A 72089-nucleotide genomic window follows, 5' to 3' on the forward strand; every position below is an offset into this window, starting at 1 on the left:
TTAGGGCACAATAGGATCCTGCGTTGGCAGTGCTGTACCCGTTTTTGTTTATCTGCAAAAAAATATCAAAGTTGACTCAAAGTGCCGAAAAACACCATATTCACTGCAGCTTTGCGGACGATGTACAAAACGGATAAGATTGAGCTTTATGCCGTTTAATTTGTCAGTCATGTGGCTATCGAATGATGTGTAATTTGTTGTTCTACTCTGTCAGAAACGTAGGCGATACCTCTTTCAGTAACACCATACCACCGAAAAACGATGAATTTCGGAAGCCTTTATCTAAAAAACTCCACCAAAAACTTGCCTCGAAAATTTTATATGTTGTAGGTAGTTCCTTAGACTATGCACAGAAGAAAAATCAAAAGTCGGACTTTATCGGTAGGCGCACTGTGATTTTTTTGCCAGCCCTATACGCGGAGCGCATTCAAGCCGTGTCCAGCGTGTTGCAAAATTGAATTTTCCAAAGGGACTTTCACTTCTGTCTTCACATAAAAAGTAATTGCTATCATTTGAAACCGTTCTGAGCGCTTGCGTTCATAATAGTGGTGTAATCGCTGAATGTAGATTGTGGAGCAACCATATGTGCTCACATTTTTTGCGGGATGACACGCATGCGTTGCAAGTGCTGGGAGCCCGTGAAGAACAGAGTGCTTTAGAATACTTTTGCGTATTTATAAGATGTATATTTGTCCACGGTGATCATATCGAAGCATATTTACAGTACACAGAATAACAAGAACTTGACAGCGAAGAAGACAAGGTGACGAAGGTAAGAAGGTAACGAAAGTTATGCAGATCATTCCGGGTGGATGAGAGTGCTCGTGTCATGAACTGCTTTAGGCCGTTGTGGAAGTCACTTTCCTTAATGTTACTTTTGATGGCAGGTTCTTGTCAGATTTTCTTTCAAATGTGGACAACATTGCTGCGTGTTGTGATTCAGCCACCTTTGCTGTGAAGTACTTGAAGCAACTTCTGCATAGCTGGCCTATTTCTGTTACGCCTTCGGCTTGATCTGCTGGAACCACAGTCTTTATGGCAGCAAGGCAGATCTCCGAAGCAAAGCGAAAATCCTTTGTCTATAGCACTTTTTTCTTGTGTATGGGGCGGTATATATATCTAGTCAGCGAAATCCACACGATCAGCACTGTACAACAAAGAGGCCATTGAGGTAGGTGTGATACCAGGACGACACACTACAGTAATGCAGATGTCGTCGCACACTCTGTATAAGGGCACTCCATGCACTTCTGTAGTCGAGAAGTGAGTGAAGCGTCTTCTGTGTGTAGGCGAAACTTGCGCAAGGTGTCTTCAGGGAGTAAATGCGATCAGGACCTTCCCATGGTCGCAGCATGTCGAACCGAATAACATATTGGACAGCGGCGCCAGTCGGGCTGTTTCGGCAAGGTTCACAAAAGGCACCATGAATTAGCCTTGAGTGTGTGCCTATGACGCTACAACATTTTCCTCAGTGCAATTTCCCCCGTCCGAGGTCATCGGGCCGTAGGAAAGGAAATGTTTCAAATAATACTGGAAGTCACTGCGTCCCTCCTGCCATAATGCGTACAGTAAATATGCTTGTTTAGAATAACCCTGAACAGATATGCCTCTTACAAAGATGTAAAATCATTCTGTTCTTCCCGGGCTCCCAGCACTTGCAATGCATGTGTGACATCCCGCAAAAAATGCGAGCACATCTGGTTGCTCCACAATCTAGATTGAGCGATTACACCATTGTTATGAACGCAAGCGCTCAGAACCTATAAAAGGAAACTTTGAAACCTCAGAATGATTTCAAATGACAGCAATTACTTTTTATATGAAGACAGAAGTTGAAAGTCCCTTTGGAAAATTTGATTTTGCAACACGCGGGACACGGTGCCTTCGCTTGAATGCGCTCCGCGTATAGGGCTGGCAAAAAATTCACAGTGCGCCTACCGATCAAGTCCGAATTTTGATTTTGCTTCTGTGCATAGTCTAAGGAACTACCTACAACATATAAAATTTTCGAGGCAAGTTTTTGGTGGGGTTTTTTAGATAAAGGCTTCCGAAATTCGTCATTTTTCGGTGGTATGGTGTTACTGAAAGAGGTATCACCTACGTTTCTGACAGAGTAGAACAACAAATTATACATCATTCGATAGCCACATGAATGACAAATTAAACGGCATAAAGCTCAATCTTATCCGTTTTGTACATCGTCCGCAGAGCTGCAGTGAATATGGTGTTTTTCGGCACTTTGAGTCAACTTTGATATTTTTTTGCAGATAAACAAAAACCGGTACAGCACTGCCAACGCAGGATCCTATTGTGCCCTAAGTGGTCCAAAGCCAGATCAAGAAATTACTATAATGCGAGAAGAAATGGCCTTGTAGCGAACGCTCAAACCCGCTCGCGACGACGTCGCCTTAGGAGAGACAGTTTTTTCCTCCTCTCCTATTTCCCGAACCGCGCAGCGCAGAGAATTCGGAAAGCGTTTATTTCTCCTAACTCACTGATGGCTTGAACATATATTTTTTTCCCGTTCATTCGAGACATCAAGTGTACCGGATTGTTCGATTTGAGATGGAACTAGCCAGGGGTATCATGCCATTATTCCATGATGTTATAACCCCTCGTACTGTAATTTGGTTTTTGCGTTCATTTCTTCCGCAATTCGGGAAATTATAATCGCGGGAACCATACGTAACATGCAGGACCACAAGTCATCATCTTCTGTGCAAACCAGAGGGAAACTTCTCGCTTCCAAGAGGTCGTGACACGATGATATTTCAACATTTTATTACGTAGAAATCTCTGTTGAGAACAACACGTAGAACCAGGGAAAATGCCCAGAAACCCCGCAATCTTAATATGGTGCACGATATGAAGGAGATCGATGATGATGTTTGACTGAAATATTGGACACGAAAATACTATACGTTAGCAGGAAAACAAATACTCTCTCCTTGAAAGTACTTCCTATACGTATCACAATTGACATAGGTAAGAGATTTTGGATATGTAAAAAAATTATGGCTAGTTGTTCGCTCAAAGAGGATTGTCGAGCGCCAAGCAAAGCCATTAGTTGTTTTTGTAAAATATTTAAACTCTCCTGGTAATAAATAGAACCAGTTGGTTGGTCAGTACCTTCTGATATGCAGTCATTGATATGGAATGGACCACAATGTGGAATGCTGATAGAAAAGGACATCTTCCACAAAATATCACTTTTCTGTACCATGGATATGTACATGAGTTGAGAGTGAAAAATTGCACAATGTCCGGCCATCTTTTGGTAAATACTTGACGAAAGTGCATTGAAGAGCTTCGTATTGCACTGCTGGATCGACTAGAATACGAGTGCCAGAAGAACAGGTGCCAACAAAAATTAACAAAATATGCGATAAAAATGAACATTTTTGGCAAGTCATGACTAGACGTCTTTGTAGTCTCAAACAATAAGAAGGTCCATTATTGGCCCCACAAGGCTAACATTGGAAGGCTTCACAAAAGTCCAAAAAAGAACAGCTCAAATTTCCTGCTATTGTGACATGAAGAAATCGGCCAAAGGCAATAGCACTTAATGTTTTGAGCTGTCCTTTCCAAAAAGAGATATGTGCATTGAATTGATATGTCAGTTGTGTTGTAGAAGCAGTTGTTCCAATTCGTCGGCAGACCTAAGAAGAAATGCAGCCGATTCCCTGTAACCCGCAATCAGTTGACGCACCGCGCTCACTTCGCTCGGACTAAGCGAGTACTTGAGCGGTGTGCCTGGACACTTCTTGACGCTCAGATCGGTGGGGCCACCATTGTGATGGTGGTGCCCGTTTGCGTAGCACGTGTGGTGATGATGGGGTGCAGTTCCATTTACCAACGTGGTGACGGACGTCACTACGGTCGGTGGAGCGGCCTTTGTACTGTGGTGGTGATGGAAAGGACATACATTGGTCGTGTCAGAGGTCAGTCGGCTAATGAGTTGGCTGCTGTCGAAGGTCACGTCACGCTTTAAGTTGGTGGGTTGGACAAAGCCTGGGGTCGATGAGCGGGCCTCCACGTCAGGCTGAAACAAACAGTTTGAAACACAAATTGTACGAATGGCTGTGAGGCAGAATAAGGTTTTCATATTGACAATGACGGAACAAAGGAACACTGGGGAGGTGTACGGGGTGGTTGCATTTTCATTGGATACAGAATGATGGGTTCGAATGCGTTTACTACCCAACCAGACGCACGTCTTCTATCCGCGGTCGTGCACCATAACGGGACATCCAAGCACAGACAGTGGCGATTATTGAGGTGGTTGAGTCGGAGATGGGACGGCCAGTGGGTGTATCGATCGGAGATAGTGCCTCCTTGAGAGTAAGGGTCGGCCACTGTGTCAAAACATCATTGCCGGCTGATTACGTTGCGTTGACGCTGCAGACAACATCGCACCCAGCAGTATTGATTTTGGGCCAGATGTCACGTGTCCCGTCTGCGTGGCGCCAAGGTGGTACACAGTTGATGGCCATGCGAGCGGGCCATCTCATCCACCAAACGTAACCACCTTCGCAGCATGTCGCGAGTAAACCATCATTCTCATCCCGTCTTACTGTGTCACTCATATCATCGCCCCACAAATTGGTGACCCGAACGTGATACCGAACAGAAGGTCGGACGCTTCTGCCGTACTATGCCTGCCGAAATCTTAGCAGCACACTCTATACACAGATCAGCTTCCTCGCGTTCTAGAACCACTCACATCGCGGACTCCTCGCCATTCTCGAACACATGAATCGAGTGGGCAACGTCACACATCTCCCTTCCCTTGTACAAGCACACACAAGATGACCAGCTTCTAAGACATTCAACGGCACCATCGCCGACAGCTCTCGTGTCATCACTTCTGACACGCCATCCAGCGTCCATACCTTCCTAAGGCGCTCCGCCATCAAGTCTTCGGTGTTCTTCACGATGTCGTCATTAAGCGGTTCACCTCCGAATGTTACGTCTGGCCCAGCATCTCCAAGGATGTAAAATCGTGGGCTACGCAGTGCAGTATTTACAGTCCACAGACAGCCGCCTTTTAGAAACAATACACATCGACCTGGTTCGTCCTCTATTATCTTCCGGCTCACGATACCTGCTTACAATTGTGTACAGGTTCAGCAGGTGGTCTTAAGGCGTCCTCGTCTCAAGTTATGCCGGATAAATGAAAAACACTGTTATATAATTTCCATCAACGTGAAGCTACATTCCAAGTTTTAGGGCAAATGAGGTAATAGCCGCTTAGAAAATCCACACCGCGAATACCGAATCATATGCGGCTGTGACGTCACGGCAGGCATCTCCGCCAGTGAAGAAGCGCGGTCACGTGTTTACGACTACCAATAGGAATGGCCTGAGCTTTGATGTGAAAGCTTGACGAGTACGTGTATTAGAAGGCTTATATCTTGACACGTAGAAAAATAATTCATTTTTCCTCAATACTCTAGCCAGTGTGAACAAGGTGTAATGAACCACATCTATCAAAGTGTCACAACCCATTCAAGCTGACGGACAAAGAGAGCACTCCTGTATTTTGCCGCCATGGTGTCCCGGACGAAATTGTAACGGGCCGCAGATCGCCGAGTTCTTCAGCCTAAACTTGGCACTGAGGTCATTAGGACAGCTTTGTATCATCCGTGCGCCCTTCCCAACCTGAATCAATAACCCCGTGTGCTGCCACTCATACTTCTGTATTTGTCTCAAGCAGGACCTTGGCTGTTACATTGCAGAACTTGTTGTTGGAACACCATTACGACTTTCGGGAGAACTAATGAGCCAGCAGGTCACAGATCGAGGCGCGACAGAATACACGGTGTTTTTTTTTTAGGCGATACAGATTTTTCATTAAAAAAACTATACGGGGTATAGACATGCTGTTTTCACTTCTATCATCTCTGGGCCGGCGGACGTTCTTGGCCATATGTTGCTCGACTGTCAAATGACTAATTACCTAAAAATCGTTAATTAACTTTTTGTAATTATAAAAGCTAAGAAGTTGTCCCAATGAGAACCTCTGTTCCTTTCGGTGACTTGATATCGTAGCCGTTTTCGGAACAAAAATCCGTTCGGTAGATCGTCCGCAAAAAATTCGCGAAGGGACACCATTTTTTTCTTGATTTTGTTCATTGTGCATCTTCGGGGACGAGTCTTTCCTTCACCTCCAATGTGAGATGGTGAAGGAGCCTAATGCGTCGAAGATGAGCTTTAACTTGCGGAAACAAAACAAAAACACATGTATCGGGTGACGCTATCGGAACTGGCCTTATCTTGTGTTGCATTTTCCGTTAATCTTTTTCCTGGACGCAAGAGGCGACAGTGTGCTCTTTCACCCTCTCACATTGGGGGCAAAGGAAAGACGGGTCTCCGAAGATGCGCAATGAACAAAATAAAGAAGAAAATTGTGTTCCTTCACGAATTTTTTGCGGACGATCTACCGAACGGATTTTTGTTCTGAAAACGGCTACGATATCAGGTCACCGAAGGGAACAGATGTTCTCATAGGGACAACTTCGTAGCTTTTATAATTAAAAAGTTAATTAACGATTTTTAGGTAATTAGTCATTTGACGGTCGAGCAACATAAGACCAAGAACGTCCGCCGGCCCAGAGATGATAATTTTTTTAATTAATAAAGCTTTTTTAATGAAAAATCTGTATCGCCTAAAAAAAGACACCCTGTGTGACGTATTCTGCTGACTTGAATTTGTGGGACAAAAACTTTAGCGTGAATATGTTGTTGGCGCCAAACAGAGTGCTCGAAGCATCCACCATGACGCACGTATGGGAGTAGTGATGTATCAGAAGACTGGAAGTCGTGGCGTATCTTGTTTGACGCAGCGGTGGCTTTGTCGGACCATGGCAAGTTTGCGTGAGGAAAGTAGCCTCAAGGGAACCAAGTGTTGCGCTATGAAATGAAACGCCGATAAAAATTTATCAGTCCCAATAAGTGGCGAGTTTTGGTTGTCAAGATCGGTTTTGGATGATAAGGGGGGTATACGCCTTGGGCTGTTAATGCAGTGGCCGAGAAAATGTCACTGTTAGCAATGTTGATGACTATTCTGTTATCTTGCAGGCGGGTATACGGAGATGCTCAGCGTGCTCGCGTGTTTTTGAACAGACAAACGGTAGCCCTCTGACGGTGTCGATGAATCTCTGGAACGTTTGAGCTGCGTTGCGCCAGAATTTGAGCAGTCTAAACGGCGTAGTGGTTTCTGTTTGGCAACGTCATCGTCTGTCATTGGTATTTGATAATACCAAGGCGATCTATGAAAATATGAACATGCTCTCCATGTTTGATTGCTCGCTATCCAAGCTCTCAGATACGGCACACTTGCTCAATTCAGTCTCCGCATGGATGCCCATTTTCACCACATGGAGACAAGTGATTCAAAGTTGTAACGTGTGGTGACTTCTCGGGCGCTAGGCAGCGTGGGCAGAAGTGCACATGAGGGGTGATGAACGACGTCGTGCTGGACATGTTGGTTCCTATCGGCGTCCGTTTAGGATAATCCACCGCTCGGATGCAGACAAAACCGGCGAACGAGAACGTCCTTGAGGCCAGATGGTAACGGCACGCCTGTTGCCTGCGATTGTACGGAAGATGGCTGGAAGTCTAAACGGGCTTCATTGACCACCACGTCGTCTTCTGTGTGGCAGGACCAGATGGTCTCCACAGATACTCCCATGCTCAGTTGTAGCCCGCTTCGTAAGCCGAGGATGTGGTTGGCTTTGTGGTTTCCGGGAGACGTCGACGAGAAGGTGAAAGCGCGGCAGAAAATCGTCTTCGGCTATGTAGAAAATAACCTTGAACCTGCAGGTATTTCCGGTGGTATTTTCTACTTTTTACCGCGGACAGGAATAGTACTGAGAGTGAAACCGGGCTTGCGGAAATGACTGTCTCCCACCCACTTCTTCCATCTATCCACGTCTGTACGTGGCTCCTAGCCACAGTTGCTTCGCGGCGCTAGCCGAGACGTCTGCGGCAGAAGCAGATTCCACTGGACTGCGCGCTCTCGAACAGCAGGACTAGCAAACGCAGCTACAAGTTGAGTGCTGTCACATTGCTTCATAACAGCATAACTCCGAGCTACTTAGTCGATAGCAAGACGGTGCGGCCAATTTGGATGGGACAGTTCTCGTAGAACAAGCTTTGAGTGGGAGCGCGGTCGGTCAGAGCAGGACGTTCTTTTCAAAAGAGAGGTTCTAAGGTTTGTCGTAGACTTGATCGGCGGTCACTCCGGCGAAGCAAATGGTCCCAATACCGTGGTAGTTTGCCAGTGACAGGCGCGCGAATGAGACTCCGGAACGTTCAGATCACCACTGTTTCGAGGTAGGATACAGGTAAGGATTATATTGTGACGCGATTTAACGTTGAAGGCGGCCACAAGAGTTGCAATGAGAAAGACGTCACGGTCATAAAGAACGGACGTACCGGTTGTAGCCGCATCCTCTTGGCATTGTTGGTCTCACTTTCGCAAGCAGACGCGAGGATTTGCTCAGCCAGGGGTGATGTCAGGTGAGGAATGGCTGCGCGGCCCTGTTCCCAATTCAATGTTTCAATTTTGGTCGAAATAAGGAAGGGCAGGACTTACATCCCAACCCTCCCTGGTCCTCTTCGTGCGGCGACATGACTTGAGGTAGGTGCGAATTCGTTTCCGTGCTCGTTCCGAGAATTCCGGAAATTGCCGAGCGCACGAATCGATGATGGCCTGAATCTTCTCCTTGGGCTGCCGGGAGATGGGAACCATCCGGTCCAAGTTCTCGTCCACGAAGAGTCGCACGAACATCTGCAATAATGCTTCATCACTTTCTGATTGAAAGTTTGAGGGGAATTTGTACTTACATTGAAGGCCTTCAGCCGTTCAGGGTCATAGCTGTCGAGCTTCTCGTCATCTTCATCCTCTTCGTCTTCCTCTTTTGTGCTTGCGGACATATCATCCGGTGTGTGATCGCCTGTCTGCATTGTGGACGGTCCACCCTACGCAATAATCGCAGCAAAAAAGGGCGCATTTCTTGCATGCTGGATGAAGCTAGAAAATAGTGACCCACCTCGTCGTGATCTCCGGTGCTCCCCCTAGCGGTCATATTAAGTGGCTTTTGTTCCCAGGAGGGTTGTCCAGTCATGTCCTACAAAGCGTTCGTCTCAAACTTTGAGGAAGGCGAATCGAGTGTTCCATACCTGTTCCGTCCCTTCTTCCGGCACTCCATCGTCGCTTAGTTCGTCGCTTCCCGACTCCTGCAATTGCTCATCCCTCTGATAAACCATTTACCAACAAGCGTGACAAACTCAAAGTAATATTATAAAGGCAAACATTCGATACAGAGGAAGCCTAGATAGGAAAGGCTTCTCAAGAAGGCGAGAGTATTTTTCGATCCTCTTCCTCGTCATTATGTTTCCAATCGCGAGCAAAAAAGGAGAAGCGGTTGTCAGGGGCAACGAACAACGCCACTTGTTGCCATGTAGGGAGGGAGGAGCCATTTTTTTGTCCGTTTGCTCCTACTTTCGTGTCACCATTTTAGAAACGTCTTTATGAAGATCATTCTTCGACATCTTTTAAAGGGCTGAGGCCCACAACTGGTTGGGCTAAAAAGTGCTCATTTGGGACTGCCTGCGGTTATCGTTTTTTCTTTTTTTTTCGCGTCAGGTTTAACTATTTTGAAGCAAGTACTCTCCATGGCATTTTTCCGAGTGGCGGGATACGCTTTGTGGACCCATGAAAGGCTTTCCTCGGCGTCCCAATGCTTTGTTATAGACAAAAGTAAAAACAAACAAACAAAAAAAGAGCAAAGGAAGTGGACGAGTGTGACCATTTTGTTGCTTGTGAGGGATCCATCCAAAATTTTGACCATTTATTTCGTAAGGCCTGAAAGGAGCAAATCGCAGAAAGGTTGGTTATTAAATAATAAGAAATAATGGCGGTCGGTTTCTATGACGACGAAATTTTTCTCCTTTCAGCCAGCACCGTTTCTTCGACCGGAGTTGCTACCAGGAAACGTTAAATGAACTCTTCTAAAGCATAACGGACATTGCTGTAATAAGTCTCTTGTTGCATGCCACACGTGGAGCAGCTGTTTGGTGTTTGTTATACTTTGACTTTCTTTGGACGAGAGCAAATGGAGTGTCTCTTTATGCGAAATTTCGCTCATTTTTTTCATGGCATAAATGTATGGAACTTATTTTACCAGGGGATGCCATTTTACATGATTCGACACTGAAATGGAAGTGATTTCTCCCAATGTGCGCCTCTAAAAGCAAGGTTCCGAGGGAGTGACGGTCTTAAACTTGCACGACCCCAGGCTGGGAAACGTCCTTCCAGCAGTCTTTTGGTGGCATTATTCCTTTAGTGGTTAATTGAAAAAAGCAGTGCAAGGGTATCCCTTCCATAAAAGTTGATAATGGTCTATCGATAAGGCAACGAAGGCAAAATTACCTCCTTGGGATTGAGTGCCTCCTCATCTGAAAGTCCCAGACTTCGCATGTGCTTCAGGTACGCTGTCGTGATGGGCACACTGAAATCAAGCTGCTCCACCGGCGGTGTGGCTTCAGGCGACGCGACATCATCGCCCTCTCTCGACGATTCTGGAGAACTGGCCGACGTGGCGCTGCTGCCGTTTCCTTGGCAACCGGCGATGCTGAGATGCATGCGCTTCTGGCAGTCGGAGCACGACATGAGGAAGTGGGTGACGGCCTCACGTGGCAGGAACGCGTACAGCTCAGCTATCTGCGCCGACGAGCAAAATATCGTCACGTGATGCTTCTCGTTTTCTACCGTGGAGGAAAGAATGCTGAGGAGACGAGACCGAGTAACGTCATGCCGAGAGAAGCCGGAAGTTCTCCCGTCGCCATTTGCTGCGGGCAAGCAATCTCCTCGCAAACCCTCGTCCCAAATGTTCGCGCTGTGTTGCGCAATGCTCGCTTCACGACCGCCTCGTTTGCCCGTAACAAATGGCAGCGCCCTGCGTCTGTTACGTCCCATTGGTTGCGCGCACAGAATGACGTACGTAACACCTCACGTCACTTCTCCCACAATTCTCTGCTGTGGTCAAATGAGGACTCCTCAGGATTCTTTCCCTCATATTTTCCCTTTTTAGGGAACCACGCGGAGGTTGAAGGGGAGGCTGACCGCTTTGTACGTCCTCTTCTGCCCTGCATGTTTTCCACCTCGTCCGTCCATTTCGACGTGGACACCGTAGATGATTTCGTAGAAGTTTTCCACCACGGCCACCCGCTTGTACACCGTCGTCTCGCCATCGCTGCCTTTCTGGAAAGAAATTTCTTTCTAAACAGACTTTCCGTGGGCATGTTATCTTATATTTGTACATTTTTCAGCAAACAAAACCAAAATTCTTAAAGACAGTAGTTTCAGGCATGAAAGGAAATCCCCTCATGACGGTCGTTCCTCAGTTAGCGGTTTGCAACTGCGCGAAAATCCTCGAGGTTATATTCCGACGATTTTGGCTGGAACGTTGTCCGAGCGGAAATGTCCTCAGAACCTTTTATGTCGCTCTTGTTGAATGGTGGGCGAATCGGCCATTCGTAATAGGAAGGAGGATCAATTCCTCTGCATTGGATCGCCTTGTTGAAGGGAATCCCTGGAGGGTTTCATTTTTCGGAGCTTGTTTTTGGAACTGAATCGTGCGCAAAGTAGGAGAGACATTTCGGCCATAAAACGGAAGCTCTACTACACTCTTTCTTTCCTATTTGTCCACAAAACAATTGTAAGAAATCTTACAAGGACGACGAGGAAGAGCACAAGCCGCAAGGTTTATGCGCGTGTTTTGAATTTCATTTTCATTCGATGTTAAAGGGTGTTAAGTCGGGTGCTTAGCAGGGTTGTTAAAGTTACTTTTCAAAAGTAACCAAGTTACAGTTACAGATACTCAGCTTCAAAAGTAATTAGTTACAGATAGAGTTACTGACAGGAAAAAATACTGAGATACAGTTACAAACACCTTGGAAAAGTATCCGAGTACGGGTGGAGTTACTTTTTGCAGTTCTGTATGCAGACCATATCTTTCGCCTTTGGCTCATAATAGGTGTCACTCTAGAGCCACAGAGACATCCCTTCTTGGGTAATCGTACGTAATTGCAGGCAAAACATTGAAAGGAACGCCTAAACTGGGGGTAACCGAGACAGGGACACTTGGTCTTGGGCTCACAGCGGAGACATTTCAGCTCAAGATTCCCGTTCTTCTTCGTTCCGATGAATTGCTCTCGATATTGTAGCCTCCGACAGAACGGAGGCAACTTTGCTCGGGCTGCTCGTAGTTACAGCCTCGCAGACGGCGTCAAACTCGGCCATTCTCTTCACTACCGCCGGACGAGGAACAAGGAATGTCACATGCGGGGGCGTGAGCACGTGCAGCAAGGGGAGCCTCGACGGGTTGCTGCAGCTTCTCACGCGCATCCCGCGCCACCTCCTGCTTCAAAAAGACAGATGCAAGTTACTCAAAAAAGTAATCAAGTTACAGTTAGAAGTGCGTGTTTGAAAATGTATCTAATATTTGCTCAAGATACACAAAAAGTATCAACAACCCTGGTGCACATTTCCCGTCAGTCTCTGTGAGCCCTGTCACCACCGATTTGGTCATCTTTTCCCTACAATATTCGAGAATCTGTTTTTTCACACTTTCTGCATCTATCTATCTTTGATAATGTCTTGGCATAGTTTTCATAAAATTGGACTTGCTCATTCAGCTCAGTGTACCGCTCTAGACAAGTCAGATGCTGTCACTGCGGTGCTCTACTTCATTGCACACACTATCAACCTTCCCGAACCGCACTCACCGGGTCAACTGGACTCTCGCCTTCTCTCCGCCAACGCCCTGCCATCAAAGCTTTATTGGACGACATTGTGAAGGGATTTCATTCCCCACATCACCACCAGCAATGAGGTAGAGATTGTATTCTACGCGCGTTCTGTGCTGCCAGGGAAAAGGTTATTGCAGAGCCGGCCCGTCTGAAAACAGCGATCCCGTCCGGCGGCGTTGTCGTAAACTTGGAGATGTGGCTGTCACATTCAATTGCCTTGGCGGAAATTATTGGGAAAGTATCGGCTCCCTCTACCGCGTACAACTTTATTTTAAGATGATGAATGGGGAGTTTCACGGGCCAGCCTTGTAATACTTTTGAGTATTTGTATTCTGTATTATAATACGCATTTTCGAAATGTGTTTGAAAAATACGCAAAATCCAAGTGTTACACGTGTCTTTCCCAGAGGTGCTAAGTCCAATCTGAGTGTCACCGGTGCGCAGTAATTTTTCGTTTCCCACAAACATTTGGACACGAACAAGGCCCATATTATTCCCCTGCCGCAAATTTGAACGGCTCATATTTTATCGTCCAGACTGGATGAAATCTAGACTCTGCCACACTGAGAGCAAGATGTTCACTGTGACCCAATTGATCAGTGTTATCTGATCATATTCGGAAAGGACATTTCCATAGAGGACTACCCCTTTGATAACATGCTAAAAATGTAAGCACCTGAAATGAAACGTCATTGGAGGATGACTGTCTCGATAAGTAATGCACACATTTCTGCTTTTCTTTTCTTCCGCTCTGCTTTTGCTTTCGACGTCATTGACGAACTAGCGATGGCTCCTCCACATTTATGCGTAGGGACTCGATGTCTCTATCTGCTCGAAAGGTGTCTTCAGAAAGGCGTCATGGTCTACGGATTGTGACCTTCCGATATACATAGCGATCCGTGGATGCAACGTGTCAGTAGGTCCGTTCGTCTGGTTAACTGGAAGGTGTTCCGAGAGCGATGTGAGGCGTCACCACATCTCGGAGGTGTTGACAAATTCTCTTGGTGAGTCCTCGAGACACGTATCTGTTGCAGCAGGACATACGGGCTCTAGTCCCCAGGTGGAACAGCTACGTGCTTGCCGTAGAAGAGCTGAGCGAAGAGCTCGACGAACGGGTTTACTTCCGATATTGTCGCAGCGCGTCATTCACTTAGAGCTGTGCAACATGGGTTGAGCGCCCTTGATCGACAACGTAGCCTCTACGTAGCGTACGTAGCGTAGCCTGCGCGATGGCCTTCCACGCACCAATCCACTGGGGTCACTTGCTCTGATTCTCAACAAGTCTGAGGTAGACGTAGCTCTGGACTTGTGCGGAACTGTGGCGGCGGCTGCGGGAACTGCAACGTTTTATACCTACATGGTTGAACTTGGCGAGGATCTTGAGCGTATAACGCTCCCGTCGAACGCACAGCTGGATTTTTCTCTGCCAGAGCTTAAAACTGCCCTTCGTTTGTCCCGACCCAAATCGTTCCCTGGTGCAGACGGGATCACCTATTCAGCTCTTCGAAATCTTGGCGCTGAGGGCCTTCGAACCTTGCTGTTTATATGTAACAGCTCATGGAGATCTGGCCGGTACCCGCAAATTGGATGGTGGTCCTATTGCTGAAGCCTGGCAAGCATCCGTCCAGTTAGCATTACCAGTTGTGTTGGTAAAGTGATGGAGCGGATGGTTCTGCACAGGTTGGAAAGGAATCACGTTTTCCCTGATGAGATGGCGGGCTTCCGTCGGCACCGTAGCTCAGTTGACTCCCTTATGGACCTTGTGACTGCTGTTCAAGTCGCCAAGAGCTGCAAGAGGATTGATGTCAAACGTGCCTATGATACGGTCAGTCACACTTATGTATTGCACACCCTCCTCCGGGCTAGAGTGTCTCGCAGGCTTTTTGTCTGGGTGGCTGATTTCTTGTCCAACAGAACCATTTTCGTCCGCACGCGGGACGGTGACACGCAAAAAACAGTTTTAACCCAAGTCGTTCCTCAAGGAAGTGTATTAAGCCCCATCCTCTTCAATTTGGTTATGGCGGAGCGTTGCGTTCACCGCAAAGTTCAGCTCTCTGTATATGCAGACGATGTGTGCGTTTGGACCACCGGTAAATCAAGGCCAGCGATTCAACGCCGCCTTCAAAACTCGTTGGATGCTGTTCAGCATTACTTCACCAAGGCTGGCATGGACATCTCGGCTGAGAAGACAGTTGTGCTCCCGTTCACGCGGAAACGCATGAGCGCCTTCCCTCTTTCGCCAGGCAATAATACACTCAGCCAAGTGAAATGCACCAAATTCCTGGGTGTTATCTTGGATGCCAATCTCTCGTGGAGCGCCCATATCAGGTACCTGAAAGCGAAAGTTCAACGCTGGACCAATGTCATTTCTCACTTCGCTGGCGTTGCATGGGGATTGATCAGGAAGCGCTCCTATCGATTCATGGGGCATTGGTTCGGGGAACCATTCTCTACAGCCTCCCGGTCTTACACGGCATCTCAAGAACATCTGAACAGAGGCTTCGGTGTATGTTGGCCAGAAGCTTGAGGATCTGCCTCGGTGTACCCCGCGCCGCTGAAACGCGCATGGTGGTGGCGGAGGCCCGCGAGCTGCCAGTAGAGGTCTTACGTCTCAGAGAAACTGTGCGCCATTATCTACGCCTCGTCGCGGAACACCGTCGTCACCCCTTGGCTTCGAAGCTCAAAAGGTGGAGGCAGAGCAACATTTCTCACTGCATCGCTGCTGTAAAGCCCTTGCTACCGGCTTTTGTTGGAAGATCAGTCGTCCCCAGGTCCCCTCCTGGGTCTTTTCGATACCTTCGATCTCTACTACCATTCCTGGGCTCAAGAGCAAGAGGGATCACGTTGCAGCACCCGTGTTGAAACAACCCAAGCAGCACACAATATTGGGCCCATATTGGCTGGTCATTGGCGATACGGGTCCAATATGGGACCCGTTTCGCCAAGATTTTCCCCATATTGGCTGAAACTGGGCAATATGGGCCCCATATTGCCCACTTTGAGCCAATATTGGGAAAATCTTGGCAATATATGGGCCCCATATTGCCCGCGTACACCCCATATTGACTGAAAATACAGAAAATCTTACGTACCCGTGTTGCGCAAATGCCCAAGCAGCACCCTCTTAAAAATGAACTTCACCGCATAGCACGCTCCTAGCCAACCATCGTCTCGAATGATATCGTTATCTGCCCTGATTTGTTGAAAACGGGAGGCGTACGCCTTTTTTGTGACACTTATGCTGTTCATAATTGTCACAAAAAGTCGTACGCCTCCCGTTTCCAACAAATCAGGGAAGATAACGAGATCATTCGTGATTATGGTTGGCTAGGAGCGTGCTATGCGGTGAAGTTCATTTTTAAGAGTGCACGGCAAGATTGAACGTTGAAGCGTGTGAAATACCCAATCCAGTACATCGTTACATCCAACAACTTCTCGCAGATGATACACATTGTTCGAAACAGTCAACGTACGTGGCAATCCCAATGTAACGTTCGCTAGAATTCGACAACTCAACGTTCCACGTCTTGCCAATGCCAATCGGTCGAGCCGACTGAGAGCGATCGGGTTGTTTGAGCTAAATCACGCGTCCTACAGCTAATGCGCATGCGCGATAGCCCGAACGGACGTTTCATATGGCTAAAATGTCGCTGGTTGCTGTAATGATAACGGAATTGCGGCAGGTCAAGTAAAAAACACAATGTTTGATAGGAAGGGATGGCTTTTCTGTAAAGTTCGGTGAATTGCTCTGGCGTCACCGTGTTTCGCTCCTTTGTACTTTCGGAGCGGGTTGCAAAATTTTAGTCCACAGAATATTGCGATAAGGCTTCTGTATTTGAACGCGCGGCCGATAAGAAGCTCGTCAAGGCAGTACCGCTTGCAATGCTGTTCCGGAAAGCATGGGCAGCCCATATTGAACCAATATTGGGAATCTTGGCAGCCTACATGGGTCCAATATTGGCGTGCTGCTTGGGAACTTGCGCTAGACATGATGCAGTGCCGTTACCCTTCGCACACTGCACAGATGGGTCAACCAACTTACACTGCTCCACTGCTGCCTTTACAATCCCGACTATGTCGTCATGCCACGCATACCGTCTCTCGCACCGCACCTCATCCACGTCTGCAGAGTTGCATGTCATTTTGTTCTTCCTCAAGCACATTGCATCCGCCGCTATCAGCAGCTGGGTGATATACTGCGACTCCACGGCAGCTCTCCAGTGTATAGCGAACATGGGTATTCGTGGATCACTTGCGTCTGTGGTGGTGGACATACTGAACTAAGCCGTCTTGAGGTCACTCTATCTACTTCCAGTGGTTTCCTGCACACTGCGGCATCCGCGGCAATGAAGAGGCTGACGAGGCTGCAGCAGCTCACTGCGTATCATTCCCGATCAAGCGTGCGGATTACCCTCCCCAAAGGCGACAGGCGAACCTTCCTAAATGATGTGGTGAGGCCTCTTGCACATGCGCAATGGTCTCGGGACGTTCCATCAAGAGTTCTGATGCGTGAAGTGGACCCTGACTTTGGCTTCACCATGCCATCTCGTGTGCCTAGCCATTTCGCGTCGCTGATACACAGGCTTCGTCTTGGGGTTGCATTCACCCCCCATTTCAAGCATCTGATCGGCCGCTCCGACTCGATGCTCTGCTTTCGCTGTGCTCTTTTGGCGGATACCAAGCATGTGCTCCTCGACTGCCATCCTTACACCTCCCAAAGAGCAGCTCATTCAGCAGTTCATTTTTAAGAGTGTACACTCTTAGAAATGAACTCCACCACATAGCACGCTCCTAGCCAACCATCATTCCGAATGACAACGTTCTCGTCCCTGATTTGTTGAAAACGGGAGGCGGAGCCTATTTTGTAGCTATAATGCCGTACATAATGGTTACATAATAGGCTCCGCCTTCCGTTATCTACAAATCAGGAGCGAGAACGTTGTCATTGGAGGTGATGATTGGCTAGCAGTGTGCTATATGTGGTGAAGATACGGACTTATCAGATTCATCTATACAAAAGGTATCACAGCCAACAAGTTAAAATCGCCGTTTGGAGCGGACACAGTCGGCGGGCTAGCTTGGTATAGTTCACAGGCACAGTTGTGAGACTCCATCTCACCTTGATGAATCAGGAGGACGTAGAAGGCAGTTTTGCGTTGAAAAGGGTTAATCACCCGCGTGGAAGCCTCTCTCGATAGTTCCACCAATGAGGGAACGACACAGGGATGAGCATTTTGCATAGCTTATGCGCCTTGCATATACAAACCAACTTTCTCACATGGAGCACATGTTGTAGCGCACCAATCGAACGCTGATGCGTGTGAAATGCTCTACTGAATACGTCGTTACATCCAACAACTTACCGCAGATGATATACATCGTCGGCAACAGTAAACATCTGGAAGCCTCACTGCAACTCCTGTAGCTCCGCTACTCCAAACAGCCGCCATCTTCCTTCGCGATGTAGTCGGTGCTCGCCGAATACCACGAAGCGACTCAGAGCCAGTGGGTCGTTCGTACGAAATCGCGCTTCCTATGACTCTCTCGCCGCTTCGTAAAGCGCGTGCGCGGCGCTCGAGTGGGTCGTTTCGTTTGGAGGATATGAACGCGGTAAAACTCCTTTTTAGCGATCCCTAAAAAAATCAGGGATAGCACTCTGCGAAGCCCTAACATGGAATGGTAACCTCATGGCCATACAAAAAGATGCCAATGGAGTTAGGGGGTGGGGAATATATTTATCAGAAAAAGAGGGGGGAGTTAGGGATTTCAACAAAAAATCGTAATTTACTTTTAGCATCAACATAGCGACTCGTAAATGTAACTAATGTCACGCGTAACATACTGTCACGGTTTGGGGTATCCAACGACACGAACATATACGGACTCGTTATTTGTGCTGCAACAAACAGCGCCGTGCGTGAAACAGTACAAGAAGGGTTGAGGACAGCGCGCATTCCATAAATCACACGAGAGCGAATTCCACGCCCAGTGTAGGAGGTGACCCGGGTTCTAATCCAGGCGCATGTTGTGCTGTTTTTCCTGGGTTTTCCTCAGACGCTTTAAGACAAATTTCGGCACAGTTCACTGTGAAGCCGGCCCTTTGCGCTAGTTATGACGTTGTGGTGACCGGCAAGCAGTTCCCTCACCACCGCTTCTTCTCATTCGCCGTGCTGTGGAGAGTAGCCAGCCACGGAGCAGAAAGAGAGGCGCTCGCGTTGCGTGTTTTCAGCTGGCGGAATACGTGGGCTTGTACCACAAGTAGAAGAAAGAGTTGTTTGCGTACGAAATCCGAGATGCCAGCGTAATGCTGATATTATACGTAGCACGAGTCTGCAGTAATTATGTTTGTCCAATTCCCCACTGAGTGCAACTCTAGCATCCAAACTAGCTCTCAACGGGTGTGAGGTTGGGTGAATGTTAAGCATAGTTTCTTTACTCGGTTTCTTATTAGGTATAGTTACATTTGATGATTGAAGCATATATGTTGGCTTTATGACGCCATATGACATTGTGTAGTAGTGGGGTATTTTAAGTTGTAAGGCATTGGAGGACGCCTTACGTGGTTTATTCGAAAAAGCTATACCTAATGCTACCTAACAAGAATATGCCTAAATCACGCAAAGTCTGTATTTTCAGGTTTCGCAGAACGCAATACGACGGATTTTTGCGAAACGGGGTTTGTAGGCGTATCTTGAGCTTGAAGCATGAACACAGGAAACATACAACGGACACAGCTCATATAAAGTTTGGGCGAAAATTTTGGGGCGCAATGCTAAGCAACTATTACAATGACGACGCAAAAAAAAGAAAAAGAAAGTATCCGTTCTGCATTTTATCCTCAGGTATCCTTTAGCATGTACTTCGTATGTTTTGCAATCGCTTCTAAAGCGCTGTAGAAGGCACTGCCGAGGCTGCTGGTTTCGGAATTCACCCTCCAGGGAACGCGAGCGCCGCGCCGCGGCCGCAAAAGGTTCGAGGAATTAGGGACGAGCCGAGTTCGGTCTCCTTACCTCTGCTTCATGTGCGTAGCCAAGTGGTGAGCCACGGCAAGTATCGTACGAGACGACGCGGTAGCCTTCACTCTATGCGCAGACATTCCCCTTCCGTGGACGTCTCACTCGAACCGAAAGTGTTTCTCTTCTAAGCGTGCTTTGTCGGCCATGCTCGAGAGTACTGCAGAGAAGCTCACGCCTTAACGCGCTATCTTGAGCATCAGAACATTTGAGGGCTTTATTAAAAATCACATTAGAAGCCAGCAACGCTGGATCATTTTTCTACATCGAGAGCATGTGGTTAGTCCCCCTCGTTATTGTGCTGAAAACACGGTTTACATGGACGTTTTTTAGTGAGACACATTTTCCCTTTCTTTTTGCAGTTGTATTTGGCGCCGCCCGTCTCGCGTCTGTCGACTGGTTGCCATGCTCCCACGCCATACCAGATGATTCTTATGAAAAATTCTGCAGGCAGCCAATGAAAGTGCTCGAATGATATGGTGTCACAATACGCCTCACAATGTCCTCACCAGACAAATAAAAAAGAAAGAAAGGAAAGAGTGCTAACTGACTCGATGTCACTACACGCCAGGAGTAGCATGGGCGAGATCACCGCCGCTGCGCGCATTCTTATAAACAAATTTTCTCAGGAAGTTTGCTCTTCCCAAAAGAGATATTTTGCGTGACAAGATCCTGAAAGCAGTATGTTAATTTCACGCGGTAAAAACAAAAGTTGCTCAAAGTTCCTTCTATGCTCCTTTAAGCCGGGAGACAAGGACGGTCTCGATGGATGCCGATGGTCCAGTGAAGGATGGAAAGCTTTAGAAAAATACGGTTGGGTCCAATAAAACGACACCTAAGCTGAGGTGACAAACCGGCGTGGGAACTCACAACCAAATGAGATCCTTGGGGTGGTAGGTCACGTTACGCCCGAATAAACGCATTCCTCGTCTCGTCATTCACGTCACACCATAGCTTTACCCGTGCTTTTTCTCTCTTTCTGGTGAACCGGCGCACCCGCCTATACGCATGCTTGTTTTCCCTCTTTCTGGAGAACCCGTGCACCCTATCGCACCCCACCTATAAGGAGCTGAGACATTCGCGTAAAGTAATTGTCTCAAGAAATCCGCGCTTCCCAAAGGAAATACCAGCAATGGGGTAGAGTATGACACTCGCCATTCATCATCTCTCAATACTTTGTGTGATTGTTCCTGAAGGTAGTATGTTCATATCACGCGGTACTCACTCAGGCACTCAGGTGAATGACGAGACGAGGAATGCGTTTATTCGGGCGTAACGTGACCTACCACCCCAAGGATCTCATTTGGTTGTGAGTTCCCACTCCGGTTTGTCACCTCAGCTTAGGTGTCGTTATATTGGACCCAACCGTATTTTTCTAAAGCTTTCCATCCTTCACTGGACCATCGGCATCCATCGAGACCGTCCTTGTCTCCCGGCTTAAAGGAGCATAGAAGGAACTTTGAGCAACTTTTGTTTTTACCGCGTGAAATTAACATACTGCTTTCAGGATCTTGTCACGCAAAATATCTCCTTTGGGAAGAGCAAACTTCCTGAGAAAATTTGTTTATAAGAATGCGCGCAGCGGCGGTGATCTCGCCCATGCTACTCCTGGCGTGTAGTGACATCGAGTCAGTTAGCACTCTTTCCTTTCTTTCTTTTTTGTTTGTCTGGTGAGGACTGTTGGCCAGCGAGAACGATCAGTGGACACGTTGGAGGGGCGGCGCTAAATGGAACCGCACAAGGAAAGAAACAAAAACGAACGTAGAAGACAACGTCGCGCACTGGCAGCCGACGGAATTAGCTTTCCTGACGCGCGAGATTTAAAGGAGCACTGAGGTCACCCCACAACGTTTTTTTTTCTCTCTCTCGCTGCTGCGTGTTTTGTAACGAATAAAATGAGCGCCTGTGAAAGAACGACGAGTGCAGGTAATCTAGGGAGCGCGCACGAGGCCCTGTTCCGCACACATTCAAAAACATCGTCCACTCGTGATAAAAGCGTATCGGAGAACGAGGGAGCGTCGTGACGTAGCGTGGTCCCCGTGCACGTGACTCGTGACGCAGAGCGGCGCCGCTCAAGCTGGTATAAGCGGCGCGTGAGCTGAGAAGAAGGAAACAAAGAAAAAAAAAAGGCACGGGGACTTCCCTACTTCACGCGAGGGTAGTGTCGGCTGTAGTGTCGCGCTGCTTTCGCAAACTTTTTTGGGTTTGTAAGTTTGCTTGCGCATACTTTTCTCGACGGCCCGCTCTCGCGCGGGATATATTAAATAAGCTACTGGCCTGCACAGAGTGCTCTGCCTCGGTCTCTCCTAATTTCCGCTTAAAGTGGGGTTCCCCAACAAAATCACCACAATGGTTGTGGTATATCCATAACCTTTGGGATGTCAGGAACATGTTTACGAAATATCTCTGTCCAAAACTGCGCAGATTTTACTCAAACGAGAAGGGCTCGCCTCTGTGAAGCGAGCTGCTGAACACACTGCTGATATCATCCGGCAAGGGAGAAAGAATGCAGGCTTGCAAGCAGACGGCAATGCTGGGTGACGTCACGGAATCCTCCTCCGTACGAACCGCCCTAGGGTGCGTTCCAAAACCTACTCGAGTCAACTCGGGAGTAGCTCTCTCCCCGAAGCGCCGTTCCAAAACCGGGTCGAGTAACTCGATGACGTCACTACCCGCGTTCCAAAACAAGGTGGAGTAACCAACTCTCCTCCGAAGGCCGGTCAGGGAAGGTTCGCTCGAGTAATGACGTCATGCTTTTGTCGTCTGCTCTTTTCCGCGAAAGCGCGGTATCGAAACCAGCTGAACGTGTGGTTGTCGAAAAGCCTCCACGACGGGTTATCTTCCGATGCGGATTGTGCGGTTTTGAGGATCAGGCGAACGGAGCTGGATACATTTCCCAGGACAGCCTCGCTTTTCTATGTGAAACGTTCAAAACTATATTAGGAGCAAGGGCTATTACTGACCAGCATTATTATTATTATTACTTTTGTGTGCGTGTGTCGGAAATGGGATTTTAAATGGAATATTACTTTTCTTCCTTTACCTTCACAGTTTCATGCGAACAGGTTTCAGATAAAATATGTACCATAGGCGCAGGCTAGCTGGTGGATAAATGCTTGGGTGGAACTTGGATAATTTCTGAGCTGTGTAAGGAAGGGACAACACGACAGAACTCTGTCACGAATTTCCCGTCTTTTCGGCAGAGCTCAGACTTCTTTCAGGATGAATGAAACAGGAGGCTTTTGCGCGATACGTGTACTATCAGAACCGCTTCATGGCGCTCTGATTACGTTTTTTGTTTCAGCCGTTCAGCTCACATTCGACTGCAACGCCATTTCCGTGACCCAAACCACTACCTCAGTTCCAAGATTCCAACCAGCAGCTTCCACCTTTTGTATTTTTCATCTTCTGTCGTCATGATGTTCGCATTTTTCTTTTTTTATTTCTTTTGACTACCAAATGCAACGGGATGTATACCATTTGGGGTAGGTAATGGTACGTGAAAACTTGCATCCCACAAAAAAATAACAAATAAATGACGACAATGTCAGCTGCTTTTCCCTTTCATTCTCCAATAATAATTCTGCATAATAAGAATAATTCTGCAGTGCCTTGGAAGAAATACTACCAGACAAGCAATATCTGAATGTAACTGTACAGTCGGTAACTACATACACAAAGTGCTGAAAAAGCTAAGTGCCCACTGGGCCGACAAGACAGAGTTCAACTATGTCCGACGGGGCATGGTGACTCCTGTAAACAGCTCACAATACATTCCCAGTCGCCGTTATCGTCGCTCTCTAAAATAAATCTGACGTGCGCGAGATGAGAGGGGTCTCCATCTTAACTCGATCGGAGTGCGTTCCCAAAGCTATTCGACCGGGCGCGTACTCTGTGGTCACATGGTACAACTCGGTCATGTGACCTACTCGACTCGAGGGTTTGTTTTGGAACGCACCCCTAGTATGGAGCTCTGTTTTCTGCTCTTCGCATTTCGGTTTCGGTATTGTCATCATTTATGAATAATAACTCGCGCAAAATGAATGCAGTGTTCGGTATCGAGGGGGTGGTTCGTGTGCGGTATGTGTCTTATCAATGTTCTTGAGTATCACGAGTCTATTCAAGGTCTTCCACCTACTCGTCCACCCCTATTGCACTCGACTTTCAGTACATTGTGCTGCTTGGGCTCCCTTTAACAACATACATGATGAGTGCAGATAAAGTATACCGCGGTTTGTGATCTTAACGGGTGATTAACAACTTGTGATCTGCTTACTGGACAAAAATATGATGGATTTATGCCGATAAAAAAAGAAAAGAAAAAAAAGATGACACTGAGTAACAATAGAGTCACTCAATAGCTTCGCACAGAGTGTTGCATTCCTTTTCCCCAGCACTATACCGACAGCCGTCTGGCAACATTGAGAGAGCGCGCCGCTCTCTCGTGTGCATGTGGTGTGGTTTCCATGCCGCGCGTTTGAACGTTTGAACGCTGTGCCGAGTTGTGCTGCGGGTTGTGTTGTGTGCTGCGTTAATCTTAGGAGATTTAGTGAGCTGGGTCCAGTTTTCAGCTGCTCGATAAGAGATCATCGGAGTCAACCATTGATGTGTGTAATAATTGTGCGAGGACAAGTGTAACAAGCATAACCGAAAGTAGCGTCAACGAGCAGTGAGTGCAGAGCGAGGGTGGTGTTCGAGTGTAGAATTTCGCAGAGTGGCGAAGTTCGAAAAGCATAAAAGAACATAATGTCGGGGGACACTGACATGGTACAATGCAGTTCCTGTAGCCGATGGGCGTATATCGGGGAAACACCTTTTAAGAGCATGAAAGAAGCAGAAGACGACGTTTTTAAGTGCAACATATGTACCCAGATCGAGAAGGTCGCACAAGAAACGAAACTGCTTTTAGAGGAAGAGCAAAAGAAAAGACAACATGTTGAAAATGAGGTGAGAGATCTTTCGACACGGCTCGCGCAGTACGAAAACGACAGACCAACAATCATCCAACTACGTGAGGCGGAGAGAAGGTGGTCGCTTCTGCTAATGGAAGAGCAGCAGAGGAGGAAAGAATTAGAGAAGGAGATGAAGGAATTGAGAGAGTTCAGGTGTGGATGTATGCGAAAAGGCGAGAAAGAGGAAAATGAAGAAAGCGCGAACAATCCAGTGAGAACAATGAGTATAAGGGAACTAAAGCAGAATGAAGTTAAGGAGGTGGGGTTGGTACAAGCAGGCACTGTAACCCACCGAACCTCACTGGTGGAACAAAACGAATTATTGGGTGCGACAGCAGGTAACATGGACAACACGGAAATTACTAACAATGGCAGTCAAGAACCCGGTACCAACAAAACGCCAGATCTAACCCCAGAGGGCAGCCTTGACAGAGAGGATAAGGAGAGCTCATGGACAGAGGTTGTGTCCAGGAGGAGGAAGAGGAGTGGTCATCAGAGGAATGATCCCCAGAAGTCAGAACAGACTATATCGGCGCCAGATCCGAGACAGCATTCCCCCCAGGATCAGGATCGAGCCACCCCCTGTGCAGGGATCAGACAAGTAATCTTAGCAGGAGACTCTAATGTGCAGAGAGTCAAAACTCCAACGCTTGCAAGGTTAGGATATGACAGGAGGGTGACAGTGCTCGGAATCCCTGGAGCTTGTACAGCAGAGCTATTGAAGAAAGTGGAGGAAAGACTAGAACCAGGGACAGGGAAAACCCTCGTCATAATCCATGTAGGGCTGGTGGATGTCTTGAACAACACAACACGGCATAATGTGATAAAGGAGATGCAAACCACACTAGAACGCTGGCTCACAGAATACCCAGAACTGATATGTGAGGTGTGTGCAGTGCCAGTTGTGGACAGTGATGATGGAATAGAAATTTTCCCCATCATTCGCACACTAAACAAGGACATTCATGGGATGTGCGAGGAGCTAGGTAACAGAGCAAGTTTTCTGAATCCTGGATGGCATTTGAGGGACTGTTTTGCAGGCGGATTCCAGGGCATACACCTTACCCGAGAAGGCAGTGATGCACTGGGAGGTTGGTTATCTCGGAAAATAACTGCTTTTTTAGGGATGACGCAGTTGAGCTCTGTCCAGGGACGAGGCAGACCCAGACTCACGCTACCATACAGGGAGATATACCAAATGGTGAGTCAAGCCATGATGGAAGTGCAAAGAAGGGGTCAACAGAGGAGTCGAAGGATATGGTAAAAGAGAAGAGACCAGAAGATAATGTTACTGCACAAGGGTATAAGGAAGTCAATCAGGAACAGAGGAAATGGAAAGGAAGGCAGAGAGGAAGAGGGCGGAAAAGTGAACCAGTAAAGGTGGGTTTCCTTAACATGCAGGGTGGAAGGCAAGAGAGAAAGTGGCAGGAAATGACAGATATGCTTGAGGAAGAAAACATGACAGCAATGGTTCTCACAGAAACGCACCTACGGGGGTCGGAGAATCCTCCAAAGGTGGAAGGATTTATATGGGAAGGACAAAACAGAAATGAGGGAGACAGAAGAGGAGGAGGAGTAGGCTTCCTAGGAAAAAAGACAGTGTTATGGAAGAGAATCAAGCTGCAGTGCAAAGAACATATGTGGATGGAACTAACAATTAATAAGAGGAGGCTGGCGATTGGTGGGGTATATTGGTGGACTGGGAACCATGAGGTACAAAACACAAACATGGCAGAATGTCTAGAAATGGATATAAGAGATCTAAACCAGACGCATGACATCATGATCTTGGGTGACTTCAATGCCCACATGGACGAATTGGATGGAAGAACTGACAGCAATGGTCACAGACTCCTTAACATAGTGGAAAACAATGACCTGACAATAGCTAACCTACTGAAGCCAAACGCTAACTTGTACACATGGATACAACGGGAAAAGAAGTCAAACATTGACTACTGCCTATTGTCCAGAAGGTGCATGAGATCTTTCAGAAATTTTCACATAGATGTAGATGGTAATATGAGTCTTGGGAGTGATCATAGAGCACTAACTATTGAGTTAGGAAGCCAGTGCAAACCAAGAGACCTCAAAACAAATGGACAGCGCAAACCAAAGTTGACGGAAGACGAAATCAAAGAACTAATGCAGACATGGGAAGAAGACCCTGCAGTAAGCGACAACTATACAGCATGGACAGGCATGGCATGCCGCCTAATTGAAAACAGAAAGAACACAAAGGAACCCCCCCAGCCACACCACAAAGGATGGTGGGACAAGGAGGCAAAGGAAGCTATAAGAGCCAGGAAAGTGGCATGCCGGGAGCATAGGCACTGCATCACAAGAGGATCGTCTCATCAGGAAGTGAAACAGGCATGGTACCGATACCAGGCACTTAAACAAAGCGCAGGGGAAGTTATACAAAGAAAACGAAAGACCTTCAACGACAGGCTGATGTGGAGCATACGTACTAGTGGAAGAGATGGACCAAGGAAATTTTGGAATTTTATTAAAGAATCTGAAAAGCGAGAGGAAGCTAAACCAATTATACCTCATCCAATGGAGGACAGACCTTACTATGCTTGGGAGCTCCGAGAACATATCACACAGCACCTGACAGCAATGTTCTATGACCCAGATGGGGATGATAGAGTAGGTAACAGACAAACGTTTTGCTCCAGGAAAGATAACCAGTACAACAACGAGAACGAGGAGGACATATGTGAACCAATAACAATGGTGGAACTACGCAGGGCCATAAGGAACACTCCATCAAATACTGCCACAGGCATGGATGGTATACCAGCCAGGGCTATTAAGAACATGCAGGATCATCGGTTGGAGGAATTAAGAAGTTGCCTGAACAAGATTCTAGAAGACAAAATTATACCGGAACAGTGGAAAACAAGCAGGGTGTCACTAATATACAAAGGAAAAGGAGACAAATCGGACTTATCTATGTACAGACCAATTACTATAACCTCTGTGGTATATAGAATTTTTATGCGGATAATCAAAGGCAGGCTGGAGAGATGGGTGGAAGAAAAGAATATTATAGGAAATCTACAATTTGGATTTAGGAACGGGAGACAAATTGAAGACAACATATTTGTATTGACCCAATGCATAGAACTGGCCATAAAGGAGAAAAGGGACCTATGGACATGTTTTTTAGATATTGAAAAAGCTTATGATAGTATAATACATGCAGTTCTCTGGCAGACACTAGAAGACTTGAGGATCGAGAAAGGCATAGTAGAGATACTGCAGAATGTTTACTCCGATAATAGAGTAAGTGGGCTCTGGCAGGGAATAAAGACTGAAGAGATCAAAGTGAACAAAGGTTTACGACAAGGTTGCCCCATCTCCCCGCTACTGTTCATGTTGTACATATCACAGCTGGAAAAAAACCTGGAAGAGTCAGAGCTTGGGTTTAACATCTCCTACAAGAACATGGGACAGACAATAAAACAAGCAGTACCAGCCACAATATATGCGGATGACGTTGTACTCCTTGCTGACAACAAAGAAGATTTACAGAGACTCATGGATATCTGCAGTGAAGGTGGAAGTCGTATGGGGCTGCGGTTCAGTGCCACAAAAACCAAGGTTCTGACATGGAGGAACAGCGGAGAGGGAGAGGATGAGGAAGGTGAAGAATGTGTCATACAAGGAAACCCGGTAACCAACGAATCTCAAACAAAGTATCTCGGTATAATGATAACAGCGGAGGAGCAGTATCTGAAGGAGCAGGAGAAAATGTTGAAAACAAAGGCGACTAAATATGTGGGATTGCTTCGGGCAAGAGCCCTATGGGCATTTAACCGATTGGAAGTGATGCGGGAATTATGGAAGGCTGTGGCAGTACCAGGTCTCACATATGGTAATGCAGTGCTATGTATGTCTTCGAGCACAACACGGTTCCTGGATAGGAAGCAAAAGGAGGTTGGGAGATCAGCGTTGGGAGCCCATAGGTCTGCACCAAATGCTGCAATTCAAGGGGAGATCGGGTGGTCGAGTTTCGGCGCCCGAGAAGCTACAGCGAAGTTGGGCTTTGAAGAAAGAATCAGAATGCTACCGGAAACATGGATTGTCAAAAAATTGTACAAAAGCTTGATTTATCAGGACCAGCATACACGATGGAGGAAAAGAACAACAGCATTGAAGAGAGAAGTTGGGATAACCGAAAGAACCCTGGACGACGAAGAACGGTATGGGAGACGTGAAATTAGGGACCGCGTGAGAACATCGGAAACAAAAAGGTGGTTTGACGAGGTCAGTTCCAAATCTGCTTTGACGATATACGCGGGAGCTAAAAACGAAATAAGGAAAGAAAACATCTACGACAACTCATTCGCAAGTTCAATGTTATTTGAGGCACGGGCGGGAGTTCTACGCACAAGGGAATGGTGGGCGAGGATTAATGCAAAGAGGGACTCGGCCGTCTCGACAATGAAAATGACGAAGATTGAGTGCGCCATCTGTGGAGCCGAAAGAGAGACAATTGAACATTTGGTGCTTTTTTGCGAAGGAATTTCTCCGAGGTGTGAAACAAACTCATTGGCGGACGCACTTGGATTTACCAGCGGCGAGCATATTGCCACCACAAAAAAGAGACTAATGTTTTGGTGGAGGGAAACAAATGGGACACGGATGGAATATTAGGGTTCCCGGCCGAGACGCGCAGAAAGAACTGCGACGTCCACCCGTTACAAAGGGCATGGCCATCAGCATCATCATCATCATCATCTCCCATTGGACAAAATCTGCAACTCGGCGGCATTTTATTGACAAGCGCATTGGAACCGCACACTCTTAAAAATGAACTTGACCGCATTGCACGCTCCTAGCCAATCCCTAGTGACATCGTTCTCGCGCCTGATTTGTTGAAAACAGGAGGAGTACGCCTTTTTTTGTACCAATTATGTACTGCATAAGCGGTACAAAAAATGTGTACGCCTCCCGTTTCCATTCGGGATGATGGCTGGCTAGGAGTGTGCTATGGCTATGCGGTCAAGTTCATTTTTAAGAGTGCAGTTTCTTTCCGCCTAGGCAAAACGACCGTATGCTGCGACAAACTTATTTCACATCGCGAATTGCAGCGCCGTAACAGCACGTGCGATTTTGTTTCGAGGGCCTTGATCCATTGTCGTCAAGGAAGACGCGTGATCGAATAATCTACAGACGGGATCCGTCATTAACATAGCAGACGAACTTAACGGCGCCCCCTAACGTAGAACTTGCGGTTGTACATCAGTTGCAGTACAGTTACTCTAAGTAACAAAACAATGGCCCCGTGCATTCTCATTGGCCCCTATGAAGATCCTGTGCTCCATCTGTTCATGGACTTCCTGTCGTCCACTGCATTGCTCCAGACGCTTTCTTTTTTGTATTTTCATCGTTCCTTCATCATCTTCATATAAGGTTCCTCGTGCAATGGGGTAGCGTACTGCACCACCGCGTCCCATCACCCCATCTCATCGTCATCATCTATTGTTCCCCGTGCATGTCGTATGGTTTCTGCCAAAGGTGCAGAATCCGAAATAACAGAAATAAAGCATTCATTTGGGACTTGATATGGATGTCTACACCGATGGCACCCGTAGCGGTATAGCTGGCTGTGAGGGGAGAATAAAGTTTGCGTATATTTTGTTACGCAGGGCTAGGTTACTGTACGATATTTTTGTCGCTCTTGATCGCATATGCGTGCGTCACCGGAGGTTCGTCCGCTAAGCAGCCAACACGTTATGCGGGTACACCAATTTGTAGGCAATGGGTACGCCTACACCCTATTTGTCCCACACCATGTTCCTTTAAAGTGGTCCCTACTGCCCCGTCATTCCAGATTGTCGCTCGTAGAGGCTGAATCATCTATCAAGTCAGCGAAACATCAGCCGCGCAAAGGAAAGTCCAAGAAGGGCTTTTTGGAAAAGACACAATTTCTTTTCTTTTTTTTTACGACTCGACATTAACTACCTTAATTATTTCCGATAATGTGCTTTCTGTAGGAAACACTGCCTCTTTTGGTCCTTATTGTAGGATTTCCCCAGCCTCATTGAAGAGCTTTCTACTGGAATAAATTTTTAAACTGAGCTTGGTGTGTTATACCAGGAAGATCTCTCCCACAGAGCGGTGTAAAGAGCCTCGTGAATTGGTGTGTACCTAGCATTCGTTCCATTAAAATTCCCAATGAACGGATAAGTATACAAGCCCGGTATAAGCCCAATGAACGGATAAGTATATCAGTTGATTAGGTGCGGTAGACACGGCACTTGGGAAGCTACGTTATCAACGGTCTATTAACACTCACGAATAGGGAGTTCCGTCTTCACTCAAACGGTTCGCGAAAGGTTTTACCACGACCCAATCAGATGATTACGTTCTGAGTCACTTCCCCTTCCACGAAACCATGCGGGAATCGTTTGAGGAAAAGCGATTCACTAGGACTCGCTAATACGAGGGGCGTTCAAGTCAAACCGGGACTTTCTATTTTTCGCAAAAGTAAAATGAACTTACAGGCGAGAAATTAGTTTTATTTTTCAACGTAATCTCCAGCTGCACTAATGCACTTGTCCCAGCGTTTCACGAAGGCTTGGATGCCAGCAGTGTAGAAATCCTTACTGGCGCGTAGCAGCCATGATCGGACCGCATTCTTGACCTCGTCGTCGCAGCTGAAGTGGCGGCCCCCAAGGAACTCCTTCAGTGTCCCGAAGAGATGGGAATCGCTGGGGGCGAGGTCTGGACTGTAAGGGGGTTGTGGCAGCAACTCCCAGCCAAGTTTCATTAAGGTGCGTGTCGTGAGATGCGCGGTATGCGGGCGTGCATTGTCCTGTAGGAGGAGGACTCCTTTGGTGATGAGGCCCGGCCGCTTCTTCTTCAGCGCCTTATGCACATCCCTGAGAACCTGGCAGTAATATGCACTATTGATGGTGGTACCACTGGGCAGAAAATCAACATGAACAACGCCAGCCTTTCCCAGAAAACCGTGGGAAAACGTTGGATGTTCTCAGGAACTCTGACACTGGGCTCTGAGCCGCCGGGATCGTCCTGCACTGATGTACGGCCGTCCCGGAACCGTTTGCACCACTCAAACGCTTTGCTGCGCCTAAGTGTATCGTGACCATACTGAGCCTGAAGTCTTCTGTGAATTTCAGATGACTTTACGCCTTCATTCACGAGAAACTTGATGACTATTCGCTGTTCGATGTGGCGCTCACCTCGTTGTCGGCCATCTTGTCCAGCACGTGTCTTCTGTTTTGCACAAACTTTGGACCACCACGTGGTGAACGCGGAGGCCGGTCGCCAGTAACTTTGTTGTTGTTCCGTCAACGAGATCTAACCATCATTCCGTGATGAACAAAACCTCTGTGGCTGAGATGATTGCCCGCCATACTTAGATTCGAATCACGGTAGGTGTTTTCTTCAGGCGGCCCTCGTGAATTCGGCCCAGGACAATATAACGCGCCACCAGTCAACCACTATGTCATGCGATGACCGAGGGGGCCCATTAGCGGTCCAACACACGTAAGGTGCTGTATGGGAACCATTGGAAAAATCCTTTTGCGTGCTTGACGTGATACTTCCTTGACCGATACCTCGTTGACGCACAGTTTTCCGCTGCCTTAGAATAAAGAATTTGTACCAGAGAAACGTACGAAAAAATCGTGGTTGCGATGCACGGCGTAAGAAAATAAATACCACCACGCAAACTTTCGTCTCAGTCCATCGGTATAGCGCATAGGAAATGCATGAAGACGAACGTTTGCGTGGTCGTATTTATTTTCTTACGCCGTGCATCGCAACCACGATTTTTTCGTACGTTTCTCTGACACAAGTTATTTACTGTGTGATAGGCGCTCAAGTAGATATAGCGTCACGCGAGAAAATGGGCCTAACCTTTTATAGCACCCACAGTGAGACGCGCCAGCAGTAGGAAGCAAATAAAAAAATATTTTTCGACGCCTGCCGCAAAAAAGTAATAAATAAATAAAAAAGTGACCTTTTGCACTTTAGTGAGGCTGGCAGGTGTGCGTATTGTGCTTTTATAATGAGGCAAACTTTCAAAATGCAGTCTGGATTTAGTGTCACAAGGTGGGGCAAGATGAGACACAAATTTGCAATTGAGCCCAATTTTTTTATTACACTTCTACTTAAAAAAAAAACACAGGAGCGTTCTTAGGGGTCTCTAGCTCCCGAGCTGTAAATAAAAGCAGTAGACGAAGTCTAACAGAAAAATATATCGTGAAATTTAAATGCCTGGACCTTCCGGGCAAAAATGACTCGTTCATTCTTACAATGGAAGCGAGCTAAGCCTTTTGCAAATAGGTCACTGCCAGTCTGTGGTGACGTCAGTGTGGCTCGCTTTTCTTTGCTTCATCTTCGTATTCCGCTTTGCAAAATCTGTTTGTTTCTCGCATGCTCGAAACACCATAGAAAATGAGCGAGAAGTAAATCTTCCAGGAACAAGCATAAAGTCGCGTTGGCATATGCCTTTCCGGATGAAACACTGTTGTGCCGTGCATGCCCTTAATTAAAAAAAAGATTTCTCCTAAAAAACCGCAAACTTAGGGAGGCTATATTTTGTACAAAGCTTGCAAGGAAAATTAGCAGATGAAATGGAAACTTACTTTGATAGAGTAGACTCGTCTGCACTCACGGAAACGGAAAAGCCCTTTTCGCGAGTCTTCACCTGCCATGCACGAAGAGATTGTCTTTCTCTTCAACACGTGTACCAATCACGACAATCCCCAAATAACGTAAATTGTCTTTCAGTGAGGTGTCAATAGGTGGCGTTAAGCAAAAACATGCCCATCTTATTTGGAATAAAACTATGCGTATTACGCGAGTGTAAATCTCATACAACTGGTAGAAAGATGATACAAAACAACTGATGATTCTTCGTCATTTGAAACGTTCATTGAACCCACCCACAACGGTCACGTGAAGCCGCAGCTGTTTCCAGTACATAACAGGTGCGATCGCGGCGTTAGACTTGCTGCTTCTCATATTTACCGTCCGTTTCTGCAACCTTTGTATTTAGTCCATGTCATCATCACTATATATTCAATTATTGTCTTTGTATTTAGTCCAAAATTCCAGAATAATAATAAATCCAGAGAAGAAAACGCTCCAAGAGACCACGTTGATGTAACCTCTTTAAGGGTGCATGGAAAGACGAGAGCTTCCACCAGCTAAGGAACGTTTGGAATGCATTAAGTCAACAAACCGCCACTCTGAAAGGAACGGAAAAAATTTGTTAGTTTCCACGCGGCGACATGATTTGTCGTTGTTGTTTCCTTCACACACATTTGGCATCACTCAAACATAACTTCGGGTCGGTGGCCATAGGTCCTGTCCCATTGAGTAATATTAGTGGCTCAATGGATTCCATGAAAGTGTATGCGAAGCAATATCATTTTGACGCAGAATGGATACGCTTCAACCGGCCCAACGACTGATTAATTGATTTGAAGGAAAAATGAAATGGTGATTACGGCTTCATTAGTGTGAGACGCTACAAACTATTGCTGCATCGGATGCAATACATTCTCGTGAAATGAGGAAAAACGAGTCTTTGTTGCGGAGAGGAACATCTTTTAATCCTCAGTGCATATCCTGCTGATGGACGTAAAATTTCGTGGTACTTGGAAAAAATGTTCTGTCATTTGGTTTAAGAAAAAATTTTGAATTTCTGTAGATGCCTCTCTGCAGCTATACAAACATTCTTTTCTGAAACAAAATCCGATGTTGATGTTGGCAAAAAAAGAAAATTTTAATAATAATAGGAAGAGCCATCGAACTCTCGTTGTTGGACCTTATTGTCGTACCTTTTCTTTACTGTGTGCTTGTTTACACGGTAACGATGTCCACAATAGGAGTTTAGGCGCCTCCACGTATACGTCCTGTGCTGACCGTCCGTCACACAGGTACGACAGCGCAAACGCATTCTATGGTATCCATCACGATTTGGCACCAGGACCATAAAGTAGAACAAATACTGGTCATGACTAATCTGAGATTCCAACTTTTAATCTAACGGGTCTTTTTTGACATGGACACGAGTACAGTTCTTTGCTGCGGGCCAAGTTAGCGCAAAAAGGCTCGTCACCAAACATTGGGTACATACAAAGTAGTGAATACAGAAAGCACCGCATTAAAAGTGTCCCTTGAAATGCAAATGCATTCAAGAAGGATCGTGTGGCACCACGTTGAAACTTTCATCGTTATTCCGTTCTGCAACCACCACGTGACTAGCGTCATCATGGCGAGCGCCACAACCACCATGATTTGATTTGATTTGTAAATGGAGATGTTAGTCCCAAGCCACTCGGGACTGGCTACTCCAGGACGCGTTATTCCCGTTCATAAGTCAAGTAGTAAATATTCTTCAACAAATTTCCGGCCACTAGCGCGTTTTAGTCGGTTGCATGTCGGAATACTTCGAAGCAAATAACCTTATCCAATCACTTACATGAATTTCGGAGAAGTTTGTCAACTGTTACACAGCTTATTGAAGTTACTCACACTTTTCAACATGGCTTGAATAGGGAAAGTGAACTGACGTAATATTTCTTTCCAGAGCATTTCATCGTGTGGACCATGATAAATTAATCTCTAAGTTACGGGCATTTGGGATTGACTGTGTCGTTGACGTCAGGCAACGGTTTTAACCCTCAGTGTGCTTTAGCGAGTGTACTGCAAGGGTCGGTACTCGGTCCGCTGTTGTTCTTCAATGACATTGCTTTTATTCAGAGAGTGGAGTGCTGCATTACGTTGTTCGCCGATGACTGGATTATATTTGGGGAGGTTCGCTCTATGAGCGATCAAATTAACTTACAACGAATGGTACATAAAACTGGGACGTGGAAATTAACTTTGACAAACCCGTGCCGTCCTGCCCTCCAGCGACGCCTCCAACTCGCTCTCGATGCTATCCAGCAGTACCTGTCACTGGCGGGCTTAGACATATCGACGGAGAAGACAGTAATACTTCCTTTTACAAGGCGGAACATGAGGCCCTTCCAGCGTTCCGTTGCTGGCATACCGTTGAAGCACGTGTCTCACTGTTGATGCTAGGCTCTCTTGGCGGAAGCATATTGCAAGCGTGGAGATCAAGATCCACTGACCGGCATGAGATGGGGCAGTGACACGAGCTATCTGTTGGCCGTCCACAGGGCTTTGGCTCGAGGGTCCCTCGCGTATAGTTTGCCGGTGTTTAATGGCCTGCCGACATCTTCAGATCATAAGCTGCAGTGCCTCCTGGCGCGAAGCCTTCGTGCGTGCCCGGGCGTCCCCCGAGCAGCAGAGACCCGAGCAGTTATTGCTGAAACGAGGGACACCCCGCTGGATGTTCTTCGCTACGGTGAGACCTGCCGACTTTTCCTCCGCCTTTTATCCCATCATCGGCGGCACCCGCTCGTATCGAAGATCTTGAGGCGCAAGCACTGCAAGGTCCGCTCGGTGATGACTCAGCTGAAGCCTAGCGTCCCGCGTTTCGTAGTGAAGACAGTGGCTCCCAGTGCCCCTCCATGGTCTCTGTCAACTCCAGTCACCCGCCTAACTGTTCCTGGCTTGCATGGAAGGAAAAGGGATACAGCCCCGTGTGTCGTCAAGCATCTTACCCTGGGCATGATGAACGACAACTACACGGCGTCAACGTCAGTTTTCACTGACGGGTCATCTACTCGGGGTGGATCGTCCTCGGCATTTGTCATTCCATCTCAGTCAGTCTCCTGTGGTCACCGTCTTTCTCACAGAACATCGTATACGTGTGCCGAGCTTTTCGCCATTCTATTTGCTATGCAAAAAATATCAGCCAGTCCAGCTCAGTCCTGGGTCGTCTTTACAGACTCAAGATCCGCGTTCCAGTGTGTGGCCAACTTGGGGATACGTGGAATCCTCGGTCCTGTTGTCTTTGACATCCTGCAAGCTTATAAGAAGGCGACTATTGCAGGGCACACTGTAGTATTGCAGTGGATCCCCGGACATGTCGGTATCAGCGGCAACGAAGAAGCAGACAGAGCCGATTTGAGCGCCCATCAGCACGCAGCTTTTCCCCCGATAATGATGTCGTCGGGCGACCGAAGACACCTCCTATCGACACTCACCGGTCCCAAGATGTAGGCTCGGTGAGAACACGACATAGCTCACTCCCTTCTCTCTGATGTAGACCCCACGCTTTCTCTCGTCTTTCCTCCGCGCCCCCCTTAACTGCTCTCTTCCACCGCATGAGGCTCAACGTTGCCTTTACACCTACCTTTCAACACCGTCTCGTCTTCCCTCTGCCCCACTTGTGGAGTACACGGCGACCTCAGCCACGTCATCCTGGCTTGTGGGCAATACCACCACGAGCGTGCACTAATGGAAGTCTCTATGCAACGCATTAACAAGCGGCCGTTCAACCTAGCGAAGATCCTCGGTCCGTGGTCGAACGCTGCCCACCAGACGCAGGGCCTTCGTCTTCTGGCGGAGTACTTGTGCTCCACCGGTCTGGCGACGGCGCTGTGAAAGCCCCCATCATCATCCCTTCATCCTCTCCTAACGCGAAATAGGGCAGTGTACCGCCTCGGCGGCGGTGAATCGCCCACCCCATCACCATCCAATGTATGTGTGTGTGTGTGACAAAACCGTTGTTATATCGGTCACTAATCTCCTCTCCTGTACGCCTACAAGACTATCGTTAAGGCTGTCCAGACTGTAAGATAATTTGGCATAACAAATGCCAAACACATGTATTGCTCTAAACACATTGTCACCATATGTGCAGCAGCTGCCTGCGGAAGATAAGGCTATCTGAAAAGGAACTTAAGACACTCAACAATGGAAACGCAATTAACCGCGTTTAAATCGTTAGTACGACACCCACTAGAATGGGATCTTTACACTGAAGAACGAACAGAAAAGGTGCACAGATTCATTTTCTCAAGAGCCGTAAGTGGATCGACATGCGGGCAAACTTTAGGAGATAGACGCACAATTAATAGGCTTATGGTGTTATTCTTAAGCGTACAATAATCAAATAAAAATTCATTGTAAGCAATATTGTAAACCGAACACCTCCCACTCCACTTTTTTCGAAGACTAGACTAAGCAACAGTAAAAGCTCTTGCACCTGCATGCTTTTGTTCTTTGTGCATGTTATCATCATTATCTAGTTGTTGTTGTTGTATTGACACGTTCAAGTATTCATTTTTCCCTGCGACCACCGCGTGGAAGCATCCCATGTCATCATCGCTTTTCCTTCATTTATTGCTGTTGTGGTTGGAATAAGCTGCTAGAAGAAACTGTATACTGCGAAACCGTTAATGATTTTGTTCGAGACTTTGGAAAGTTCATTGACGTGTACCAACCTTCCTGCACATGACTTATTGTGCAAGGACCTCAATAGGTCCGCAGTATTGTAAATAAAATATATGTACAGTGAACCCTCATTATTATGACCATGGTCGTTCCCGAAAATTTTGGTCATAATGCGGAATTGTCATATAAACGGGGGGCATTTGCAGAGGTTTCACTAAATTGTTCCCCAGGAGTGTGGTCGTAAAGCGCGTATGTCAGATTATCGGGGGTCATATTAACGAGGGTTCACTGTATATAAAAAACAACGTCAATATGACTTAGGAAGCCAACGGCGAGAAGATGGTTGTTCAGGTCAACAAAAAAGTATTCTGTATGCGTTCCTCGGGTACGTTCTTTTTGGAACCGAGAGGTGAACAACGTTGCAGCTTTCAGCGCCAAATGTTCTCCCCGTAATAGAAGTCCGGGAGAGTGCGTTTGCATCGTCAATACAATTGTTAACTGTCCGCTTGACGGCTGCCAGTATTGGTTTGACGTCTTGCAACGTTGGTTAGCTTCTAGCGATTCACTTCATTGTGTTGTCTATACAAAGGGTATGTTTATTAAGAAAAAAAGAAAGGAAATGTCAGCCAGACAGAGGTCAGCTTGTTATTCCAAAAAAGAATAGGAAAAGAAATTGATACAGATTGCTCGATTATGATGGCAGTGGATTGGTTGGTATGCTGGACATTTACATAGTATAGTTTTACATATAGTATATATTTACATCATAATATAGTACCGCCTTTGTCACCTCTTCCCCGCCTCTGTGCATGTCGGGGGGGATGATCCCGCAAACATAACCAGCTATAAGAAATACCTCTAATATAACCGACGGCAATCACATGAGGTGTTTCACTGCAGGAGCTGTGGTAGCCCATTACACATGGTTGATTACAGTACATGAACGAGATGAGAAATCAGTGAAAGTGAAAAGCTAACATAGCTGGAGAGTTTCATTCCCAGTCAAACGGTCGTCAGTCATGTATGAAAAACAGCAACATATAGGTATATTCTTCCGTGCATATGGAGAATCAAGTACACGCAATGAAGCTTTCAACTGTTTATATTGGCACAAGCTTTCAAGCGGTGGACAGCATTTCATCAGGCGTGCATGTCACACCTGATGAAATGCAGTAAACCGCATGAAAGCTTGTGTCAATAAACAGTTGAAAGCTTCACCGCGCGTATACTTCATTGTGCTTGTGCATCTTGGACGCTGACTACCCCTTGAATTTATCTCTCTGCTGGGTATGTGGAGAGGCAAACGAAGGACAACCACAGAAGTTAGCGACGTCCCGATCGCCTTCAAGTCAATGGGTGTTACGCAGTGTTGTGCCCCGTACTGAAAGTAAACGGAGAAACTAAACGAAACTAAAGTAACCCAGTACCCGCTACTTTACTCAAAAGTAGCGCAATACTAGCGTCGCTAAACATTCGAAAATGTAACGGGATATCGCTACCTCTGCCAAATAAAGGTAACGCAAATAGTTTTCCGCTATTTCCCAACCACTATTCATGGCGTTCAAGTATATATACTGCAGTCCAATATGCATCTATCGATGATGGTATCCCATGGTAGCCCATGATATCGCCACTTTAGATAGCCCATCATCGATAGATGATGGGCTATCTAAAGTCTTCCAATTAGCCAAGATGAAGCACCTGTCTTTGTGTTTACCTTGTGTTCTGTCTACTAAGTTTGTCACATCACAGATTGATTTAAAAACAGGCTTTCTTTACGAGGGATTTGCAAACTGTTGGTACCTAAACCATTACCATTACCCATGTCATAGACCAACCAAAGGCAACGAGGGCAAAGCTTGCTACCGGCAGCCATACATGTGTCATGCGAAGCAGTGACTGAATCACACTTAACGACGAATATAATTGAGCCTATGTGTGTTTTGTGGGCTTTGCTGTTCGACTGTTTGCGTGTTTGCGCGTTCTGTGACATCATCATCAGCATCATCATCGCCATCTTCCTGCTCACCTTCATTGGCATCATCATTCAAGGAGTTTTCCACCAAAGTAACTGGTGCAAGTGATGTGGAGTTGCGGGCCTCCCACTATAGAGTGAAGTCAAAATCTCCATTTTATTTTTTCCTTAAAACCAACCAACCAACGAATATAATCTAAAACTATTCAACCTCGAGAGAAATGTTTCTCCCAACTCTGTTTCACATCATGCTCAAACGAAAAAGACGGAAAGTAGAGCTGAAATGTATACGGTGTACCTGCTTCGAAAAATACAATTCAACTTTGAAAAAATAAAATATATAATCGATGCACGTACATTAACTTTGCATCCGCTTCAACAAGTAGAAACATGCCCCGTTGTTCATATTACTCACTATAACAGAGTGGCATGGAGGCGTTTCGCAAAACGTTGAAAAGTACACGCATGAATTGCATCATTTTTCATTACTTTCAGTGCGGCTTAACTTATGAAGGCAGTTGAAATCGAGGAGGATCGCCTGACATGTCTGCCTGAATGGCAAGAAAATGAAATAAATAGGAAGAAAATATACTGTTTTCCCCGCTGTGCTCCACGTTTTCCATTTCACTGAAAGTTGCGGTAGTCGAGAAAGAGAATGCCACCGCATGAATTTGTAGCGGAAATACTTTTCCACTCAAAATGTGGCGGGAGTGCTACTCCGCTAATGAAAAAAAATAAAAAAAAGCTAGTAAACACCGAATACCTTAGGTACAGCACTGTTCGTTCTGATTGAGTGTTCTAGAAAATGGAGCGAGAAGAAATTCCCGCCACAGCGCGCACACTTGAGGCAAATTTGCAGCAATATTCGCGAGTTTTGCGATATTCATGCAACTTTCTCCAGAAGGAAGAACCTGCTTTGTGTTTTCCTTGTATACAATACATTCCGCGAGACATCCCTCTTCGTCGGCATCGTAAATTTGAGGAGGTACGAGAAAATCACTGTTTTGAGGGCTACTTTTCTCGAAAAGTCACAATTCAGTCATGGTGGTTTCATAGTGTGGAATAAAAACGTTGTCATTCCTACGCGGCCCGCGATTTTTTAACGCACATGGTGCTTTAGGGTCCCCGCACTTGATCTAGCACCGTAACGCGACAGAAGGAAAATTGCAACGTGTAGTCTTACAGGGTGGGGCACGAAACGTGTCATTTGGGGTTTATAAGAAAACGGTAGAACGGAAAAATATGCGGTCAACGGCTCCTGTGCGGCAATTAGGTTTGCCATCTTCAAAAAATAATTTTGTCGAATTTCAATTGCAATAAATTGAAATTTCTGAATTGAACTCTGAAATTTGCCTAGTCAATATAACTTTTTTTTTTTTTTACAGAATCAGGAACCTCGTGGCGAACTTAGTCGAATACACCGGAAGCCGAAATCTCTAATGCGCCGAGTGCAAAAAAAAAAAAAGTGAAAAACGGCTTTTTCTGTCGCGCCTATTTCAGCGGCGAACAAAATCGGCCGCAAAGATGCGATGAGCGGAGGACATGCGCCTGCCCAGATGATAGACAGAACACTGCAAAAAACAAGAGGAAAGGGAAAGGAAGAGACATCGCGATAATAATGTGAGAGTACATGGATTCCCATTGGTACGGGGCAGGGGCATGTCCTCCTCTCATCGCATCTTTGCGGCCGATTTCGTGCGCCGCTGAAATACGCGCGTCAGAAAAAGCCGATTTTCACAATTTTTTTGCACTCGCTGTAGCATTAGAGATTTCGGCTTCCGGTGTATTCGACTAAGTTCGCCACGGGCTTCCTGATTCTGTAAAAAAAAAAAAAAAAAACGTTGTGTTGACTAGGAAAATTCAGAGTTCAATCCAGAAATTTCAATTTCTTCCAATTGAAATTCGACAAAAGTATTTTTTGAAGATGGCAAACTTAATTGCCGCCCAGGAGCCGTTGACCGCATATTTTTCCGTTCTACCGTTTTCTTATAAACCCCAAATGACACGTTTCGTGCCCCACCCTGTATACAACCTCATACTACACAAATGAAGTGTGCTATGGTCCACTACGCGAACGCTACTACCTTCAATAGATGTAAAAAGCTTAAGTGTCTACCTTTTGTAGTACTGTTTGATCTCTTTCCCTCCTTGCTACTACGTCTACTTTAACATAGCCCTCCGCAAAAGAAACGTTAGAGGCCTGTGTAGCAAACCCGGTGATTTATACGTGATCTTTACAATTACCAGTTTCCACTAATAGCCATCAGTGAGGCAATTTGGTAACTGCATAAGGTACAAAGTGAATGAAACCGAAGTGCTAGTACATATGCACAATTACAATGAGAGGAAAGGAGGAGAGGGTCACAAGATCCAATAACATAAAAATAAAACAAAATAAACATTGTTAGTTTACTCCTTTACTCCAATTACTCATTTCCTGTACCCCTATGCTCATTGTAATTGTGTATATATATACTTGCACTTGGGTTTCATTCATTTTGTTCCTGAAGAAGCGTAGCTTTAATAAATGTAAAAAGCTTCAGTATCTCTTTTGAGTGCTGTTTGGGGTACTAGTTCTGAAATGCCAGAGAGTTCTTGGACACCTACTGCACTAGCAGATACCACATGTACTTCTGGAAGGCCTCGGGAAGTTAGAGAAGCAGCGAGAATAGCATGTATAGAGCTGTGTATAGGATTTTGCACAAAAGATGAAGAAAATTACTCTGCGATTCGCTGATTTCTGAGGACGACACAGGAGCCACTGGATTCTCTGAGGCGAGCCTTTTGAAGCTTCTTTCTCGGGCTAGACTTTGGCCGTGATAGCGGAACAGTGGATCCTGGCGTTTCCATTTCTTTTTCTTTCTATTTCTATTCTATTCTATTCTGGATCCTGGCAGCGTCTGTCGATACTGACATTCGGTGTCATTTCCTTCCCAACACGTGTCTCGTTACGCTGGGATGGAGCGTGATAGGTAGCAGACAAAATGGGTGAACCCTTCGAGGATAACTACGCATGTTCGGCAGTGCAGGCCTTAGTGTAGCGTTCACGGCACAACACACTCGGATGGCTCAGGCGTGGTCGGGAATATTCAGCACGTCCTGGTAGAATGTCACTCGGGGAAACCCGTGGTTGTGCCAGCACAGTTGGAGAAGCGACTGTGCAGAAATGGGTAAGGTGAACACTGTCGTTCAAGTAGCAAATTATTTATTTTGTACAATTATTTTTCAATTGCTTAATTATGTATTGTTCCATTCATTGAACAGTTTGATAGTACTTAATTCCACACAATTGTGGATTAATGCCAACTTCTGCTTGTAAATCTGAGGCCCAAGTGGCCCAAGTGCATCCCATGCTTTCGGAACGCAAGAGAAAAGCAACAGGACACGGTGCGGTTCGTTCCTCATGTCGTGCACAATGTATATATTTATTTGTGAGAAATATACACTCAAACTGAAATAGTGAAAATAATTTTGGTTTCTGCGACTTATTATCGCACATAGATAGAGTTCCTATCGGCAACAAAAGAGGATTACAGGCGCCACGCTTGGATTTTTAATGTTGCTGCCTTTTGAAATCGCATGAGGCCGGCCACAGAAAACTACGCAGGACAAAACAAAAACGTGTTTTGATTGACTCTGACAACAATTGGTTTGTTAACCTCACTTGAATGAACGTAAAATGACGGTATCCAAAGATGTTCTGATTAGTGAAGCCTTATTGCGTTCACCCCGAGGGTTTTGGAGAAGCTGATGTGACGAGACGGGTCAACTGAAATGTAGGGCGTCCTTTTTTTCGTATGTAAAACCACGGGACTAGGGACGTGCCTATAGTTTCGGGGTTATACCGGCCAGCTCGCTCGCTATCTCTTCCACGGTGTGGTCCCGTATGACGCTCACTCATGTGTGCTCGTATTGTGGTTCATTCGATGATCGGCCACAACGAGCATGCGTGAATTTCGTCCGACTTCTCCAAACGGCCAAGCATTTGCGTGTCTTCCAAACGAAGATGACAATTACTCTTAAACGAATTCATAAAACTCCCGTATAACCGATGTAACAGGCGCATCAAAATGGAGCAGATATTTGGAAAGCGTTCAAACATCGCCCGATGAACCGATGAAAGCTCCTTTTTGCGGAACCCGGGGAAACTTTTCTTCACCGATTTTTACTTCTAGCAATCGCGTTGAATCCCATTCCTGCGAAAGGGAGATTTTTCATAGCGAAATTATTTATTTCTCGAATTCGATTAGGAATTGCCAGGCAAAGAGAAAGAATATTTCTTCGAGGACTCCGAAATGTTCGCCCAAGGTTGATAAAAATGTATTCCAGGGACGCTCATAGGAAGCAGCCGCCACAAAAGGTATACCCGAAAATCAGCGATTAATGGGAATATAGGGAATGTTCCCTTCCATCGGAATGCCTCTACAGAAAGTCCCCCTCTGAATACGAGTTTTTGGGGCGGCGTCCTGGAGAGGGAAGGACGCTCCGTGACTCAGCAGTCTCTCTCCCCGCAGCGTCCCCTGCCACCTATGCTTTTCACCATTAGGGACATCGTAAAATTCCTCGCCACTATAAGCAGGTGAGTATGACGATGTGCTCTAAAAAATGCATTTGTAAATAAGCCTTCATGTCTGTGTTACCTGCGAAAATAAATGAAAAGCTTCGAATTTCCCCCCCCCACTTACTCTTTCAGAATATTTCTGTTAGAGCATGTGTTTTTTCATGAATGCGAACTAATCGTGCGTGAATAGAATAACATAAATATCGGTAGTGCGTGAATATTTCAAGTATCTGTGTCACCCAATGAAGCCTCGTGAGGCCGACTCTTTGCCTGGTTAACCTTTCCATTTTGTTTATCGTTTTCTTCTTTAATAAACACCCCTTCGTGAGGTGCGTAACAATTTACAACACTTGTGTCGTTGATTCGCGAAAGCTTCGCCATTATTGAACGAACGAGGATGGAGTTCATGTGGTTGTATCACTCTTAGAAAAAAGGGTGGAGCAGTTCCACCTTTTAGGAGGTAATAGTCGTCGCATATGGTGCGCCTAACAGGCTGCAAAGTTCTACCCGCTACCTCACTCTCAAAACAGAACTTGACCGCATAGCACGTAGTCCGCCAACATTGCCACGAATGATAGGGTTATCGCTTCGGTATCGATTCGGTAAGCGAGGGGGGGTCGCCTTTTTGGCTCAATTTGGATATATGATAATTTATTTTACCATTCTTTCTATGAGACTCTATGCTGACCTATGATCACACCCTTTTTTCTTAGAATGCACTCTAAAAACAGAGCTTCACCCATAGCACGCTGCGCGCCAACCACTGCCACGAATGATAGTGTTATCGCTGGTGATTGGAAGACGGAGGGTGGAGTACGCCTTTGTGTGGCAATTTTCATATATCCAAATTGCCACAAAAAGGCGTACGCCCCCCTATCATTCGTGGCAATGGTTGGCGCACAGCCTGCTATGCGGTCAATTTGTGTTTTTAGAGAGTGTAGGAATTTTGACGCAAACTTGAAAGCGTCATTGCAAAGAATATCTTAACTACAACCGTAACCACGAAATAATATTGTTGATAATAGCTCATCTTTGTCTTGTCCTCAAAATGAAACGTTCGGTCCATTCCAAGTCCTGCGATGGCTTGCTCATGTAAGCCACCTTTGAATGCACACGACTCTTGCGTGGGTCTATGAAAAGAACCACCGAAGCGAAGGTATAACAGGGACCATACGCATCGGAAACAACTGCATGGCAAATAGTGGATGCTCCCCACGAGGATCTCCCCCTCAGGATGAGAGACATTCCATGACTCACCCGTGTGTTGCCGTCATCTGGAAGCCCTCCGAGAAAATGATGATGCAGTATGTTATGGCTCAAACCCCCTCGGGGGTCGAACCCCGAGATTATTTGGGATCCCCCACACCTTGAAGGGGTGGGGGATTAAAATGATGTCGCCAGGGATGACACTTAATCTCACACCGGTTAATGTATTTTCGGATACTGCACGCGCCACTCCCTGTCGTTGTTCACATGTGTTGCGGAATTGCAGGCCGGGTTTACAGGGTATTCTCTTGAGTGTTGGTGTGAACCAAGATGAGCGTTACTATGGACGCAATAACGTGGCGTCCTTTCGACTGTGAAAAGTTTCGCACAACCTTAGGTGCAGCTCTCTCGATGAAGCCTCATTGTCAGGTGTGCTCCTGACTGGACAACTGCACGTTCACCGGACGATATTCCCTGTAAGAAATGAAGGGCTGTTTCCCAGGGATCCAGACAGAGCCACCGAGATAACCATACGTTGCACGCCAAGTTGTAATTATCCTTCACCCAGCACTGCTGAGGAACCTCCCGTGGTTGGGACGCTCCATGACTAATTCCTGGCTTCCTTATACTTGGCCGCCATTTTACCTGGTGGTTACTTTGGAAAATTAATTGGGACGGAAAAATAGCTATACTGGCGGTGTGTAAGCTTCTCCCGCGTGTACAGCTCTGTGGAATGGCAAGATGGAATCGACAAAGAGCTGCATTTATGACCTGATCATTCATGTTCAACTCTTGGAACGAAAAATCCGTATTTCAAAGACCCTGACCGTCACGCCCATCGACTGAGAGAGACGCTTATAATGATCTGAAAAAAAAAAAAAAAAGACAAAGCAATGACTAATTCACATATCAGGTCTGGTCCAAGCAACAACAAACTCTACATGACGTCTTCTTCCATAGAGGTGCGCCTTCCAGACCTATGACCTGGAGTGAAACAAACATCTCTCGAATTGTTGTCCTTCGAAGCTTTCGAGAAGCCGGAGGTACAAGCAAGAGGCAAATAATGCTCGTGAATCTCATTAAGTCAGCCAGGAGCCTTCTTTGGATTAGAAGACTGTCGAAACGAACGATGCATTCTGTGGTGTTCCTCTGAACGGTACGGGCTCTATAGAATGACGTCGACAACCGTGACACTATGTTTCGACTTACACAGTGTTTGACTCTCTGCTTGACTATGGCTTGTCGTTTTCGTTCACCCACGGAATTCTTCTCCTTACCGCCATTCCCCCCCCCCCCCCCCCCCCCGCTCTACGTAGGTGCACTGAGGTATAGCCAGTTCGGTTTAGCTATTGACTCACCTCCCCATTTTTTTCTTCTATCAATCATCATCATCATCATCAGAATGACGTCGTCATCTTCATCTAATCGACCATCTCAAGTGATGGTTGGACGTTTAAAAGAAAGGAACACTAAATTTTTGCATAATGTAAAGCCTATAGGGAACATGAAGAGACAGACACAACACCAAGACTTCCCTAGTTTCGGGGTTTTACATTATGCATCAACTTCACCAGCTCGCGTGCTCTTTAGTCACCTTTTCACTAAATTCTTATTAACCGGGACAAAAAGAAGTCAAGTTGAACCGGAAGCTTTTTCAGGAACATTTCCACATCATCTATACCTAGCGCAAACTCGGTGGCGAAGACTGTTTCGGAGCGTTGCCAGACATTCCCGTCGGAGAATTGTTTCGATCAGTAAAGAACACCTTCGCATACAAGTGAGTGGTGTATACACCTATACCCTGGTTGTCAAAAACCCCTCCAGATCAATCGCCCGGTTGGGAGAGACTTTCTGTTTGTGAGCTTCATGGTGGCGTCCTCTGGCGTGTGCAATCGCAGCTCAAATGGGATTGTCCCAATGATGCGTCACACGAGGTAGCCACGCACACGTTGAGGACAACGAAATATAAAATAAATATTTAACAAACTAAACGAAAATCTACCTATGATCAATAAAATGTGTGGGACTTTTTGACTCGGTCCCTCTCTATATAAATGCTTCTTGTATAATGACCAACGAATATTTCCGTTTCGCTAAATTATGTGTGGCCTGCAGATGACACGTTCCCGCCTTGATGAACCGCGATTGGAATCCTTTAACAACTGCCGAAAATGAGCTTTTTTGTCCCCGTTGCCATTTTTATAGATTTGCTATTTACTAGATCGAGATATCTTGGGCTAAATTAAACGGAAATAAAGAATTCCGGGCTTATTTGCGGAAAAGATTATATTTGACAATTACATGGACGGTAACGATAAATCATCTCCGAAAACCTTGGGACGTTTTGCAGACGTCTGAGGCACAACAACGCACGTCCATTGGACTCCCAGCACGTTTCTTCCCAACGTTTCTTGCCGACACGAAGTGGAACAATAGCTCGCTGACGAACAGGTGCAGTTACTGCATCTGGCCTATGAGTTGCAAACACATTTCGCTGGCCTTTCGTTTGGCAACGGTACTTCAACTATAGGTCGTTTGGTGACGTCATCAATAAGCACAAATGCGTACGCGCAGTAAGTTTATCTCCCTTAAAATCATTGTTGTCGATGGCCACTTTTATCAGCCAATTTTGGCCGGAGATCTATGTCGTGAATCTTACGTCCTATCTTTTTTGTAGAGTTTCGCGTCTACCCTGTGCGTGTCTCCCTGTCTGTTTGATAGGTTGCGTCGTCCACTCCGACACAGCAACGCACAGCTGTTGGCGCACACTTTTGCCGCTTATTTTCCGGGTGACGTTCAACGCATCCCATAGCAACACCTTCGAATGTACGGCCCCAAGCCACGTTTGAAGGCCAAGTTTATGGCCGGGTTTTGCCCATTCCAAGAATTACTTGACCACGAAAAGTAGATCCCATTGTGCTACTTTTGGGAAAGTTAATGCAGGGGTACACTTGGGACGAAAGTTTCCACCGAAGAACGTTCTATTGAAGGCACAACACGTTTCACAGCGGGAGTGAAATAAGTCTGAAAAAGTGTGGCACAAAAGCTCACGTGGACGTGAGCTCCAGAATAGCTGCACAGGACACAGTGAGAAACTTACGCAAACCTTTTGAATGGCGCCATTCTGAATGGGGATCATTGAATGGGGATCCCAATGTTTGTGCACATTCTCCCCATTAACTGACGCCATCGTTTGCTACCTTTCTCGTCGGAAGGCTCTCTGCATCTGTATAAAAAAAAAAGAACATTTTGTCTGGATTTCTCCGATGGCCTTTTTTCTTCTTCTTTTTCAGAGGACCGTTAATCAATATCCGGCTGCGGTACCGAAATCGGCCGTCCATCTTCCGGAAGTTTCGCATCCGTTATTTGTGTTGCTATTTATATCGATGGACACGATTTTACCTATCATAGAGGTATTCTATAGGTCTTTGACCGACTCCAACTCGTGCGAAGGAAAAAAAGCTTCCTTTGAAGGAAGGATTTACCCAATGAAGTCGCTTCAACAAGTGCGCAAAGTAGTTCGAGTTTTTTTTTTTTTTTCCTTTTTTTCTGGCAACCACGAAGGCCGTTTGATCCTAACACGTGCTTCTTGACCCAAAGTGACTTCGATCGGCTGTGAGCGATCGACCCTCTTGGAAGAGCACGAGTTCCAGAAACAAGTGCTTCTCCGCACACAGCGCGAAAAAAAGAAAAAAAAAAAAGAGAAAGGCTTCAGTTCTGATAGTTTTATAATTTACAGCTTTTAGCGTTCACCACCTTTGGACCGTCTTTAACTATCGCCACGATTTTCCCCGGGGCATATTGCAAACGCGTTGGACGTTCCACGATAAAGTGGCAGCAATAACAAAACAAAACAGAAAGAAAAAAAAAATATCGCAGGTGGATACGAGTCGTTCAACAAATAGGCGCCACTGATTTGCTCGGCACGCAAACTCATATATTCGTTTTGACGTGACAGAATGACGGCGAAGAAAGGGTTGCTTTCGCTTCGTGTTCCACCACATGAAAAGAAATGCAAGAAACCTACCTTGATCTTTGTGCACGGCACGGTGAGCACCTGTTTCTCTTCTTCCAGCTTGAAACCTTTGGCTTTGACCCAAAAGCGGAACTTTGAGTTCTCGGCGCACGTCTGTTCCTCACCTCTGAGTATCTTGAGAATGCGAGCGTATTTCTTTTTCGTGACGGTTTTCGTCTTGGCACTGTCCCCGTAAGTGTTGAGCGCCCAGGCTTGAAACGCATCCTCACTCGGTGGAGGAACCACCTCGTCCGGCGAGTCTTCCTCTTCATTATTCGTGGCGTCAATCCGGGCACGAGTAGCGTGTCGAGTGTTATGCTGGGCTGCCATGAGGAGGGCGTTAGGCCTAGCGAGGCGAGAGCGCCGCGTGTACTAGCGTCTGGCGACGCCGGAGTGCTGTGCGGGTCGCTCGCTCGCCAACCAATGGGGAAAGGAGGGGTGCAGATGATGGCGGGAGAAATGCCTTCCCTTCCTTGTCCCGCGCTGCCCTGGGACGGATCGGCCCGGGAAACAAGTACGCTGCGGGGAGTCGCACTTTTCGATCCGCATAAACGCACAGAATAATTTTGGTGGCTGGCCTCGATACGCATTTCTTTGAGTAGAACAGTGAGTGGAATGTATCATTGGAAGACGTCATCGATTCTTTCCTGAAAGTATCATTGATGAACCATGGAATGGTCGTAAATTTAACGGGCTTTTATTTCCATGTGAGGACAAAACTTTCGACCATATACGTGTTAATGAAATGACAGGTAAGGTAATTACGATATGGCAGTCGTCGAGAAAGTCAAACAACGGCGGGAATCAGAGTGACAGGTAAGGCTACCGAGTTGATATAAAAGGATCCATATTCTGCCATGTAGGTTCCACCATATTTTCACCTCGTTTTTGTCCAGGGTGGTTTTCTCCGCAGGAACGGAACGACATGCCTTTAGTCAAATCTTGGTTCATTGTCCATTCAATTGATAGCCACTCTTCTGTGGATTGTTCTGTCTTTTTGTTAGTTTACTGTGCGCGAAAAGCACGTCGAAAACGCCACGATGTCTTATGCGCATCAAAATTTTGTCGCGTCAACAACCCCTTTATTTTATCGTCGAACGACGAAACCGTCTCTAAATGAAGCGTCTAAAACGTTTCCTGCGTCCTCCATTTGAAGCCATTCTATATGAAGCGCGTCCCAAAGTCCGCATCCCGGCCTCTTATCAGAGCCCTTCCCTCCAATCGATCCACAGCTCCCTCCCGTACCTGTCCCGTTACTCCCCCGAGGAGAGCGCTTCAAACAATCTCGCATCGTTCTTAGCGGATGGAACATTATTCTCTACAGTGACGTATCTACGAATAGCGCCACATGTGTCGTCCACGGGGTGCCTCCGAGCTCCTTAATTAAGCCAGCGTACTTTTCGGACTTCCATATTTAAAACCCTTGACATCGAGGAAAAGTAGACGGACACAACAAAATCTCGAGATTATCAGTTGAGATTTGAGCCATGGAAGTCCGCACCATTCCCCCTCCCCCCCCCCCCCCCTCCCGAGCTCGCATGTTTTTTTTTTTTTTTCGCACTTACTTTTCGGTTTTCTCGAACCGCCACCTGTACTCTAAATACAGAACTTCACCGCACAGTACGCTGTGCGCCAACCATTGCACGAATGATAGGGCTAGCGCTTCCGATTCGAAGAGAGAGGAGGGCGTACGCCCTTTTCTGTCAATTACCATATAGTATCCAAATTGACACAAAAAGGCGTACGCCCCCTCTCTGTTCAAATCAGAAGCGATACCCCTATCATCCGTGAAATGGTTGGCGCACGGCGTGCTTTGCGGTAAAGTTCTGTTTTTAGAGGGTGTGGTGGTTGAAGGAATGTGCCTACACTCTTAAAAATTAACTTCACCGCATAGCACGCTCCTAGTCAACCATCATCCCGAATTACATTTTTCTCGCCCCTGATTGGTTGAAAACGAGAGGCGTACGCCTTTTTTGTACTAAAGTGGTCCCGGCTGTGCAATCTGGGGTGTTTCCTGGGTTTTGTTCAGACGCTATGAGACATATGTCGGCCCATTAGAAGTCGTCCCAGGACGCACATTTCCCCAGATCGTTAGTCATGACGTTGGCCGCCTCTGTGAGGCCGACAACGGCGACGGGGCAGGGTAAACGTGAACCGCCCCGCCCCCCCCCCCCCCCCCCATCGCTACGGCATTGTTTTCAGCAGTACCATTTTTAAAAGTGTACCCGCATACTTATTTTCTAACCGTGACATTGAACCACGTTCGTAGCCATCGGGAACTTTCACATAGGAGGAAGCCATGGAATATTTCTCATACAAGTTCCAGTGCCGGTCGTGCGCACTGAAGAGAGGGTGCCAGTCCAATTCTGACCGGCTTGGTAGTGTTGATTAGTTTGATAAGGAAAATGCTGCCAAGTGGCGATCTAATTTATCTCGTTTTGATGAACATGACGATTGAAGTATGCATCTTTCGAAAACCAGAATCACAGACATTGGAGTACCAATTTATTGCCCGTAGCAACCGCAACAAGGGGTTTCATCCTGCGGCGGGACTTATCGATCGCGTCAATTTGTGCGGTCAGTGCGCACGCTCTGTGGACCGACCACAATGACCACCTGATGCGCTCACAGTAAAAAAAAAATTCCGATATTTTGGAAGTTGCCAGAGTTGACCCGCACGCTGATCAAAATTTGGCCACTTGGTTCGCATCAAAGCGATTCGAACAACCATTACCTGATTTGATTGAGACTGTTTCACCCCCACCAAGATAAAAAAAAACACAGATTGCTGTTAGTGAGATGGGAAACACAGTGCCCTTCGTGGGAGGCCCAGACCCAACTGATCTCAAGCAGTCTTGCATCCGTTAGCTTACTAGGTATCAAAGGTCAATTGCCATCCCCATAGTTGGGGAACCAATATTGACTATGCGTTGCAGAACAGCAGTGCATCCGCAGGCCGATAATGATACATTGTAGTGAAGACCGCGGAACATGGCGAGTTTTTGCTTTTCAGCTTGTATTTCTCACCTCGTTTGGCCCTCGTTTCCTCGCCCAAGTTCTGCTCGCCTGCACTTAATTGCTGTATGATGATCTATAGAGCCGAACACGTGCATTGCTTTTTAACGGCGATTGACAGTGCGCGTTTAATTTTGCGTTCGAGTATTTCCGATGTATTTAAAGGTGTGGGAAATCGAGGAGACAAACTTTTGGAACACACCGTACACTCTTAAAAATGAACTTGACCACATAGCACGCTCCTATCCAGCCGTCACCCCGAGTGACATCGTCTTCAACCCCTGATTTGCTGAAAACGGGGGGCGTACGCCATTTTTGTGGCATTATGCAGTTCATAATTGCCACAAAAATGGCGTACGCGCCCCGTTTTCAAGTCAAGGGAGAGAAAGTTCTCATTCGGGGCACTAGCTGCTACAAAGCTACTTTGATATTAACAACGAGATTTGGCCGAGGCAGACCAACAATTAGGGACGACACAGAAGAAATCAGAAGACCCAGGTTCGATTCCTGGCGTCAGCACCTCTTTTCCCTGAGTTGTTCCATTCGCTACTTTGATAGTTCGTTTCGGGTTACCAGCCCTTATCAGTGTCTCCTCAACAGTTGACGCATCTAACGTACAACACCAATAACCTTGTCCTTTGTCAACTAAGTCGGAATGGCCTTATTAGTATTTATGGCTAATTATCGATCCTTATTAGTCAGTAACCAAAATGAAGTAGTCAGTCCGTAGCAACTATAGTGAACCCCGATCCACATAGACCTAAGCATTTGATCCGTGCTCTGCCCCCAGCGGTTATTGAAACACACAGGGGCGGCGGAAGGGGTGTTACTGTTGACCCCCTGAATTGGTGAAAGGGGCGCAAAATTCCCATGGAGGTGAGGCGCCAAAGTGTTATTGCAGGTGGCGCATGCGAATCAAATGCCATAAACCCTTTTCCTGAATCCATCAAAGTACCAGCATAGTCAAGGCTTTGTCGATTAATGAGGTCACGACGACATGACCTGAAAGTGTTGACGAGTTCCAGGATGTTTTCAGATTTTCAGATGTTTTACATATTCATTCAGACTGCCTCGAATTTTTGGAACCCCGGCATGAATTGGTGGTGGCGGTGACAGATGGAAGAGGGCGCCGGTTGAGATCTTGGGTCCCCCTGATCTCAGGACGTTGCGCCGCCCCTGACTGGATCCAAGCGTTATTTTGTCGCCGTCGTTGTCATTGGAGAGAGAGAGATACATGATGACGATGATATGGGGATGACTTCCGCACATTGAGCGTCGTCATTGGAGGTTTCTATAGATGTCCTCAGAACGGAAGCTACGAGGTGAGTGAGGTCCACCGTATACATACCCCGTGCACTACAGATTCGGAGCAGTGGTGGCACCCCGTCATGTGAACGCTATTTCCAAGTTGACAGGTGGTTCAAACGTAGGGGCCTGTGTGGGGCAATGGAAAACGAAGATCTCGACACTCAAAAAAGGCACGATATACGACATGATATACTGTTGCGTTGTTCGTTGTTTTAACCGTGGGGATGATGTTGACACCATCACTAACGAAACCATGTTGACCCACGGTTAGCATGAACATGAACGAACCATGTTGACAACGAAACTGGGCACCGTTTCCCAGGGCGAGATAAGGAAGCCGAACGGCGACAGCGCATGGTACCTCCTAGTCGAACGGCCGCCGTCTCTCCTTTCGTTGCCACTGGCTCCCCTGAGTGGCGGTCTTTTGTGAGTTTCTTCGCGAATATTACGCGCGTTTTAACTTGTTTGAAGCTTGTTTGGATAGTATAGTGTGACTTGTGTAGTGCAAGCATTTTGTGTATTCAGTTTGTGGTACATTATATTGAAATTGTATCGAACTTGTACTTGACAAGTTTACTTGGTCATATTAAATATCCTGCAGAGAATTTCGTTATTATTATTTTTTTGTGTGCTGTTAAAGCTAGCATTCTAGTGGGCCACAACCCAGGTGGCCAATTTCCTCATTCATCATCATCAGTGTACTTGTTGTTGTTGTATTCTAGTTTTTAAGGAAATAGTGTGTACACTGCAAGTGCGTCTTTTTTATCTTCACGGGCAATGTGGTGATCAATGTGTGCCGAACAGCAACGCGAGCGCCTGTCTCTGAAATCTTAGGAAAACTGTGTGGTTAACATCTACCAAAACCAGGAAGATCGGTCCACTTCCTGAGCATGCTGTACTGTCACCTCCTGTCATTGAATTTGTCCATGAAGTATGCCTGCTATATACCTCTGAATGACTGCAGTATGTGTAAATAAATAAATAAATAATAGGACTCCGGACGGAAGGTCGCATAACAATTTTCTCGACGCCACCATACACAAAACCGCAGCCATTGCAGCCGGTATCCATGTGCTCACTTAGAGTCACCTGCATGGGCCGTATTCTTATGCCCAGGACTGGACCGACGGCTTCTTACCCGCCTGGTCCGACAGCTCCATACCTGGCCCGGCCCGAGCCCGATAAATTTAGTCTACTCGGCCGTCCCAGTGTAGCGGGCTGTAAAAGTTGACCGTGGCTAACTAACAGTGGAGTGACACAGGCTCGAGCCCGACCTAGACCCCGCAATGTACGGACCCGAGCCCATAATGGTCAAAACCGAGCTCAGCCCAGGCCTTCAAAGAGAAGACCATACCCGGCCCGGCTCACCTACCCATGGAGTTGCAATCACCGTTATTGCTCAGTGGCGCCGAAAGCAATGTTCGAGACTGTTCGAGCTGCCCCCTGGTGAAGTGCACGGCGCCTATACGATGGGTTCCCACGTAGATAAAAAAAGAAGGCACGCTATTTTCGTGACAAGTGTATCTGATAGAATCTATCACAAAATTGCCGTTACCATCGCGAGCGTTCTCGCACACTCAACTGTACAAACGGCGATCAATAAAGATCGTTGGGTGCCACAACAGCTGGTCACTCTGTTATGGCAGAACCGAAGAGGGTGAGGACGTCTTCAACCCCCATCTGCCCTCGTGAGGATGCACAACTTTGGATTGGGTTCGCACATTTATGGTGCCGTAGGTACAACTGGTGAAAATAACCAACTGCTGGCCATGATCCCAGGCTGCACCTAGCTGTCGTCTGAGGCTGTTCAAAGGTCTGCCATCAAGAGCTTGTTTCGGCGACCTACAAACAACACACGAAGAAAACGGGGTCTTATTGGGACACTCCAAGAGCTTTTTGAACGACACCATGGACTCCTACACTCTTTCTCGTAGACGCTACTCTCTCCCGTTGTCATATTATCTCGTCGCCATGGACTGCCTGATGGCGCGGCCGAGGTGATCTACCAATTACTTCTGTAGCCAATAGACGCGGTTCGTCGAGACATATTGTGCTATAGGTTAGATTAGACACAATAAAATTACGTAATTTGAAGATGAAATCACCACGTTGTACTTTTTGCTTGCTTTCAGACTGGAAAAGCTCCCGTTGGACTAATTGGCTCATTTCCTAACCTTTCCGTCGGTCGCCTCCTTTCGAAAGACATTCACTGAGCGCTCCAACTCAGTTCATTCATGGAATTTCGGCCAGCCATTGCGCTGCTCTACTGACTTTATCCGAGTAAAAATGTGTCTACTGTACATCTTGAAATTGATTTCGTCACTTAATTTCGTGGATTTCACCTAAAATGGAGATTTCATTAGATACAAGCCTCTCTGCTTAGGCGGGCCTGCTGTACTCAACACGGTTGTCACACATTATTATCATTGAGGTCGCCACTGAATGCTTTATACATCCTACCAATAGCTTCAACCTTTCTGCCTTCAGAAGCTAATTTCGGAGGAACTGATATATTTTTCTGACTCTTCTTGGCAATGGGGGGATAGTTGTTGCGACCGTCGGCGTGCAGAAGAATGCGAGGTACATACTGATCGACGAAGGCTAACTTTTTAGAAGGATGGGGGTATCCTGTGCGAGTCTGCTATATACAGTTTTGAAGACTTGACTTACATACAGCACGCGAGAAAAGCGGCAATGTCAGTTTTGTTTGTTTGTTTTTCTCTTTTTTCTGGCTCTGTTGTTCCACCCACAAACGCGTTTTGGAGTAGTCAGTCCCGCACTCTACAAACAGAATAGAGGCGTACGCCTTTTTGTGGCAATTACCCAAAAGCGCGTACGCCCCCCCCCCTCTCTCCACGAATCAGAGGCGATATCATTCGTGGCAATGGTTGGCGCACAGCGTGCTACGCGGTGAAGCTCTGCTTTTAGAGTGTGACTGGGTCGGGACTAACCTCTCCATATCCAATCCAATCAGTTTTGTAGTACCGCGTTCAGCCTGAACTTGATCCTTTTATTGTGGAACAGCTGTTACAACGACCCATTTACTGTCGGATGACAGAAGCGTAAAAGAGCTACACAAAATCGTTACACTCTCAACGCGTGTATAAAATGCCCCTTTTGTATTGGTCACTTTCTCTGGGCCTTTGTGCTCGGCTCTTGACCATCGGCGAACACGATCAGTCTTTCGACGGAGCTCACTTCTCACGCAGAAGATTTCAAGAAGAGATCACTTCTCTAAATAAAAATCCGGTTTAATAGCTCTGATTTCAAAAGCTATAGGGTTCAAGCCCCGCTCATTTTCAGTAAAAGCCTAACTTGATGGTCATGATGCGGGAATATATTTCTCCATCCAGCGACCCCTTCTCTGTACGTGTTGTTTTCCAAAGAAAGACACGATTCATTAATAGACGCATTGTACACCGTTGATTACCACCCGCGCGTAAATAAATTTTCCGTGCGTGGAAATGTCTGTCATGCGAATCGGACCAAAATGGGCGGCATTATCACACCTTTTCCCTGAAAGATTCCATTCCTGATGTCCTTCTCGTTATTCGAACTCGTCCTAAAAATTCTGCTCTCGCCATATTCATACTTCAAACTAAAAACGACTCGGTCGGTATTTTCTTGTTCCTCGGAGGTGGTTGCTTTAGACACCCATGTGATATCCGTTGTGCCTTGTGGGTGCATCTCATACGTTTTTACTGGGTCAACAAGAAGAACAGGATTCTAGAGAGGTTTGGTATAGGGAAAGGGGAGAGACGAAGAGAGCCACAGCCCGGTACAACCTAATTAGAGGTATAACCCGGTTCTGCTGGGGGGCAGACATTGATCGCTATCTTCCAGCGAAGCCGCAGCCGACGGAGCGACCGGCGGGGGAGGAAAACCCCATCAAGCCTGACGTCCATTCAATCTCAGTAAGAAGAGGATTTCCCAAAGGGGAATCTGTCAGCAGCATATGATAACCTCTCCTTGTCTGGACTTCACGTACAACTTCGCGTTCGGACGTACTTGCTGTCCGGATATGGATAACGAATTCCGGATAACCGAAACGAAATCCAATCGTAGCAGGTTCGTTCCCGGTAATGTAGTCCGGATAACGAGTTTTCCGGATATCTCAACTCTGGATAAGCGAGACATGACTGTATATGAAAATAAAAATCATTGAATCCTTGAACGTACCTGCAGTGAATCCAGTTCCCAGACTTGCACTCGCATTGTGCCTTTGAACATAGCAGGTGCGTTTGCAACAGAGAACGTAACGAAACGATGGATAGTGCGCTTACGTTGATAGTCAATTCCTCGAACTGCACTTTTGCTTACGTGGGTTCTCCATTTGGGTTGCTCGCAGTCAAAGCTCTCTCCTCACAGCTGTCTGTTCTCGTCAATGTCCTGCGACGAATCTCTGGAACGTCATGGGGCCCTACCTGCACCGACCTTAAGCTCGTCCACACGTCCCTGGTGACCGGAACCCTGAGGTACAGCCTCCCAGTCCTCCACGCCGTAAGCAAAGCCAATGAACGCGAGCTCCTCAACATCCAGGCCCGCAGCCTGCGCGTCTGCCTGGGAGTTCCTAAAACGACAGAGACATACCTGGTCCTAGCAGAGGGCAAGGAGTCTCCAGCACACATTCTGCGCGACCTGGAAACCCTTCGCGCCTACTCACGATACCTTACTCGTCATCCCGGCCACCACTTGCGGGAAATCGACCATGACTGCCCTGCGTCGGCATTCGGTGCCGCTGTCCGGCGACTGAAGGTGTCGGTCCCCACAACTGCGTCTACTTCGCCTTACACCCCACCAATGTGGTCGATGGTCACACCCACACACATATCCCTGGCATCACGAGCAAAAACGACCATCCCCCGCCTGTCCTGCGCTACCTCGTGTTGGAGCACCTGGACGCCCTACACAGCCAGCGACTGCAAATATATACCGACGGCTCGGTCTCCGCGGGCGTCTCCACAGCAGCACTGTTCGTCCCTTAGGAAAACATCGAACAAGCCTTCAAGCTTCCCCACGAAACGTCGTCCACCGAAGCGGAGCTTGTAGCCATTCACGAAGCACTGAAGCTTGTATCCTCTCGACCACCTGGAAGCTGGACAGTCCTCACAGACAGCAAGTCGGCGGCACTGTCTTCGCCTCGCTCGCAAGTTGTTTCTGTCATCCGCTCACTGATCCTGACTGTGCATAACCTCCTCGTCACCTCCGGCCACCCCGTGTGGTTTCAGTGGGTGCCAAGCCACATTGACTTGACGGGAAACACACGTGCCGACACAGCACCGAGGCGCGCTCATAGCGCAGCTGAGTGCAACACTGTCATCCCGTTATCAACATCCGTCTGCCGCATACACATCCGCCGGCGCTTTTCCTTCGACACCCGCCTTTTCATGGAAAACACTGTCGCAGCCAACACCTTCCTCCACCGCATTGACCCGAAGATGGCTTTCACTGTGTGGCTACGGCTGTCTCGAAAGGAAGAGTCAGCTCTCCATCGTGTTCGCCTGAATGTTGCCCGTACCCCATCGTCCCTGTTCAAGATCAAGCAGCGTCCCTCTTCGGCGTGCCCCTCCTGCTCCACCGACGCCGACACCCATCATTTACCCTTGACCTGTCCAAGATATGCCGCTCCTCGGACTGCACTCACGCACCGCCTATCTGCCCTGGGGCACAGAGACCTCTCTTTGGCCACCCTACTGGGCCCCGTAGGGCAGAAGCAATGGGCTGTTACCAGAGCGCTAATATGCTTCCTGGGTGACTCTGGGCTTCTAGACTGCCTCTGAGCGATCGTGCACTCATGCCCCCCTGCTGCCCATGTGCCGCTTGCGTCTTTCTCCTTCTTTTTTTCTTTTTTTTTACAAGGAATAGCAAGTCGGCTTCTGCCTGGCCCACCTTTCCTTTAGCCTGCCCTTTTTTTTTCGTAATAAACATATCCCCCCCTCCCTCGTAGTCAACGTAAAACTGACGTATTTGTCGTATATAACATGGATCGCTCAATCAGGTTGCAAGCGAGGACGTGGTTGGCTTCCAAAAGTCGCTCTTCCTCAATCACACACGGCTTCCTCTCATTTGTTTAAAGGATGCCGATGTCGTCAGGTGTTCATAAATAGACACAATCGGCATAATGGAGAGCCATACAGTGACAGCTCTCTGTGCTATCTTTCATGAACGCATTCAGGGCCGGTGCTAGGGGTGTGCGGGGTCTGAGGCAAAGGCACGTCGCGGGGCCTGTTTCACACCAGCAGTAATGAAAATATAAGAAATTATAAGATTTTCGCAGTGGGAGATTTTAGCAGTACGGGAAATGGCAGCAGGAGAGAAGGTGCGGAATCCTCGGTATAGCTTGAGGGGTTGGCGGATTTTTCTTAAAAGTGAAACTTTTTCTCATCACATGACACATTCTTCTCTCATTTCTGTTTTAGTCGAAGATCGCGCGTGCGATTAAGTGCAAACTTGATATTTAAAAGAAAGTAATCCCTGGTTGAGGCCTTCGTGCTCGGGGCCTATCGCTGGCCCTGAACGCATTACCACTGCCTGCCCATAAGACGATCCAAGTCCATGACGCCCACACCAACCTCCATGGAGGAAGGAAAGAGAGGAGGAGCCCTATTGCTCCGAGAAGTGAAGCCGAGATTGTGGGCCACTCCAGTGAAATCACCGGTCGCTTTCCGATTTCGGTTACATACATCTCTATGGGAGCCCCCAACGCATACTTTCGGAATACTTGGAGAGGTGTGGTGGTAGCGCGCCGACGTGGCCCTAAAAGTGGCGTGTGCAAGGCGATCTCATTGGGTGATTCAGGTAACGTGACCCATGCGTGGCTCCAAAGAAGCTACAGCTCACCTCCTATCCTCACGTCACTTGCCCCACGCTTCTCTCTTCTGTCGAAGAGCCGCCTCCTTTTCTTCTTTCCTCCATGCCAACCCCCTAAATGGCCGCCATCTTGAGTCGAAGCGGGCGGTCCCTATAGTTTGTGAAAGTTGCGAATAAGGACGTCCTGTCTAACGTTCGTGGAGTTGTCGCTTTTGAAGCAGCAATGTTTGCTTCAATTATTCGTTGGCACAGTCCCCGAGCACGACTTTTCCAGTCCTTGGAAGCTTCAACAAGCAGGGTGACACTACGTCATGCGATACTTTTTACGTTTCCATTCGTCCACTTTGTCCTACTTTGCAACATGGTGGCATTTGTAACCTCCGCGGAAGCCTTATCTACCTTTTATGTTCTTCGGAAAATGTCGAAAACCGAAAACCCTACTTATATTCCAACTAACGCGTATAATTGTCAAAATAAAAGGGAATATGGAGAATACTTGGGAGTTGCCTCGATGTTATAGAGGAAATCTCGGAGCATTCAAACGGTACTTTATTGATTCACGGCGAGCAACGCGTATTTTTAGGCGTAGCCCGGAAAGCACGGCCACAATCTATATTTCTGCCGATATTTTGCCGCTATTTTAAGTGCCCCACGGTGATTGAGGTATCATCTTGTTAAAAGGGCAGGCATAATCCCGTTTTAATCTGCGGTTACCCGGGATACATATTGGAGCAATTAATCATACTCCGAAACAGGCGCTCCCTCGCACAAGGAGTTTCGGAATTCCAACAGGAGAGACAAACCCGGATGAAATTATTTCGCTTCAGATTAACGGAATTCTCTCCGACATCTTCTAGCGACATATCTATCATAAAACTTTGCGACGAACGGCTACTCCGCAACTTTGTAGCGACTAAGAAAGATATGAAAAACACTGAGAAAATACAGAGCTGCACAAAGAGGCGAAGCCGAACAAATGCTGACTGTCCGTGCGCAAATCTTTTTTTCTTCCAGAAATCCTTGCTTCCTTCTAGTTAATTTTTATTTATTTGTTTAGATAATACTTCTGGCTACCTCTTAGTAGCCGCCACGAGGATGGGACATAACATAAATATGAGGTAGCAGCATATATACCGGGTAATTCTGAAACGAAAGTTGCCATGAATCATCTGGTAAAGAAACTTAGACGATCACGACGACGACGCAAACATTTCAAGATTCGAGGTTCGAGGGAGCAAAGATTCGAGACCTGCAAGGAACGATGAAACCGAATATATTTGTTAAAAATGTATCACAGGGCCAATTTTTGTATGCGTTCGAGTTTACGCGATTATTAATCCATTCTGTGTCAGACGGTACAAGCAAAAAGTTGACATTATTTTCTACAAAATAGGCAACCTTTGTCGTCGTAATTATGCGCCCTGTAAAGCGTGTTCGAAGTTTGCTTCAGCGAGATATCTCGCGAAGTACATCATCGGAGAACTCGATGCCTGTGACGTTTTGTCTCCTAGACGCATATGGTTCCCGGTGACTTTTGCGCTTGAATCTAATTTCGTCTCCTTTTCGGACGGCGCTGAATTTATCTCCCGCCACATGTTGTGCCATCGAATGACTTGTTTTTTGCCGCCATCAGTTTCGGAGTTTCATAATGGCCATAACTGGTGACATCGCGATACAATTATGAGTGAAGCCCGTGGCTTAATTTTATTTTTGGTCTCCACATCACTCCCCCCTCGGACGCTGAAGACCGCGTCGATACAACGGCGATGGATCGCGTTTCATGGTACGAGTCCGTCGAAGAATGTTCGGGCGGTCGTTGTGTCGTTCACTGGCGACGTACTGGGTAGTGCCTCGTTCTGCGTCGTAAAATGAAACGTGGCGTCGTTCACAAGTTGTACGTCGTGGTTCATCGTCCGCTCAAGGAGTCTGCCAACTACGGAACGTAGGCAGGTATGCCGAAGAATGCCATCGTGAAGAATACAGTGTGTCTCAGTTAAATCCGTGGGCTAAATAATTCGCCAACCGGTGTACCAATTGAAGAACTTTCATTTTTACAAGTATCTATCCGATACCGCCTACAACCTGCGCACCGTGTGAATGAGTGGGAGGCGCTCATTATTTAAATAAAAATTCAAATGAGTTTCGTGAAAAAACATAACTTGTAAAGCAGGGCGCCGTCGGCATTCAAATGGGGGCTACCCTTTTTGGGACCTTCAGTGGACACCGTTTAGACAAAAATCCACCGAAGCGGTTCATTTGGTGCAGTAATTAATTGGTTTCTGATTAAATATTTTTGTCGCGGCTGGTCGTGGTGAAGCGCAGAATGACGTAATTCATTGATGTAAGGACGTAATCCTTTGGTGGATAAGGGAGTGGAAGCGCGTCTTTTTGCGCTTCATGGCGACCAGCCGCGACAAAAACATGTAAACCGAAGCCAATGAATTGCTGCACCAAATAACCCGCTTCGGTGGGAGATTTTTAGTAGCAGCCATAGTAGCTGTAGCCGTAGTAGCCATTCCCAGATAAATCAGTTTTTTGTTTGTGACAGGCAAATGTGAAGGAAACAGGGACCTATCTCGTGAGTTCTTTGTCAGAAGACGGTCGTCACCAGCATCAAGGTCAAAGTGGGGGAACGAAAGGTAAAGCAAGAGGCGGGGACACTTCCTTCTATCGACGCACCTTTTGCGCGCGCTTTTTGCGACAATAAAGCAGGCTGGGAGCACTTTCTTTTTTTCGGCTATTTCTGTTCCATTACTGTGCGTAGTTTTTGTTGGGTCTGCGGTTACACGTGTATATCTGTAGAAAAGGTGAGGTTGGCTTGGCAATTTTCAAAGATTGAACATAATAAATTACTAAATTCCCCGAATTAAAAATTGTCCAAAGCCTTCCTAATTTGCGGCTAAAATTTCCAGAAGGTAATTGCCGAAGGTGCCACCATCCCCTGGCGAGTACGTTGCCAGTTAAAATTTTTTATCACTTTAGGTGAGACACCCTGTACAGGTGGAGACCTGAACAAGAGTGTGGGTCAGACGGCGTACAACGGTCTACTAACATTAAACTCTCTAATAGAGAATTTTAGTATCCCACTACAGGGAGGCTACCGCGTCAGCCTCACTCAATCAACATACAGGTGTTTTTTAGCCTTTACATATTTTCGTGCAAAAGCTACGAGAGCAGCATATACAGGGTATTTGCTGTATCGTGTCCCTGAGTTATACAAAAAATCTAGACGTTGTACAAGGATGCCGCTTGCTGCATTGGTCTTTTGCACTTTTGCCACCAACCGATTTTGTCAATTTTCAACTGCAATAAATTGAATTTTTAAAATTGATCCAGTTAATTTGCCATGTCAACCCTATGTTTTTTCAACGGAAATGGAAAACGATTTACCCCGAAACATCACTGAAGGCATCAAGCACCACAGCGGAAACACAAAGGAAGAAAAAACTGCAAAAACTGCCGTTTTGGGAACTCGCAAGTTGCAGCGTCATGCGGGTCGTCGTTGCTCCGCACAAGATCTACTGCCTCTGATAAGGTCACGCCTTCATTTTCGCCTGACGCGCTTCTGTCGTTCAATACCTCGGAGGGAGAATCGCGGGTAAGGAATATCAAGGGGGTGGAGCAACGACGGCCGGCAACTTGCGAGTCCTAAAACGGCGTTTTTTTTTGCTTTTTTTCTTGTGTTTCCGCTGTGGTGCTGGATGCCTTGAGTGATGTTTCGGGGCAAATCGAACATACGCTTTCCATTTCTGTTGGAAAAACGTGGGGTTGACTTGGCAAATTAGCGAGATCAATTTTAAAAATTCAATTTATTGCAGTTGAAATTTGACAAAATCGGTCTTTCCGGGTGGCAAAAGCGGCGCAAAGATCAATGTTGTACAACGTTTAGATTTCACATATAATTGAGGGACACGTTAAGCAAACACTCTGTATGTCGTTTTTGCAGTTGAGTTCTACGGCCAGGCGGATATCTTCTCGAGGAAAGTGTGCAACTACAAGATGACTAATTACCTAAATTAATTAAATATTTTTTTAATTAGGAGATTTCGGGCAAAAGCGAGATAGCAGATTGAGAGATTATCCCAGTTCCTCTGACCTGGCACTTGCCTGGCTGACATCTCCTTTGTGTGAATAAACATATACCCCCCCCCCCCCCCCCAGTTTCAAGCCATTTCACGTTTAAAAAATCCTGAGATACGCACGTGCGTTAAAATATCTATCCCCGAATTTTGAAACCACGGCGACCGGGAACGCATGGAGCACAGCGCGCATTACACGTCAGAGGGCCACGTGATTTGGAGCAATGGAGATGATTGGAGTAGGTGCCGCTCAGCTGACCAGATAAACCGTCGGCGAGGGTGATGCAGGCGCGCTGTTTCGTCTTCAGCTCATTTGCATACCGGAATTCGGTGATGGATGTTTCACGACACGCGCTCTTTTCTTAATTTTTAACAGATGGAATGGATTTCAACGAGCATTGTGTCCCGTTCTGTCATCTCGCTTTTGCGTGAAATTCCCTAATTAAAGAGTTAATTAATGTATTTCAGGTAATTAGTAATCTTGTAGTTACATACCCACTTCGAGAGGATGTGCTCCTGGCCGTAGAACTCAACTGCAAAAACGACATCTACGCTGCTCTCGTAGCTTTTTCATAAAAATTTTGTAAAGGCTAAAAAACAAAAACAAAAAATAACACCCTGTATAAGATTCTGAGTGACACACGCTGCCTTTGGTTCCGGTAGGTACGTTGACTCGATGGTCAAGTTAAAGGAGAGAGGGAAAGGGGTATTTGCAGAAATGAGATGTTAGGTTATAACTTATAAGGTAGGGAAAAGCGGCTTAGTATAAGCAGGGCCGCCAAGATAAATTATGGGCCCCTCTCCTCATGTCTAGCAACCGTCGGGCGCTTGGGTTGGGCGGGCCCCTGTAGAGGCTCCATCCCCGGCTGACAACCCCCTCTCGCCGACCCTGGATATAAGGATGCGAGCTGACAAATGTAACAAGTTGATGTTTGAATATGCGGTGTTTTTGTTGAAAATGTCCAAGTACCCTCTTAACCATTTATCCTCTTTCTTGTCCAAATACAAACAAGCCCAACGTTGGTCGTGGCCGCCACACTGGACATTGGCCATGAGCAGCCGATGCTGTGGCGCGTAGCGCACACCAGGAACGATCTGCTCGACATGTGTGCGCGAACCGTGGACCATAGAAATCACAAGGAGAGAGGATGGGAGAAAAGGTGGGAGAGGGAAAAATGGGAGAGAGCAAAAGAATTGCAACGTTCAAGTCCAGGAGCAGCATGATCGATACGGTCTTTCAACGCGCCGCTTCTCCTGCCACCAAATCCAATCCAAGTCGGGTTTTTTCCTCTGGGGTATTTTGTCTGCTATCATCGTGTGTGCTCCCTATTCCGTAAGGAACGCGTATTGTACCGTTTAAATCTTCCGCTGCGACATGAGATGACGGCGTACTGTGTGTGTGGAAGATACCGTTCGTAGCACGCTAGCGCTATCATTGCGACTGAGTTGTTGAGACGCCCCTCTTGGTCGTTTTGGTTTCTAGTTATTATGAGAGCTCTATGCCACTGATATAATTTTCTTTGGCTTCGCCTCAGACCGTGCGTTAATGTCCAACTAGTGAGGGCACGACCCTCACAAACGGGGAAGGAGAAAGCCAGGAGGACGATGTTGACTGGATCCTTTTTCTGAAAACGGAGACCGAGTGAGCGCACAAAAAGGAACAGACGCTGTCATCTTTGATAATCTTTGGAACCCCCTACATGAGTCTTAATGGACTAGACCCAGTCTATAGACTCTAGAAGGGCCGTCGTCGTCCACGGACCGTAACGTCACGAAGAGGTGCTCGCGATTGAGGTCCGCGTCGATACCGCGAAGAGAAGAGTGAGGACGGCTGGGCAATCACGTACTACAACAGGATCCCAAGAAGAACAACGGGGGCTCTCGTCATCAGGCTTTTCTCGTAGCATTTCCATACCGGTTGATGGACGCCCCATACTTAGTTCTCGCACCGGCCGCTTTAGCGCTGTCCACGTGACACAAAAGGATGTTAAGCAGACCGCGATCCGCTACGAGAATCCTCCACAGCGATTCCTCGCCCTGGCGTGCTGCAATTTCCCTCCAATGTCGAGTGAGCGTTATACCTCTTGAAACTATACACTTCAAGTAATTTAAATGCTAAACGTTGGTCGGCACGTTCTGCACCAGCAGATGATCATAGCAGACGTCATAGCTAACCGTCGTCATCACACTACTTCTATTATATTATTCTATTGTTTTTGCGGCCGCTTTTATCCAAGCCGTCTGGATGGAGAGAGGCATGTCGGGAAGACGCAGAAACGCCTGTTGGACGGCAGAGCCTTGAGTGGTAGACACGGCATATGCCTTGGTCGACTCCTTTCTAACCCCCTACTGTACTTTGTTTTGCAGGTGAGATGGCATTCCGCTAACACGGTTCGCAGCTATTGTTTGGAAATAATTGAGCCTCTGTATACAATAAGGGGATAAGTCGACTTATCCCCTTTTTAGTATTTTTATTCCAATGACATCTATATACCAGTATGTACCTGCCAAAGCAAATTTAGGACCATATTACAATTTATTGACCCGCTACAGGAGGGTAAGAAACGGCCCTTTTCTTTCACGCCCCTTCAAGATCACGCCCCTTTTCTACACACACATACAAATGGCGTAGCTTAAATTTTGGTACGATGCGGAAATGAACTTCGATTTCCACTCGAAAAACACGGTCTTCCTACCTCACCTGACCGTGTCAGCAGTGCTACCGAGCGTTGTAATAATAATAATAATATAAAAAAAATAACGTGGGCACTAAGCTAATAAGTCATATTATGCTGGTCATCTAGGACATTATTTTCAAGATTGTGCTTGTTTAGCAGCACGATAAGTCCGATCCAGGCTGCTCCATACACACAGGTCACTTCACCCTACCTAGCATCACCATGGTTCAGCCATCAATGCCCGACTCGTGAAAACAGTTTTTTTTTTTTTTTTTTTTTTCTGCGCGATAACCCTGGTGATGTTAGATTGCAAAAGAAGATATGTCATGCTGCTGGATTTTGCTCAATTTCTGCCAAGTCACATAACAGGACACATGTACAGTGCACTTGCTTTATTTATTCGCTGTTCCACAGACTGCCGGCAGCTGCCACTGCTGCACGTGCCGAGAAGGATTGCGCTTCGTCTTCCAAAAGTTTTCTTCAATTACATTTGCTCACTGATTTTTCTCGAGCAAAAGTCAACCTTGAAAGACCCTGGTATAATGTTTTTCGTTGCAACAGGGTGGTACGGTGCTCTTGCTGTTAAGGATTGCATGACCTATAGCGTGAACCCTAAGAATGTGGCCTTATTTGTTGTTGATCGCTAAATGACTTGGGTATCTCTTTGCGATGTATACTCTCAGGCGACATTTTGAGATGTGTGTGTGTGTGTGTTATCGTTCTCCTGTCTGATTATCATCTTTTGTTTCTTCATTACATGATACCCTTTGCGAATTAACTATGGAATTCCCTATATATGCTATGTACCTGTTGGGAGACTTCAATTTCCCTCCTATTATGTGGGATTCTTGGCCTGTCTGAAATTCGCACGGCAGTTTATATGAAATTTTTGAAAGTTTAATCTCTACATTTAATCTTTCGCAGCTAGTTACCGAGCAAACATGGACTTGTTCTCCTCGCTCCTGCATTTTAGAGCTCTTTTTACTACTTACCCTGTCAATGACCGCATTATTTAAGTCTTACCTGGCAGTATAAGTGACCATAGCATCATAATTTCTACGATTCACTTCCACAAACCTAAGCAATATATTCTTGCAAAAACTATCGTTTGCTATAACAATGCTATCAACACAGCGTTTGTCGCTTTTTCTGAAGTTTTATTTTTCACGGAATTCTTATTGAAGTCTCCGAATGAAAATGGGGTTCTTTTTAAAAAACAAGGTACATCCCCGAATGGAACTTCCCATACCCCGTACTTCCTTTTCGGTCTCTAGTCGTACGCCCTGTTCAATAAAGAGCTTAGACGTCTCAGGAAAAAAAACATGAAAATGAAAAACGGCTATATCGCAGAGCGACTATAGGACAAACTACAGCGAACACTGTAGTCTACCGCTATATACAAACGAATATAGAAGTCTCTTCTATCAGACAAGCCTGCGTTCTTCACAACCTTGCCGTCCCTGCTACATATGTGACCCAAAGCTTTTTTGGAACACTTTACAGAGCCCAAAGAGAACCGAACTATAAATCATTTAGTGGACACTTCCGCAATAACGCCTAATCAATGCCCATCAGTCCTCACTGAAACATTTTCCAAATCATTCACAACATCGACAAACCGTACGCTTCCTATTCATGGTGCTTATCCCCTTGTCCTTGATCCTATCGGAATATTTCCTCTCATGGTTATCTCAAAGTTTCATCGAGCTGCGGACTTGATAACATTGCATCTCAATTCAATGCGCCCGGTAATGGTCAAGCTAATTTTTAATCTAACTCGTGACCTAGTTTTCACAGCAAAGTCAAAGCTACAAATAACTGATGTGTCTATAGCGAGGAGGTTGTATAATAAAACTTCTGGAGTCGAAGAGGCGACCGAGCGGTGACGCCGGCGAGTCGCCATCTTAGAAGGGGCAGAACAAAAAAAAAAAAAAAAAGAAGGAAGAAAAAAAAAAAGAAACGCGAATCAATAAACACCTGCTGACTCAGGTAGCTGTAGAATGTGTGCTTTTATGCCAACATATAAAATAATTGCTTAAAAAAGGCGAGGCGTTCGGGCCAACTGCTCCATTTAAATGGACCATGAATTACAGCTGGAAATTGCTGGATAAAACTCTCATAACCCCCTGGCAAGTGCGAGCATCACCTAGCAAATCTAAGATTTAGTGCTAATAAAGACGTATGTCAGACGAAATCATTATTTTTGCCCGCAAGACGCAGGCGAAAAAAAGAAAAAGAATGAAATAATAAGATTCTGTGAAAAGGCCGATTCTGTGTTTACAAACGTCACGAGAAGACCGGTTCGATGTTCTATTTTGTTGTGGTGGTAATGGTATAGACGACCTGCACCCCTACGTCATCGATTACGTTACGCCGCTGTGCAAAGCATGCTGGTGGGCACCTATCAACCTCATCAGCCTTTTCGGCCTATCAACAGACGCGTTTTTCCCAAGAGAGAACTGATGTTCTGAGGCTGGAACAACATAGAAGGGACGAACACTGGTAATCCAGAAGATGTGGGTTCGAGTCCTACAGCTGGCTAACCTTTTCAGTGACTTCCATCTTTCAGCGTTTTTCCCACTTCTTGCCCACCACAGCAAAATATAACCTCGAACCAGTCTTATCGTGACGTCACATGTTTGTAAACAGAGGGTCGTCTCCCAGTCAACATTGACTGTTGTCGGAATGTTGAATCTACGTCGCCGAGTGTTGAAGAACGTTGAATGTACAATCGCAGTCGTGCGTGACTCAGAATCTTATCCACTGATTGGCTCCGGTTGATATGGTTTGACGCAAGCCACCTTATCAACGGTCTGCTAAAACTCTCTAATGGATTGTATCTCATTACGGCCGAAGTCTCATTACGGCCGATGTCTCAATACGGCCGAAAGTCTCAATACGGCCGATAATCCTTTAATCCCCAAGTGTCTCTTTACGGCCAAAGTCTCAATACGGCCGAAGGCAGTCTCATTACGGCCGAAGATGTCTCATAACGGCCAAATGTGAAAATGTGTATTGTAACCTGCATTGATATGCAATGTCGCAGCCAGGTATGGATATATATTCAGCAGGGTATAAGCCATGCACTGTGCCCTTAGGGCCCTTATCATATTTATATACACATATTGCGAGACAAATGGTATGTTATCATACCACAGCACAATGCAGCATATTGTGTAATGTGTACTCCCACAAGGTAGTGTTGATGTTGCTGTGAAGCAGGCTACTATGTGGAGTTAGCTACTTGTAGAGAGCTAGATGAATATTGGCTTTGTTGTGACGCTTTTGGAGCCATCCTACAGTCACTGGCCATGACAGAACACCTATCTCGGTCGATGTCAATTTATTTCCATTCGCCTTACAATGATACAATTCTTGCTTCTGGAATGAGTAAACCTGCAAGAAAAGAAGAGCAACCATGAATAGGCTAGAATATTAAAAAAAAAACAAAAAAAACAAGCATTTGTCTCTACATGGCTGGTTTTAATGTGCACAAGCTGCACAAGTGTTGATACGTGTCTGTTATTTCATACAAGGTTAACATAAATCTTCATCTAGACAAAAGAATGACAAGCCTTAAAAATGTGACTTCCAGGTAAACACAGAGCATGACCATGTTATGAATATAGGTTCAGTAGTTCATTCCCTTAATGGAAACATGTGAATATCAAATAGTAATACATTACAATTCATGAAATGATGCATGCATAACTTTCCATTTCTGGTTTCTTTTTTATAAAAGTAGTGCACGAATTAACATTCGTGCACTACTACAAAATTTCTCACTTCACAACAGAACCTTATGATGATCTTAACACATCACCTCTTCGCCAGGACTCCCTGGGCAGCAACATCCTATTAGCCATGTTGTTGTTTTTCCTTTTCGGAATCCTCCGTGCAGCCACATACCATGCCTGGAATGGAAAACCAGCTATAAATAACAATGTATTTGAATGACTTCCTCTTGAAGTATTTATTCTAATCAGATATGCTTTTGTGCCTGGTATGGTGCGCGAAAGCACATAAGTACAACATTTGCAGACGTTCGACGTAAGCAGTTCAAGGAGATCAATTCAAGTACGCCGACTTGCGCTTTTATTTTTGAAGAAATACGACGACGAATTTTAACAAATTAAATATGGCTCACAATGATACGAGTAAATGCTGCTGTACGGTGATGCATTATCGGTATCTTATCGTCTTCGAATAAATTTGTCGTTCCTAAACGCGCAACCAACTGAAACGGCGCAAACCTACGAACGGATACCGAGTTACACCTATTAGAGTCATTTCGGCTGTTTTGATTAATTTAAATTACTCGTATGAGAATCCAACTATGTGTGGACAGCACACTACTAA

The 72089-nt window shown here is 46.4% G+C and overlaps 1 protein-coding gene and 2 long non-coding RNA genes across 5 annotated transcripts in view; 1 reads left to right on the forward strand and 2 right to left on the reverse strand.

The window, feature by feature from the left end:
• Positions 1 to 2764: 2764 nt before the first annotated feature.
• Positions 2765 to 50246, reverse strand: LOC135398746 (nucleolar protein 4-like). 3 transcript variants are annotated; one of them, XM_064630147.1, is made up of 9 exons: positions 49853 to 50246; positions 11132 to 11269; positions 10439 to 10729; positions 9187 to 9243; positions 9057 to 9134; positions 8851 to 8985; positions 8600 to 8794; positions 8440 to 8544; positions 2765 to 4042 (listed from the first exon to the last, which is right to left on the reverse strand). In XM_064630147.1, the coding sequence occupies exons 1-9, from the start codon at positions 50168 to 50170 to the stop codon at positions 3617 to 3619; spliced, it is 1743 nt and encodes a 580-aa protein (XP_064486217.1). In that variant the 5' UTR covers positions 50171 to 50246; the 3' UTR covers positions 2765 to 3616. The 3 variants fall into 3 exon arrangements, with proteins under 3 accessions (XP_064486217.1, XP_064486219.1, XP_064486218.1); XM_064630149.1 differs by having other exon boundaries at positions 11132 to 11265; positions 49853 to 49961; XM_064630148.1 differs by lacking the exon at positions 49853 to 50246 and adding an exon at positions 33412 to 33507.
• Positions 49734 to 56463, forward strand: LOC135398748 (uncharacterized). The gene is made up of 3 exons (XR_010424128.1): positions 49734 to 49874; positions 53921 to 54177; positions 56296 to 56463. It is a non-coding gene; the product is annotated as an uncharacterized LOC135398748 (long non-coding RNA).
• Positions 56464 to 71083: 14620 nt separating this feature from the next.
• Positions 71084 to 72089, reverse strand: part of LOC135397526 (uncharacterized) — a 1247-nt gene continuing 241 nt past the window's right edge. Inside the window, exons 2-3 of the long non-coding RNA XR_010423648.1 lie at positions 71554 to 71644; positions 71084 to 71126 (exon numbers count right to left, since the gene is read on the reverse strand). This is a non-coding gene — a long non-coding RNA (uncharacterized LOC135397526). The remainder of the gene's footprint in view (positions 71127 to 71553; positions 71645 to 72089) is intronic.

The sequence above is a fragment of the Ornithodoros turicata genome, chromosome 6 (assembly GCF_037126465.1).
Source record: "Ornithodoros turicata isolate Travis chromosome 6, ASM3712646v1, whole genome shotgun sequence".
Classification (NCBI taxonomy): Eukaryota; Metazoa; Arthropoda; class Arachnida; order Ixodida; family Argasidae; genus Ornithodoros; species Ornithodoros turicata.

Excerpts from the sequence above, each read along its gene's own strand:
- LOC135398746 (XM_064630147.1), bottom strand. The coding sequence starts at position 50,170 with ATGGCAGCCCAGCATAACACTCGACACGCTACTCGTGCCCGGATTGAC. Across the intron at positions 9,135-9,186 it reads CGGAAGAAGGGACGGAACAG|GACATGACTGGACAACCCTC; the intron begins GTATGGAACACT and ends AACGCTTTGTAG. Across the intron at positions 8,795-8,850 it reads AACGGCTGAAGGCCTTCAAT|ATGTTCGTGCGACTCTTCGT; the intron begins GTAAGTACAAAT and ends GCATTATTGCAG.